Source organism: Emys orbicularis, chromosome 6 (assembly GCF_028017835.1).
Source record: "Emys orbicularis isolate rEmyOrb1 chromosome 6, rEmyOrb1.hap1, whole genome shotgun sequence".
NCBI lineage: Eukaryota > Metazoa > Chordata > Testudines > Emydidae > Emys > Emys orbicularis.
In genome coordinates, this window is record NC_088688.1 from 46,093,359 (window position 1) to 46,165,447 (window position 72,089).

Genomic DNA, 72,089 nt, shown 5'->3' on the forward strand with positions numbered 1-72,089 from the left:
CAAGCCAATGTAAGCTTCAGAACAGTCTGAAACTCACCTCCTAATAGCCTGGACGCATATTTATTTTGGACTTTCACTCATTCACCCCAACTGCATGAGAAGCTCCTGCTTTTAGATCCAACTCCCAGGTTCAATCCCAGCAGGTAGCCCAGCTACAGATGTTGTTACATGTGGTGAATTATACAAGGATTTCAGCTGCTATGGTCCTCTGATGTTCTGGACACGCTTCCCCATGTGTAAAGTCAGGGGGAGCGTACCCTGTATTTGCAGAGTGTGGATCTATTTGCTCCTCTGTTGGCTGGACTGCAAAAAGAGGTCTGGGTCTGCTACTGCATCCAAGTTAATGGACTGGTCCTTTAGCTCCAGCAGTAGAGGCTCAGACCTTCAGATCAAAGGTTTGGGGTTCATTGCCTGCAGGCTTCCTCACCAGAGTTATCATTACACCTGGAAGGAGCAGAGTTTCCTTAATCTAGATGGAGGGCTAAATTAAGCTACTCTACACAAAAGAGAGAAATCAAAGGGAAACTGAAGCAGTGGACATGTCTGACAATGCAAAGGCAAGCCACTGCTCCTGTGGTCCAGCATAAATATGCATGATAGATTTTAAGGTGAGAAGGGATCATTATGATCATTTACTTTGGCCTCCTGCACAGCACAGGCCATAAAACGGAACCCCAGTAATTCCTGATCAGAGGGACAGAGGCAACCTTTACACCAATTTGGCTCAGTAAATACCCCTTTTGTTGTTTATATCAGAAGTATCCTGAGAATCAGACAGTTGAGATGTACAACAATGTGACTCTAAGTCCTGTATTCGCACCCCAAACACTACTGCAATGATATTTGTATAAACTATGCCTTGTAAGATATCATATGCAAATGAGTCATTAATATTGTTGTAAAAGGTATGTGTTAACATTATATGTGAAGTTATGAATTCCCTCTGTATATTACTAGAACAAGTTTAAGACAAAGACACCCTAGACTTGAGGGAAGGATGGTAAACACATCTGTCCTAGATAAAGGAATATCTGTTTACCTCAATTTACATATTAGCTGTAAACAAAGCTCTCAAACTAAGTCAGCAGGGCGTGTTTGGAGCCTGAACTCAACAGAAAGAGAATTAACATGGTTCCTGAACCCTAGAGAGACACAGGAGAGTGAATCTCCCAGAGGCCTTTCTGACCTTAGGAACATAGACAATTCTTTGGAAATATAAGGGACAAAGAGAGACTCCATCTTTATCTTTCACCTAAGAAGACAAGGAAGACCATCACCGCTTACTCCTGTGGAAAGTCCGGACTGAGAGACAGTCAGCCATCTGGACAAAGAATAATCATAATATAAACTATCTTAAACAAAAACTGTATCTTGCTAGATTAAGTTTTAGACTTTCAGATGTATGTTTTAACTTTTACTTTGTGCTTGTAACCATCTGTACCTTTATTTCTTTGACTCGGCATCACTTAACCTATGTCCTTTTGTTAATAAACTTGTTTTACTTTTAATCTAAATCAACCTAGTGCTGTGTTTAAATTGAAGTTCTGGTTAATGTGGCAAGCTGCTGAGTACTGACTCTTTAAAGGAGCAAATAAACCTTATTATTTCTCTGAGTGGCCCAGGAGAGGACTGGACACTTCAGGGCAGGTGGTTTGGGGAAAATTTGGGACTGGAAGTGTGTTGGGGTCACCTTGGCAGGTGTAACCAAAGCTGGTGGAAACCAGAGTGGGGCTGTTGTTTTATAAGCAGGCTGCTGGGGTCAAAGCGCTGAACCAGAGCTGCACACGACACAGGTACTCAGGGAACTGCATGCTTGTCTGTGGGTAGTTGGTGTCCACTGAGATGTGAGCCAAGGCAGCAAAGCATTTTAAGGCACCCAAGGTTACAGAGCAGGTGGTGATACAACCCCTTACTGGTCTGGATTGCAACCCAGAACATGACAAACAGATTGTAAACTGATATGCCAAGGATACGTCTTTGGAGGACAAGATTAGAATTCAAAATGACCTTGACAAATTAGAGAATGAATCTGAAATTAACAAGATGAAATTCAGTAAAGCAAAGTCCTACATTTAGGAAGGAAAAATCAAATGCACAACTACAAAATGGGGAATAACTGGGTAGGTAGTAGTAAAAGGTCTGGGGATTATAGCAGATCACAAATTGCATATGAGTCAACAATGATGCAGCTGCGAAAAAGGCTAATATCATTCTGGGGTGTATTAACAGGAATGTCATATATAAAACACAAGAGGTAATTTTCCTGCTCCACTCAGCACTGGTGAGGCCTCAGCTGGAGTACTGTGTCCAGTTCTTGGTGCCATGCTGTAGGAAAGATGTGGACGTGTTTGAAACAGTCCAGAGGAGAGCAACAAAAAGTGCTTAAAGGTTTAGAAAAACCTGACCTATGGGGAAAGGTTAAAAAAAATGGGCATATTTATTCTTGTGAAAAGAAAGCTGAGGGAGGATCTGATAAATCTTCAAATTTGTTAAGGGCTGTTATAAAGAAGACGGAGAACAGTTGTGCTCCATGTCCACTAAAGGTAGGACAAAAAATAATTGGCTTAATCTGCAGCAAGGGAGATTTAGATTAGATATTAGGAAAAACTGTCTAACTATAAGGGTAGTTAAGTGCTGAACAGGTTTCCAAGGGAGGTTGCAGAATTTTAAGAACAAGCTGAATGAACACCTGTCAGGTATGGTCAAGCTTTATTTGGTCCTGCCTCAACACAGGGGGCTGGTCTTGATGATCTCTCAAGGTCCCTTCCAGACTGAAGATGATGTCCACATTAGCTATATAGATAGTGGTACACCCCAGGGCCTGGCCACTTCATTCTTCGATGAATAGAAGATAGTTACCACTCAAAGCTTGGTAGACCTCCTTGTTGCAGCTGAACAGGCAGTGTCATCCTGGTTGGGGACCAGAGCTAAGAAAGACAACCATACAGCAGCTGGACTAATCTCTTTGCGGAGTACATGCGGTGAGCTGGGTCAGCTATGGGATTAAGACCTCAGTTCTGGCCAGTGTCTGAATCAGGTGCCTAATAGTCATGTGACAACTGCCCAGCTGGAGGTGGTGTCTACTGTAAGAAAGGCTGCTGTTCCCACAGTGGGAGAGATAAAAGGGGCTGTGTCCTCTCCACAAAAGCCTGCAGAAAGATAGGTGTCTGGGCCTCCTGCCGGGGCATGAGCAGACAACTCTGCACCAAAGGGAGAGAGTCTGTCTGCAGAGCTCTGCACTGTGGGGCAGAAAGGACTGTCCATCCATTCTACTCCTCTGGGCTAATGGTCAAACCCTGCTGTTCAGGAGAGGAACAGCTCTCACATGGGAGGGCCAAAGGAACTGTTAATTTGTTTCATGTATAAATAAGACCGACACCACAAGAGGAGATTTTATTCTAAACACATGAGTGCAAATGTATTAATCTAAGAGCTAGAGGGGGATCTCAGGCAGCAAATGTGTGACAGGTAGGCCACTGCTATGAGATACCTACAAGCTACTAATTAAATCTCTAATTACATACGTTGACTACAATTTAAATTAAGATATTGTATAAAGAATGTTCCAAATGTAACCGCCCTTCTTTCCTAAATTCATCTTTAAAAAGGAGTCAGTTGCCTAAAATCCTGTGATCTGGTAAAATCTCTCCTACTTTTGAGTCCTGTGGTGCCAGGCATTGGTGGGAAACACTGTACTTGAAAGCCAATACGATACCAGCTTCAGCTTTGAAAAGCTTCTCCCTGTTGATGCAACTGTCACAGGAGTTGTCACTGTTACTCGGAGGCCTATTGACATATTAGAATAAATATCATTTATAAATGAAATGAAGGGGTACCAAGTGCATCTAATGACTTTGGTAAATGTGACGGTCTTTGCATTTCAGCAATAATATCCACACAATCTGCGTCTGAGTTACTTTCATGTGCGTCAGTCAGTGCTATTGCTAGGTTAATGCAGCACTTACTCAGTTTGATATCTCTAGCGGTTTTTTGTTTCTTAACCCCATACAGGAATCCACCTGCAGCTTTATGTTCACTGAAACACACAATGCGTTAATGTACATGCCAGGAAAACACTGAAAATTCAAACCCTAAATGTCTTGTCTGTGTCCTTTACTAGTTCTCCTTTCAATTAATAATTTATTAGACATTTAAGTTATCAGATGCAGACTAAAAGCAGTTTTGGAGTAATTGACAAACAACTCTTACACAAGTTTTTTTTGTCCCCAAGTGTACTTTCCCATGTTCTCTCCCTTGTGTTTAGATAGCCTGTTATTCTGGACAGACGTGGCTGCTGATAACTTTGCAGATAAGGGTTTTGCATGAGTATGCTACTCTAACTCCATCAGACCATGCTAAATCACTAATTTTACCTACTTATGAAGATCTTATACAGCCAATTCTATACCTTAGGCACTTCCTCCAATCTATAGCTGGGAAATTAAAATCTCCCATAATCACATAATTCGCTAGTGGTAGGGCCCAGATACTCCTGGATGTGATAGCTGACAGATTTCTTCCACCAAATAGTCACCGAACAAAGAAGAGGTGATGCCATTTTAGATCTAATATTGCTAAATAGTGAGGACCTCATACAAGAACTGATTGTACAGGACAACCTGGGTTCAAGTGATCATGAGCTAATTCAGTTTAAACTAAATGGAAGGATTAACAAAATAGGTCTGCAAATAGAGTCTTTGATTTCAAAAGGGCAAAGTTTAAAAAATTGAGGGAGGTAGTTAGGTAAGTGGACTGGACTGAAGAACTCAAGGATCTGAATGTGGAGGAAGCTTGGAATTAGTTTCTGCAACTTTGATTTAAAGTATCTGACGCCTGTATCCCAAGCAAGGGGGGGAAATTTGTAGGGAAGGTCGTCAGACTAAACTGGATAAAAAGGCATTTCAAACAGGTTATTAAGAGAAAGCAGAAAGCCTATAAGGAATAGAAGAAGGGATGGATCAGCAAAGAAAGCTACCTCTTAGAGTCAGAAAGTGTAGGGGAAATATGAGAACTGCCAAAAGCCAAGCAGAGTTGAACCTTGCAAAGGAAATTAAAACCAATAATAAAAGGTTCTTTAGCCATATACATAAAAAGAAAATAAGGAAAGAAATGGTACTGCTAAACTGAGGATGGGGTGGATATCAAAGATAATATAGGCATGGCCCCCAAACCTCAGTTTTTAATAAGACTAATGAAGAGCTTAGAGGTTGTTGCAGGGTGGCTAATGGCAATGAGGATATGGAAGTAGAAATTACCACATCTGAGATGGAAGTCAAATTCAAACAGCTTCATGGGACCAAACCAGGGGTGCCTGGATAATCTCCATCCAAGAATATTAAAGATTATGGCTGTATTACAGGAGTAGGTGGGTAAGGTTCTGTGGCCTGCAAGGTGCAGGAGGTCAAACTAGATGATCATGACTGTCACTGCTGTCCTTAATGTCTATGAGTCTATAACTCCACTAGTAACCACCCTCTAGCTGGACAGTTCACGTTTCAGTATGACCCACTGTAGTTTCCCGTTTAGCCAGTTCCTTATCCAACTTTCAGTTCTTGTATTAATCCCCATTTTCTCCAATTTAACTAATAATTTCCCATGTGGAACTTTATCAAATGTATCACTGAAATCCAGGAAGATTAGCTCTACTTCACTTCTTTTGTTCAGAAAATTAGTTATCTTGTTAAAGAAAAAGATCAGGTTGGTCTGGCGTGATCTACCTTTGGTAAAACCATATTGTATTTTATCCCTATTACCATTTTACAAATGTGTTAAACTGCAAATACTGTAACCTTAACACAAGCCCATCAAATAATAACCCCTGTAGGATAAGTATAAACATAAAGAATTTGAGTTAGTTTAAATTTGGTTAAGAAAAAAACATATTTGATTTATAGTTTTTGGCTAGTAGGGAGAAGGCCCAATCAGCAAATAAAAGAAGGCCGTGAGAATAATAAATCTGATTACCTGTAGTGTGGGAAGGATATATGGTTCCAAACGTAATTAATAAAATAAAGAACTGCAGTAACAAGATTGTGACGCATGGCTAGAAAGGGTTAAACAGCTTGCAGGCTGAATGACCCAAAGCCCACCTTTAAAGTCATGTTAAAAAGGTACACACATGATAATTAGGGCCATTCTAACTGCAGTAACAAGACAAAGAAAAATGGTCTTAAAAGAAACAAACCCAAACCCTTCCCACCTTTCTGCTGGTAAGCAGGGAGGTGGGGGAGAAGATAAGAAAGGAAAGGCCTTGGGAAGAAAAGAGGTTGTAAATCTTATCTGGATTAAGACTGGAAGTAAGGGTGAATTGTCTCAAATTGGTTTTTATCTGAAGTCAGTAATTGGCCATGCAGCGGCAGGCACCAGCACTCCAAGTGCCTGCCTGGGGCGGCAAGCCGCGGGGGGCGCCCTGCTGGTCCCCTGCGAGGGCTGTGCTGGAGGTCCGCCAGTCCCGCGGATTCGGCAGCAATTCGGCGGCGGGTACGCCGAAGCCGTGGGACCGGCGGACCTCCCGCAGGCATGCTGCCGAATCCATGGGACCGGGGTCCTCCGGCAGGCATGCCGCCAAAGGCAGCCTGCCTGCCGTGCTTGGGGCAGCAAAAAAGCTAGAGTCGCCCCTGTGGCAATGACATCACTTGTTTGTAAACAGGTATAAAAACTCTTAAAGGGTTCATTGCTAATACCTGTCTGACCAAATTGGAGCCAACCAATATGGGTGTAAGCACCTATGGTTTAGTCTGTTTGTAAGTATCTTGATCAAATGCTTATAAATGTTTTCTTACTGTTTGGATGTAGTAAATTGTTTAGTTAGGCTTTTTAGGCACGTTTAGAGCAATTGTATAAATACCATTTGGCCTTTGGATTTAATAAAGGAACTTGTGGTTAAATTAGTGTTTAGTGGTTTCCCATATTAATATTAATAATTTCAAATATTAATAATTGCAACAACCTCTAATCAACATCCTATTCTCTCAAACCCATCAATAATCCTGTCAGTCAGTCTGTCTATCAATACATCTCCTCCCCAAATGGCCAAAAAGAACAGAGGACTTTGCTGCATACCTGGAAAGTTAACAAATCCAGAATCAGGCAGACCAAGTAGGGGAGTAAGCTCCAAAGTCAAGGATGCTCCATAGATTCATAGATTCTAGGACTGGAAGGGACCTCGAGAGGTCATCGAGTCCAGTCCCCTGCCCGCATTGCAGGACCAAATACTGTCTAGACCATCCTTGAATGCCATATGCCCTGTGAGCAGCTCACTCCTTTCTTTAAATCAAGGGTGCTCCAGTTTAGCACCTCAGACCATTTGCAACTGTGTTAGTATTAGAAAATAGAAAGGTGACTTCCTCTGTGTACAGAGCACTTTCACAGCATGTTTTCCTCCAGGACCAACACTGCAGATCAGACATACCTCTGCAGGTATCTCAAGAGCTTCATGCCTTCAATCTTACACTCCAGCAGGAGTCAGCGAGGTTTCAAAGTTGTTCAAATGTGAGACTCCAAAGCTTCTCATCTGCTCATGGATGATGAAAATACGACCTGTATAAGACAGAAATAAACACAGAGTGACAACTCATGAAAACAATTTAGCAATATTGTGCTTGGATTGTCCCCTCATTAACACCTGTCCTCTGCAGTGAGTGAAGGAAATATCATAATCTCTATGCTCTTGCATGATGACATCAATCAGTTTTTCCTCACCTCAGGCTATGTCTACACTAGTCACTGAACACACATCCATGTGCATTGTTGTACCACCACTCCCCCATGGTCCGCATCTGAACCCCTGAAGTACATGCATGGAGTGCGCACAGCAAGAAAGCTAGCATGCATGAGGGGCACAGGTATGTACACGCCTCCACTGTGGCACAATCCCATATGCTACTATGCAGTGTGAAAGGGGACCGGGGGCATGTACCAGGTTTCAAATTTCAATAGTCCTCAAGGCCCATTCCCACAATGCATTGGAACCTTTTCTGCCTGATCCTCATCCAGTGCCTCTGGCCCTCCACTATCAGTGGTAGCAGTGAGCTGTGCTGAGCACTTCAGAACAGTTTTCCTCTACACTCTGGTCAGTGCAGGTTAGCAGGGATCACGTTCACAGAGCAGCCACTTGGTCCACCAAGCACATCCAAGCGCTGATAAAGGTGCGCTCAGAATACATCGTCCTCCATGACTTTGCCTGGAGCAGCAGGAACATTCATTTGTACTGGGAGACTTCATGGAGGCTGGAGGAGGTGGGCATTCACCAGACACAGGCTGAGTGCTGGGAACAGATGAAATCCCTGAGCCTCCTGTTCTGAAAGGTGAAGGACTTGAACAGTAACTCCGGGAGGGACCCTTGTATATGTCCATGCTATAATGAGAGGGACCAGGTTCTCTCCAGGGCTCCGGTACAGAGCCTGAAGTGACTTATAATCTCCTCCTCAACCTTGTTGGCCTCATCAGGCCAGGAGCCAGCAGGGACCTTTGAGGAAGACCCAGGAGAGCCAGAGGAAGAGGAGTGTGTGATTTAGCACCTCTACCTAGTAAAACCGGTTGAACAAAGCCCGCACCCCAAAGGAGCCCAAGGAGGATCCTGAGCTGTGGTAGGAACCAGAATCCAAGGCTGATAATTTTTACAATGGACCCTGCTTCTGCCCCTCAAATATCTCCTCTTGCTCTGGTGCTACATGCCTGAAGCCAAGCCCCACTCCGCTCCACCCCTAAATTGTCCCCAAGCAAGACATGGCTAAAAATGAATGGTTTTCTGGAAATCCCATGTTATGCATTTAGTGGAAGCTATAACAAAGATTATTAATGAACTATGTCCTTGACTACCTTCCTCAAGGATAGATCCTGGGACCAACATTATTTAACATTTTCATTATTGACCTTGGCACAAAAAATGGGAGTGTTCTAATAACATTTGAGGATGACACCAAGTGGGGAGGTATTGCCAATATGGAGCAGGACTGGAATATCATACAAGAAGATTTGGATGAACTTGTAAACTGGAGTAAAGAAATGGGATGAAATTTAATAGTGTAAAGTGCAAGGTCATGGACTTAGGGTCTAACAATAAGAATTTTTGCTAGAAGCTGGGGACATATCAATTGGAATGACAGAGGAGGAGAAAGACCTGAGTGTATTGGTTGATCACTGGATGACTATGAGCTACTGATGTGAAAAAGGCTAATGAAATCCTAGGATGCATCTGAAGATGTATTTCCAGTAGAGACAGGGAAGTGTTAGTACCATTTGTCACGGAGTCACCGGGCGATGCTCTGGAACTACTCCATACGAAGCCAGTCAGGACTCTGGGGGAGCCTCCTCTCTGTGAGCAGACTATCTCCAGGGCAAGAAGCTTACACAGCTTCAACCTTCCTGGGTCTGACCTCGGAGCATTCAGCATCCCCTTCTCACACCGTGCGCTTCCCCCAGCGAGTCCACACAGGCGGAGCTCCTGAGGAAGCCAGAGGGCCCTGCACCCCACCTCCGCAGTCAGACGTGACTCTCGGCCAGCCAGTAAAACAGAAGGTTTATTAGACCACAGGAACACAGTCCAAAACAGAGCTTGTAGGTAGAGAAACCAGACCCCTAAGTCAGGTCCATCTTCGGGCCAGGGAGACCAGACCCCGAGTCTAGGCCTCCCTCTCTTTCCCTAGCCAGATCCAAACTGAAAAACTCACCATCCCCTCCTCTGGCCTTTGTCTCTTTCCCGGGCCAGGAGGCCACCTGCTCTCTTTGTTCTCCAACACCTTCAGCTGGCACCTTTGCAGGGGAGGGCCCAGGTCATCAGTTGCCAGGAGACAGGGTGTCGGCCATTCTCTGTGCAGACACCATCACACTGGCCCTCTAAGGCTCTGCAACAATCACACACCCTTATCCCACTACCTAGATACTTAAGAAATGCATAGGGGAAACGGAGGCACCCACACAGTATTCAGAGAAAACATCCAGAACATTCCCACTTCGTCACACCATTATACAAGGCACTGGTGAACCCTCATATGGAATGCTGTGCGCAATCCTGGCCTCCCATGTTTAGGAAAGATTAATTCAGACTGGACCAGATACAGAAAAGGGCTACTAGGATCATCTGAGGAATGGAGAACCTACTTTACAAGAGGAGACTTCAGGAGCTTGGCTTGTTTAACCAAATGAAGGCTGAGGGGAGGTATGATTGCGCTCTATAAATACATCAGAGGGAGAAACACTGGGGAGGGAAAGGACATATTTAAGTTAAGGGCCAGTACTGGCACAAGAACAAATAGATACAAACTGGTCATCAACAAGTTTAGGCTTGAAATTAGATGAAGTTTCTAATCACCAGAAGAGTGAAGTTCTGGAACAGCCTGCCCAGGAGAGCAGTGGGGTCAAAAAACCTAACTGGTTTCAAGACTGAGCTTGATAAATTTATGGAGGGAATGGTATGATGAGATTGCCTACAATGACATGTGACCCATTGTTGTTTAGAGCAAGCTCTGTAAGGCTGTTTCACTGGGAAAAGGTCCCACGGACCCGTAGGGCCCTGAGCCCCAAGAGAAAGAGGTAAGGGGATAAGAACATCAGAATGGCCATACTGGGTCAGACCAAAGGTCCATTTAGCCCAGTATCCTGTCTTCCGACAGTGGCCAATTCCAGGTGCTTCAGAGGGAATGAATACAACAGGTAATCATCAAGTGATCCATCCGCTGTCGCCCATTCCCAGCTTCTGGCAAAATACTTAAATTGACCAGGTTTTGCCCTGAGCCCCGTACGGATAAGGGTGGGTGCCTTATGCCCTGAGCCTATGGAAGAGAAAGGGTGGGAGTGCCTAAATTAACCAGACTGTGCCTTGAGCCATCGATAGGGTAAAGGCGGGATGCCCTAGATTGTGCAGGTAACACTTAGGTCCGGGAAGGCAAAGGGAATCCTTTGGTTGTCCAAGGAACATCAGAGCAGTCCTTTCTCCCTGTGAACATAAATGTGTTTTTACCTGGTGCCTGCTATCTGGCCTCCCACTGCTCCGATCCGTGCTGCAGAAGCTGGGAGAACCAGAAGTGGGTGAAGGATCAGATTCAGTGGCTACACAAACACCGTGTTGTGTCTCTTTGCAATCGAGAGGCAAGTGGCTTGCAGTGCTCATCATAAAGTTCCAGGAACAAAATGAAGTTGTGGTGTGACTTTCTTTCCTTGTCTCTTTCACATCTGCTTGCTGGACACAGCGGATGGATTTTCTGGCAATGCAGTGGGATTAGCGAGGTGGGTGAGCATTTTTAGTGGTTTGGTTTTCCTCTTCCATGGGAACTCCATCTGCTAGCTTAGAATACAGTCTATTTCCTCTTGAATTGCCTCCCATTGCTGTAAGCATATTTTAAGCTGGTTCTTCATATTCAACAACAGCATGAATGTGGTTGATTCATCTTCACAGGTGTCCAATCCCCTCCATTCAGCAATATGTAGACGGGTGATCTTTAGCAGAACATCTCCTTTAGGTGAATCACAATGACACTTGTGACTGGCACAGAATTCTACTGTGCTCCATTCAGCATTTCTTTGATGGAAATTATGGTAGGTTTAATTTCCCATAGTATATTCTACACGCTCTTCCATCTTAGATTAAATTTTGCCTCAAATCCCTCTTAATCAAGGAAATTCCCCATTTTGCTTGTGGTGGAGTTAGCCAATTCTTCCACTTAATTATTTTTTTCCCAGCAGCCAAAAAATTGTTGCTTTATAAAATAAACCAAGACATAGACCAGAACCTACCTCCCCTTTGTCAGTGTCACTTGAGCTCAAGAAATGCATTCACAAAGTTTTAAAAACCACTATTGCTAAAACAATTCTATAGCCAGTACATTCAGCCACAGAGCCTCTGGGGACTAAGAGTTTTTTCTGATCTGTCTCAAGAAAAATGTAGACTACTTTTGTACGTTAATCAGAAATCAAAATAATGTTTTGGGAGGATCAAAGAAGGTTGTCATTATTCATAACAAAAATTCTGATATAAAATACATCATCTAGTAGTTGTTTGATTAATTATCCAAAGTAAAAACAATCTACATCTTCATATACAATATGTAAAAACCAAATATAAATCACATAGGATTTAAGCTGTAATGTTAATCTGGTGAGCAAGATAACTGTTTCTAAAAGAAGTTAGCTCATAAAACTTAAGATAGCAGAAACACAGCTAATCATTTTTAAAACATTTTACATTTCAGAGGATTCTTACTCCCATCTCTTATCTAGTTCACCAATGACATCACAAAGTTATCACTGTATCCAGCTGTGAAGTCAGCACTGCCACAAAAATGTGAAATGAATTGGGAAGCAGATATTATGATAAATTGCAATTGTGCTATATCAAAAAGAAAAGATTTCTTTTGAGACATCCATATTAAAGTGACAGCTACATGCCAAGAAATATAGCACATTTTCAAACCGCTTTGCTGTGTAGAAATTGAAAGATGAAGCCAGATCTTATCTAAAACTGAAGAAAACAGGCCTGGTTTCCAGACTAGATGACAAGTGCACATGACAGTTTTCAGTTTTGCTCTGGATATGGTTATGAGCTTGCATAAAAAAGAACAAAAATAAGAGAGTTTATTTATTCAGTAACACTTGAAGAAGACTTCCCAAGTGCCAAAAACCTGTCCTCTGACCTGGAGTCAGAGGACAGGTTTGACAATCTTGATTTGGGGCCTCAGCCTTCTCCTATTGACTTCAATGGAAAGTTGAAATGCTGGTCAATTGATTTGCACTTTAAAGATGCAACCAGTTGTTAAAATTAGAGACTTCCTATGCAATGAATTAGTAAATTACATCTAAAGCAATAAAATGTACATTGTACATTCAGTTATGGAAAGATGTGTACTTCACCCAAAGTCCAACAAATACAAAATAAATTTCCCTTTAATCTTTTAAAAGGCTTTTCTTCAATATTTTCATGACAGCTATCTTAAAGCAAGCATCACCTTTTTATATTTTTTTCTGCCTGGTATAAGATAGTAGTAAGCCTTCATGACATGCTCAAAAGGGGAAGCAATAAGTGTTTTGCATTTTCATTTCCCTTCGGAATGTTATTCCAAGAGAAATTAATACATTCAATCTTCCCTCAAGAGAAATCAGGGAGATGTTTTGGTGAGTTATTTTCTATCTGCACACGTCTATTTATGTGTTTTGCTCTTTAGGGAACAAAACTCAACAGACCAATATGAAAGGTACCTTGACAATTGAGAAGACAGAATGTCCATAATTTAATAGACTGAATTAGGTTTTTATCTTAACTTCTGAACAGTGCCAGATACATAAAACCAATATGAAAAATTCATAAGAAGTCTGTCCTATCATGAGCGTTTGTATGTGTTTTAAGAAAAGAGAACCTAAATAAGCTAAATGCTTCCTTCAGGTAGACACACATAATTTCTGTTCACTTCAGTGGGAGTTGCACATGGTTCATATTGCATATGCAGGACACCATTGCATTTAACTTCTCGGCCTTATGCTTCAGGGAATAAAATGATCATCAGCTGGGATCAGGATTCCCTCCGCTAATAGGACAGAAATGCATAGCTGACTACGTGGAATTTTACAAGGACAATTCTCCATCTGGCAGTGGCCTCTGATACCCTTTCTCTGGGTTCTCAGAGAGGCCACTGCCTCAGGTGGAATGTTAGACTGGGCTGGAACAGAAGACTATTCATCAGATTAACTGGACCATGTTTGCTGGAATGGCAGGTCTTGTTTTCTTGTTCGCTATTTTTATTCGGTTTTAATAGTTTAAAGTTTTTTAAGTAGGTGAAAGCCAGTGCTGTTAGAAACTGTGGAAGTTGAGCCAAGTAACCCACCATCTGCTGTCTCTCTTATGCAACCAATTAAATTGTTGTATGAAAATTAGCTGTAGAGTAAGGTGGTTGGTTGAGTTACCTCTGATATCATAATGGCCTGGGACTCTTGGTACCACATAGATACATGCCTTGCTGTAGCTGAAAGCCTGTGCTGTTGCATGGCTGTAATTTGTAAAGTCAAAATTGCTGAGAATTTGAAAATTGGACGGTAACAGACTGTGAATCCCAGTGATGACATAACCTGGTGACATTCTGAACAAAAAGAGCCCTCACCATTAGAAATTTTTTAGGGGTCTGCAAATGAAAAAAAGTTGAAAACCACTGTATTATAGAGATTGTTTGCTAGTGAAGAGGTATAGCACCTTTCTAGTGAAAGTACATAGTACAGTATGGTTTAACAAAGAATATTTATACCCCTTAATCAAAAGTGTAATTAACTGAAACCATTATTTCATCAATGAGTCATTTGAGCCCATGAAGGAGGTAGCTAATATTTTTGTCTTAACTCTTATAGGGGTAAAAACAATTGAATGGACTTGAATTTATAACTGAAACATTGCATTTGAAGCACTCTGGGTAATTAGAAGTATTCTTGAGCTATACATTAATCAGGGCAAGGATATCAGAGGGCAGTCCTGTGCAACATCACTTCCAACTATTTATTTTAAAAGGCGAGATAAGCCATGTAACAGTGCACTGGTAGGTACTGGAAATAACTGTTTGCTAGAATGAGGCATTTTTTTCAATATCTAATTAAGGTTGTGTCACTTGCTAGAGGTTTGCCCTGTCATGACAACAGACTTAAAACAGTCCTTCCCAGTAGAGTTCCTGTCCTTAAGGTATCTCTGGTTTGCAAGTTGCAGCTTGTTTCTCAGCTATGTTGAGATGCCAGTGTAGGCAGAGAAGGAAAATAAGGTAGGGTTTGTATCCTTTTCAAGAAATGAATACTTAGGTCAGGTCTACACTACTGCTAAGTCGATCTAACTTGCATCACTCAGGGGTGTGAAAAAGACACCCCCCGAGCATAGGTGCTGGAACTAGAGGTGCTGGGCATGTTGCCACATCCCCTGGCTTGAAGTGGTTTCCATCATACAGTTTACAGTTTGGTTCAATGACTCTCAGCACCCCCACTATACAAATTGTTCCAGCACCCTGCCCCTGAGCGATGCAAGTTACAGTAACCTAAGCACTGTCACACCGGCAGTGTGCTCTCCCACCGACATAGCTTCCACCTCTCGTGGAGGTGGAGTAAATATACCGACGGGAGAGCGCTCTCCCATCAGCATAGAGTGTCTTCACCAGACACGCTACAGTGGTGCAGTTGCGTCGATGTAACACTTCTAGTGTAGACCTGCCCTTAGAGAAAACAACATGAACAGTTAAAGCCCAGATCATACTTCTTATGAGGTTTGCAAAGGTAGCTCTCAACTTCAACGCTCACTCATGTGAATAGTCCCACACAAGTCAGAGGGCACTTATCACCATAATACAAAAGCGCTAACAGAGTTTTAGCCAATTGTTGCAGTCCCAGTTTCTTCCAATAAACATAAAGTGGTTGGAAGTAGATGGCATTCCCAGCTTGCTCTGAACAGAGGAGCCACACACTAGGTATGGTCCAATGCTACTTTCTTGTGGGTTTGTCCTTTATTGTTAACTTAAATAGGCTGATGTTTGTTTTGTTCTAAAGTTCAGCCTCCCCAAGCTTGGCTGTTCCTAGATTTTTTTTCCCTGCAGGACCTTCTCTTTCTCAAAAGCTAATTCTCACTGCCTCAGAGAATCACCAGTTCCTCATATCCTACTGGGAATGAACACAATCCAGCTGCCAGCATGAGTTACTATACATTTTTATGTTGGGTTCTACCTATTACAGGTACTGGGACGGGCAGGTCTATGCCTGTCCAAAACTACCACCTCCTATGTTAGGTTCTAACACCTGAATTTAGGGTGCCTCAAGAGAGGAGCTCTGTATACTTTAGCGGAGTCCTGGGGCATGCCATTTCCTTACACGGCTGTTGTAGGGGGAAGCAGCAGAAACAAATGATAAATAAAATAAACCACGCTACAAATTCCAGTCATGCATTCCTTTTAAATGGATAATTGACAAATCATGCTTTATCGGTTTCAAGAGTATCCATGCACATCATTGACCACAGGAAGAGGTATTGTTTGGTCTTGCATTTGGGAGTCCTTTCCAATTAAAAGCAAATCACTGAAAGAGACTTTCAAATTGGTTTCATTGAAGAAGAAGAAATGAAGGAGCTACTTGAGATTTGACAATAGCTGAAATGATTTGAAATCATGAAAGGCGAGAGATAACATTTAATTAACATTGGTAAAAATAGAACATTGCTTTGAATTTACGCAAGTTCTCTCGCTGTTCTATCTATTTGCAATGTCCTTTCTTTAAGTCTTTCTTTCTAAAGAAAACTGTAGCAGCCCGCCTCTTCTACAAATATTACAGCCAAAGCTCTGGTAGCATTTCCATTGTAAAATTTCTTTTTTCAGAGCTCAGCTGTAAAATTTGTTCCAAGCTGGGTTTTGCAACATAAGGTCAGGGTCACACAGAGGTTTTTGGTGGGCCTGGGGCAAAATCTGAAACTGAAGCCCCTCCCCCTTCCAAAAAAAAATTACCACTGGGGAGAGGCCAGGGAGAATGGGTGTTGGAGAGTGATCCCGGACTGGACTCACCCCTCCTAGGTGACTTGTAACTGTCAATAGTGCAGGAGTGTCACAATTTAAAGGTTAGGGGGTCATGGTCTGGCCCACATGTCACCTCTGCTGCCTACCCATCAGCCCTTTACATGCTCCCCTCCTCACTGTTCTCTCCCCGCTTTGCCCCTTTGCCCCCCACTAGCCCACTACTCCTCTATACCCCTGTCATAAACATACAGCTAAGGGTAGCATAAAATCCCTCTTTACCCTGTAAAGGGTTAATTCCTCTTTTACCTGTAAAGGGTTAAGAAGCTCAGATAACCTGGTTGGCACCTGACCAAAAGGACCAATAAGGGGAGAAGATACTTTCAAATCTGTGGGGGGAAGGTTTTTGTTTGTTTTTTTTGTTTTGCTCTCTCGGAGTCAGCAAAGGAACCAGGGCAGGGTAAATACATCTCCCTAAGCCATATCTGGACTAAGCATCTAGTATTGCAGAAATAGTAAGTAATAGCAAAGAAATGCGTTAGATTATTTTTTGTTTTAGCTTGTAAATTTTCCCTGTGCTAAGAAGGAGGTTTTATCCCTGTTTTTGTAACTTTAAAGTTTTGCCTAGAGGGGAAATCCTCTGTGTTTGGAATCTTTTTGTTACCCTGTAAAAAGTTATCTTCCATCCTGATTTTACAGAGGTGATTCTTTTATCTTTTTTTTAAAATAAACTTCTTTTAAGAACCTGATTGTTTTTCAGTGTCCTAAAGACCCAGGGGGGTTGATCTGTGCTCACTTTGTAACCAGTTGGTTAGGATATTATTCTCAAGCCTCCCCAGGAAAGGGAGTGTAGGGGCTTGGGGGGATATTTTGGGGGGAGGTAGGGCTCCAAGTGGCCCTCCCATAATGTTTGTTTAAATCACTTGGTGGTGGCAGCGATCAAGGACAAGGTGGAACTTGTGCCTTGGGAAAGTTTTAACCTAAGCTGGTAAAAATAAGTTTAGGGGGTCTTTCACGTGGGTCCCCACATCTGTACCCCAGAGTTCAGAGTGGGGAAGGAACCCTGACAACCCCCCTGGCGGGGCATGTCCCACTCCCAGCGGTGTATGGAGACCCAGCCCCCTCCTTCCTCCCCTGCTGCCTCTGGCTGGGCATGGGGCACTGCCCATGAGGAGCTGAACCCTGCATGTGCCAAAGCCACCCAGAGCCCTGCGCAGCACCAGGTGGACATTATACCGGCCCGGGGGAGCCTCTCAACCCCTCAGATAAGCACTGGAGGAGGGAGGGGAAGTGATTTCCAGCCCAATCTGCAGGCTCCCCAGGGGCTTAGCATCCTCTTCTCTCTCTCTCTCTCTCTCTCTCTCTCACACACACACACACACACACACACACACACACGCTGTTCCGGGTCCTGGCCCCAAGGAGTGCGGGACTGCCCCATCTCCATGGCGCCCTCCCCCGCTAAGCCACCTCTGGCTGGGCTCCTGGGCTGCTGAAGCCTCGGCAGTCAAGTTCCCTGGGGCTCTGGTGCACAATGCCTCCTTAGTGCTTAACCCCTTCCTGCCTGCGCTGCAGCCAGGGGACAGGAGGCAGCTGGTTTATGTCGGTGGCCAGCAGCAGCATGGAGGTGTTAGCTGCCTTTCCGTGCTGTGCGGGCAGGAAGGGCCGGGAGCTGCTTCCAGCCGCAGGGGGGAGGGAGAGGGAAGGGATGATCTTTGCAAAGACACGGGCCAGGTCATCCCTGCCTCACTCCTCCCTCTGCGTCTGGAAGCAGCTCCTGTCCCTTCCTGCCCGCACAGTGTCAAAAGGCTGCTGCTGGCCACGTTCGGGTGTGAACCCTCCCTGGCAGAAATCTGGGGGGCACGTGACCCTGCCTGCTCCCCCACGAGTCACCTCTGTAACAGCGGCGGCTGGGCTCCTGTCCCACAGGTCTGGGTCTGGCTCTCTGCTCTGGGCGTTGCGACCTGGCCTGCACAGTTGCAGCACCACTCAGGTTTGGCACAGCCATGCTCCCCCCCCCCCCCCAAATTTCAGTGTGTGGCATTGCAACCCATCGCACAGGATCGCAATGCCACTCCGGTTTGGCATGGCTGCCCCTTTGTCATGATGGAGGGACCACCAGGCACCCTACTCATACTCTCTAGTCCCCTGTTTACACATCCAAAGATCACATTAGCCCTTTGGCCATAGTGTTGTACGAGGAGCTCCTGTTCAGCTGATTATCAACCACGACCCTTCAGTTATGTGGCATAATGTATTTGCAGAAGTTACAGAGGAAAACCTTTAGAAACTGCAAATGCAGATGTTTTCTGGAGCCAGCTTTTGGGCCACGAAGCTCACAGCTGTCAAACTGTGGCCTTTTGATCAGGAATTCGAGTAGGGAGGAGTTGGGGCAGAGCAGTCCCCCTCCACTTCCTGGTTTCGATAAGCAGTGCTCCTCTGCAGCTCCCGCTCCCCTTTTGGGTGGTGTGGTGGGAGCTCTCTCTCCCTTAGCCACCTCATCGAACATAAGGAGATGTCAGGGCTTATCTCATTTTTCCTTCGGGGGTCGAGGGGGAAATGACTTCCTTGTAAAGTTAGACTTAAACTGGTCCATAGGATGAAAGCTTCTCATTGAACCTTCCTGGAACTCATAGGTTTTCAGTCTTCTCCCAACCTCTTACAAAGGGCTCCTTAGGGTCTGCTGTCAACCGATGGCCAGAGGCCCCTCAGTTTTCAGAAGATCCCAACATCAGTTAGCAGCTGCATATGCTGCTGCTGCTGGCACTGGGACTGCTGCATGTTCCCAGGGGGCTGGATCTTCTGCTGGGCAGCCCATGTGACTTCTTGCCACAAAGAAGGGCCACTCAGAGTGTGACGGGCAGCGTGGAGCAAGCTCCAGACTCAGAGCGAGGAATTGCGACATTCTAACGAACTGGACTACAAGCAAATCCCAGCTCTGCCATTTGACTAAGGCCTCAGGGGGAGTCATCACCTAACCTTTGTGTTTTAGTTCATCCGCTACTCGAATGGGGAGTGATGCTTATCTACCTGACAGGGTGTAGAGGTGATTAGTTAATGTCTGAACAATGCTGTATGTGGGTTTTCTGATGAACACAAACCCTCCTGTGGCTGAGTGACTCCCCAGTTTATTTTGACAATTGTTCTTTGCATAACAACTTATGCTTTAGTCATCCACAAGTCTTGAGGCTCTATGAGGGGGTAACTGGATGAAATATAGTGACCTGTGAGATACAGGAGGGCAGACTAGATGATCTAATGGTCCCTTCTGGCTTATCCCCTGTGAAATGCTGGCAACTAGGCATGGACCCCAAGATAAGCAGCTGGTCTCCAACACTCCATTAGCAATCTGAGATGTGTGTGTGTTGGTCAGGGTGAACCTGAAGATCTCTCCTTCCCCCACACACAGACACACACACACACACACCTGAATTTTGCCTGAACTGCCTACAGGTTCCCCTTTTGGCTACTAGAGGCCACTGTGACACAAAGTAGCCAAAGCTGCTGCCTCTAGTACCATGGTGCCCTGATGTGCTCTGAGGAGGAGAGTCTGTAGCAGGCAAAACACAGGAGATTTGTCCCCTCCCCTAGTTTGTGTTACTGCAGGAGTCATAGGTAGCCTACAAGCTGGAGGAAGGGGGCAGCTGCTGGATCCTACCACAGGATTGAGGGATAGGAGGCTTCAAGGGGGAGCGGGGAAGGCTGTGGAAGGAGGAGTGAGTTGGGCCACAAGCAGCTATGTGTCTATGTGAGCACATTTTGTATGCAACTGAGGTTGTGTTTGCAGTCTGCAGTTGTCACCCACACATTGGAAGCTCAAACACCAAGAGGCACAGCAACAAAACTGTATTCTATTTTGTCACTCTCATGAGTTTTGAACTCAGGGTTGGCAATATAGCACACTTATATCAAAGATGTATTATGTCTGGGAGTACCCTAAAGAGTCCTCCTTAGGCCAGTGCTGTGTATAATGGGTGTTATGGGCATGAAATTATTTCATGGGGCCACTGAAAAATGCTAAGTCTGGGCCTTTTGAGGATGACAGTTGTGTTGCCATAAAAGGGTAAAAGCAAATTTTTGTTAGAAGCCCCTTTGTATTACAGTCGAGAGGAAACATTATGAAATTAGTCAATATTGTAAATGATGGTTTGATGGGAGTTTGAGGCAGCGTGATACCATGAATATCAATTTTGTTTGAAACAGTGGATGATAATGAAAACTTTTCATTTAGTAGTGACTCACGTGTAATATACTGCTTTTCCTTTGATAGGAAATGATGTGTGAATGAAATCTATAGTTGCTATGATTAGTTGTTGCTGATCTTTAAAGACAAAGTGAAAAAAGTGGGAAGTGCGTCAATTTATCAACAAGCAAATCGCTCAGCTACCAGAAGTAATGTGGATCTAAATAAAAATGATTATAATGAATCACTTCCCTGAAGTATAATTTAGCTTGTATTTAGTACTGAGTAGGTAAAGCTTTGGGGTTGTAAGAAGTTTTACTTGAGTTCATGCAGAAAAACAAAAATTCTTTAAGGAAAAAAATATCTTTGTTACATAAGGCAATTACATGTCTGCAGTGTCTCCAGTAATGGGGTTCACTAGTATAGATTGCCTGTATGTACAGGTGAATAAAGATCCCCTTTAAATAGAATAAAATCTGCCTTGCACGTTAAGCCAGAACATTTTGACTTCATTGAAGTTACATTTTAAATCTTCTAAGAATAGAGATATTCTATAGCAAAGCTGTTTATATCATCCAGCACTTGGTGCAATCTACAAACCTACATTTTTCATTGTTCAGCTTTTTTGGAGACTGTTGCCTAATTACAGATAAAACCTTCCATGCAATCAACCTTCAATCAAGTGAATTGAATGGCACAGTTTCATCGCATTAGTGTTAGCAGTACATTTAGTTATAAATATAAAGCATTCGGAAAACCATTTAAATATTTAGACTCCCATTCAGAAGGATGACACTTGTCCTGTTCAGAGCATGGTTATTTCCATTGCCAATCATCACAGACCAGTTCATCCTGGTTGTTACCAAGGCAATTCAATACCTGTTTTAAAAAACTATTAAATAAATACTGGCGTGGCTCTCTGCCCTTGGACAATGTCAGCCGATCTCTGATTAGTTGCCTTTTGAGTTTTAAGTGCAGAGGACTTCATTGGTGGAACAAACAAATAAATCGAAGGCAGTATGATGGAGCAGTCTGACAGTTGCATCACAATGCCAGAGGTTTGAGTGTGGGATTGCTCATGCCCCTATTCCTTCCCGGCTCTGCTTCGTATCTTGTTTTCTCAGGAACCAACAGTAGCAAATTCCAATTGTGGTTTTAAAGCATTTCTACTGTGCTCTCTGCAGTTAATAACCACTAAGGCCTCAATAAATACAGCAAGATAGGTTTAAATATGCATTGATTTTTCACATGAGGAAAAGCTGCATCTGCAGCACAAAGAATGGCTTGTGTTTTTGTACAAAATACACTATGGAATGAGGTTATATAAAAGCTTTATCAGCATGAGTTTGGAAGGCAACATTAATCACGAGTGGTGAAGCGACAAGTGAATCATGCAGTTCATTCCAGCCAAGTGCCAACAAACGCTGTGTGTATAACACTCAGCGGAATTACTAGAGACATTTGTAGAGAATACTCCTTGTCATAGCCCTCCACCTATAAAGTTAGTATTTCTTAGTACCAAGATCCTGAATGCACATACCTTGGAAGAAGATAATTCTAACTAAATTTTAATCCCTGAAAATAATCTAAAATAGCTTTTGTGTTAATAATATTGCTATTTTAAGGCCAAATATATTAGGTCATATTAGGACTAGAAAACATTACTGCATCCCATTAGAGAGTCAGAAATCTACCTTTAAACCCTGTAACAATGTTAGAGAAAGAGGCATTGAGTTGGGGAGTGCCACTCCCCATCCTCTACTGAAAGTAGCAGGGACCTCCTCTCCTTGGTTTGGCGGAGCAGCTCTTTTCAACAGCTCCCCACACCTCTTTGGCTCTTCAGTTTCAATCTGTTTTAACCACTCACTGGGTGTATAGCAGCCATTTTCAGCCGTGAACTGGTCCTGAGCTTTTGAACCCTAAATCTGTCACTGGTCCTGCGCTTGCTGCTCATCTTGCAGGTCAGACCAGGGTAGTTCCAGGGGAAAATTCCGCCTTTGGGGAGGAAAGAAGCAAACATTTGTTAGGCAGTTTTTTAACGTGGTAGCCTGGTTCAGTGTGCCTTCTAAGTTCGAAATTCTACTGCTGGTCCCAGTGATCTCACCTGCTCTGCCCAGTGATCCAGCTTCACTGGGACTATATAATGCAAGGCTGTGATATCCATGGGTGAGATGGACCCCTCGTATAGTAAAAACTTGATAAGGAGGCTTAGAGAGAGGTTCCTCTCTAGGCCAGTGGTTTTCAATCTTTTTTCATTTGCGGACACCATTTTGAATGAAGATGCGAACCCCTTTGGAAATCTTAGACAAAGTCTGCGGACCGCATGGGTTTGTGGATCACAGGTTGAAAACCACTGCTCTAACATCATTCCATTGGAACCCCTCCCAAAATGAGCTGGAGGACTAGCCCCAAACCTGCCACGTCCATATGCACACACTCCGTGGCTGCATTGGCTCTAGAGTCCTGGGGTAAAATCCTGGCCCTATTGAAGTCAATGGAAGTGTTGCCCTTAGATATCAACCCAGTGTCCACCTCCCGCTGAGCACAGCAGTCGCTGAAAGAGGATTGGTGGGAGAGGTAATAGGGCTTGAGGCTGGGTCACCTCTTCAATCGATCTTCATGGGGCTGGTAGGGGAAGCACATAATTTCCCTGTCTCGTGGCCTCAGGTAATAAAGGGCTGCCCTTTCCCCCCCCCCCGATCCCAACCCTGCGGGGGCATAGTGCTGCAGAATCGCCAGTGGGGTAGGTGAGATCTGGGGAGTAAGAGGGAGCTGCAAGTGTGGAGGGCACACCTGGCCCCATGTCACAAAGTGCACGGGTTTGTGATAAATTGCACACCACGTGTTAGAATCAAAACTCCAAAATGCCTCATGTTAGGGTTAATGCTCTATACATATAAGATAGCCAATAACAGGAGAGAAGCTGTGAAATGTTTGCATCAGTCTCAACACGTCTTCCAACCACACAATAGCACTGTAGCAACATAGCAGTCTGGGACACTAGACAAATACTTTCATTTGGTTTGGAGGTACACAACCATTATTTAGTAATAGTCCCACAAGGAGTGGAGAAAAGTAATGTGCACTCTTAACATGTGACACTATACCTTGGGGGAGTGCCCTGTAACCCTCATATTCATCATTTTTGTATAATTGTGATATTTCATATAAAGCATGCCATGTAAGGTATCATGGGAAAGGTTATGATCTGCTGAAAGCCATTGTTCTATCTAAATATGTATATCGTTAGTGCATATGAAGTTATGAGATTGTGTTGTGTGGTTGTTACTAACACTGTGCTGTGAGTTGGGGTATCGCCCAGATATTAGATCCCCAGAGACAACAACAAGGGAGGTAACCAGTGCCCGGGCGGGTGTCAAACAACCATCAACAGCCATTGTCCAGCAAGAGAGTTACTTGCACAAGGCCACACCAGGGGAATTACTCACTTGCACAAGGCCACACATGGGGAATTGCTTAACCTTGCCTGGTGACTCAGCAACGCCCACCAGACATGCTTGGTCTTGTGTTCTCCAAGCACATGGAATGAGGATATAAAATAGAGGGAAGAGGCCTCATGGTTTGTCCTATATCTCCTCCCACCTATGCTGAAGGCACCGAAAATGCTGGAGCTGAGGAGACTGGTCCCCAGGCTAACAGGGAGAGCCTGCGTATGAAAGACTGTAACCCTCCTGCAGCATCCAGTGGGGTGAGAAATACTGCTTAGTCCAGATATTGCCTAGTGTATTAAGACTGAGAATTTAGACTGCGTGCTTATTATTTATTTTCCTTTTGTAACTACTATAATTTTTGCCAATCACTTATAATCACTCAAAATCTATCTTTTTGTAATAAATAACCTTATTCTAATGTTTATCCTTACCAGTGAGTTTGATTGAAGTATTTGGTAAATCTGCTCAGGTTTAAAAGGCTGTTGCATGTCCACTTTCCATTGATGAAGTGGTGAACCAATTAAAAAATTGCATTGCTCAAGAAAGGTCTTGAACAGCGCAAGATGGTATATTCCTGAGGTACAAAGCTGGGAGCTGGTGTAATTTGGCTAGTGACTTGCTCTGTGTCAGTGGTTCTCAAACTTTTTTTTTCGCGGACTGCTTGAAAATTGCTGAGGGTCTTACCGATTTTTCCAAATGTTGTTTGTACCGTTAGCTAACTATTATAAAGCACTATGGATAAAAGCGTTATATAAAAAAAAGTTAATAATAATTAATGTTTTTTTGTTCTACAAATAAAAGCACACAACTCATATTTTAATATCAGTAGTCTTGCCTTTCTAATGCGATGGATGTGCCCTCTCTCCCCGCCGCCGCAGCTCCCAAGCTGGGGCTGGGAAGGAGGGGAGTCTCTTCCTCTCTCCCCACTGCAGCAGCCCCTGAGCTGGGGCTGGGAAGGAGGGCCGTCTCTCCCTGGCAGCTGCGGCCCTGGAGCTGGGGAAAGTCGCCTCTTTCTCTGGCCACCGCAGCCCTGCAAGTCCCAAATTCCCCCCACCCCTTCTTCTCACCCCACTTCCCCCTCCCACCTACCCCCTATTTCCCCCAAGGCCACCACCTCACCTTACATGTGCGTCTTCTCCAGGGTCCCGACACCTAATTAGTGGAGCCACGCCTGTGCGGCTCCACTAATTAGATTCATTCTCTCGTGTACAGCCACCCAGACATGCACCTTAGAGGGAACTCTCCATGGACCACCTGAATGGAGCTCATGGACCACAGTTTAAGAACCTGTGCTCTGTGTGATTCGTGAGTGGCTCTGGGAGCATTCATGCAATCTAGTTGGATGTGGGGCTCCACATGTGGATATACTGAGTGGTAACAGCACCTGGAGGGGTTTGCTGCTTGTCACCAGTAAGACACTGTAAGAGACAACCAAGATTAGCAAGTTAAGGGGGCACAGTGGCCGTACACAGGGCCAGTCCAGGCACCAGCTAAAGAAGCAGGTGCTTGGGGCGGCCAGTACCAAGGGGCGGCACTCCGGCCGCTATTGGGGCGGCATGTCTGGGGTCTTCGGCGGCAATTCAGCGGCAGGTCCCTCCGAAGAGTGGAGCGGAGCAATTGCGCTGCCACGGCTTTTTTTTTTTTTTGCCGCTTGGGGCGGCAGAAAACCTGGAGCCGGGCCTGGCCCTACAGTCCCAGGTTGCACCCTGGGGATCCTGTCACATAGGTACACAACCATTATTCAGTACTAGTGCCACAAGGACTAGAGAAAAGTAATGTGCACTCTTAACATTGGCTCAGTAATAAAACAGCACTTGCAGTACGAGAATATATCACTACTGCACTGTAAGCAACATTTACAATCCCAGGGTGTCAATTTAGACTTCATACCAAAACATTACAAATGCTGAAACAGTGAGCAGTAGCATTCTTGTTCATAAGGTGGCAAGGTGTTCTGGTGACTGCAGCAAAGGATGGTGCCTGGGCTAGCTATTATGGCTCGTTCTTCACATTGATTTTGTCCACATGCTGTATAACTGCCATGGTTAGTAAGCGCATGAATAGCCATATGTCACCCTTGTCTGTGGTCAGTGCAACAGTTCATGGTTGTCTCCTTGCTATGTAGATGGAATCTTCTACTGTGCTGTGTAACTGGGCTAACTGGTCCTCCTAGACTATCTATATAGCATGGCATACTAAAGTGCATTGCCCTATATGTTGCTGGTGCCACTGTGCATACAGCTTCTAGGTCCTCTGGATACACCCCTTAGGCACTTCATTGCCTTGCAGCTTGTATAGCCATTTACATGCTTGCAAAGGAGGGTGTAAAGTACCATCAGCTCAGACACTTTCCACTCATGCTGATGTTAGAACGCTGCCTTCACTTGGCATGGATATAAACTACTACATAATGTAAGAAGCAGCAGACAGTAGGCCCTCTATCCCCTTCTGCTGCTAGCGTATAGCATTTTAGGTTTTCCTGGGATACACTGATACAAAGCATGATGGGTATCTCACACACACACACACACATAATGTGATTGCACTGTGAGAAAGAAACGGCTGTGTGAACACCTCTCAAGCATGTTTTTTGTAACAGATTCTGAAGAGGGTGTCATGATCTGGTTCCAAAAAGATAATTTTACTGTTAACCCTTTTTCACACACACAGATAGCCGAAGTGCAGGGCCCTGCAGGTTGTTTCCACTAGAAGGAGAAATTGATGATAGAGACAGGTATTTTCTTTGATGCAATCTTGTTTATTTACAAAGACTATACACAAAATCCTGTCTCCCTGAATACTGTAGGAACAAATAGCAGGAGAAAGTTTCTTTGCTTCCTATTCCAAGCCTGCCTTCCCAGCCAGCATTCTGTGCCCCAAAAGCTTTCTCTCAGGGCCACATTACCAGCATTTCTGTTACTGTCAGCTTGGCTTTCTGCTTGCTTCTGTCTTCTCTCACACAGAAATGCACGCTCCCACAAAACAAAACCCAGCTATAAACCCTCTGCCCATATCATTCTAATTCCTGGGCAGACTCACATGTGTTTTTGGTTAAGGCACTGCATGTACCTGTGTTTAGGACGAAAACTCCTGTTATTTCATAAAGGAGCCTAACTGTTTCTTACCGCTATCTTAAGTGAGGGGTAGTGGTTACACCCACCTGTTTCAATGATGATTCACCCAACCCACAACAGAATTTATAGGTTCAGAACAGGGTCCCCAAAGTTAGGCTCCTACAGAAGTGTCAGTTTTCAGAGATGCTGAGGCCTTAGCAACTGCCACTGATTTCAGTGGGAGCAGATGAGTGGTTGGTAGTTCTGAAAATCAGGACATTTGTTTAGGTGCCTGAATATGGATATAGGAGCCTAATTTTAGGGACCCAGTATTAAACATCTCAGCCATGTCACCAAGGCCTAAATTTAGCAGCAATAATTTCAAAGATGTGAAGAATCAATCGAGAAGTGCTCCTGAGATACACTTGAGATGGAGCCTTATTTTTCTAAGGTAGGATCATTTGTGTAATGCTGATATTTCAATATCCTGTCACCCTTCTGGAAGCTGTAATTGGAATGCTAACACAACATTCCCCTCTTATGGGTAGGTAAAGGTCCAGGGACAAAAATACCTGTATTTATAGGTACTTATACCCACACTTTCCTCATAGTGCCCACTTAATTATCCTTACTGTTTAAGGTTTTTAATTAACTATTAAATCAGTACTTATTGTAAGTCTTCATATGGGTATGCAACAGTGCAAACCGAATTTGTGGCCATAATGTTACTTTAATGGTCCAGTTTTACAGTGACAGATGTCCAAGATTATCATTTCCAACAAAACTGCACAAGATTTACAAAGTTAACCAGAGAGTTAAACAGCTTCTCGGACAAATGCAACATAAAATTTTGCCAACATTTTGAATGTATTTATTCATGTTTGGACTTGTGTAAGGAAAAGTTTCCATGCTACAAATGTTTTTATTAAAAACAAGTAATTAGAAATAAATAATAGTACATTTATAGTAATAAATAAGCAATCTTTGCACATACTAATAATGAATTTTCTATTATAAAACTGATGTGCATTCCACCATATTTTTTCTTTTTGTGCGTGCATCTGATATAAAAAGATAAAGTTGCTAATTGAATTTGATATTAATTTGTAGTTTTTATGCGTGCTCAAACTAGCTACACAGAGGATTTTCGCCTATGTCCTTTTGAATTAATAATTATATTGGGAACATAGTCTTCTGTTCTCTTTATTAATTTTGGATACAATAAAGGAACCTAAATATTGCACACACAAAAAAGTATTATGATAAATAGAAAGATTAATACATTAGGTCATTTTTCCTGGTTGGTCATGGGAACAGCTGTTTAATATGAAAAAGATAAGGATGCTTATGCCATAGAAAGTTTGATAATACTAGTTAGTTAAAATTAAAAGTACATTTTTTATCAACCAAGACCATATTTTTGCTAGCAGCGTGAAAATGCTTTGAATGGTTTCTCAAATACTAGGGAAGCAGAACTCCTCAATGCTATTCTCCTTTCTGTTTTCCAATTCATATTGGTCAAGCTGGTGATACTCAAATGACACACGATTAATATGCTTGCCACTGGACACCATTCGTAGTACAGTATTGTCACAGCCAATCTTCATTTGAGCTAATCAATGAAAAGATAGGGTTTTACATTATGTTAGGAATTACTAAATACAAATGCCTTACTTTTATAGTATAACATGCCTAAATATATAGTTGAAAGTATCCATTCTTATATAGTAACTTTCTCACTATGATGAACCAGCTGACTGTAGAATGATGACACTACTGAATGAATACAAGTTAAATATTAACAAAATTAAAAAATACAATTTTGTATTTTTATATTAATTTTTAAATGGTTTGACCATTTCACCAAATGTTCTATTTACTACTAATTCCATACGTTATTTCCACCTGTTCCCTTTCTATGTCTATACCCTGAAATGTATATGAATGTTAAATGCCATTGATAATAATATTTAAAGGAAACCATTCCCGACCATGGAGGTGTCATTAATAAACCATTTATGAAAGATTTCCTATTGAAAGAATGACAGTTTTTAGGTGGCAACACCAAGAAGATTCAATGTGATCAATGTAAAAAGTGTGTTTAAATTCTAGTACAGCATGCCCAAATGGGGAACACTCACATTAATCAGGTTTTCTTAAGACAACACTCCATAGGAGAATTCGGGATGAGAGTACAATGTGCATTGTAACACAATTAATGGGGGAGTATCAAAACAGATGTCTACTTCAATCCTGCCTCTTTTCATTACAACAAAGTAAAAGGGCAGGGGCACGCATTGGGGGAAGATGAATTTATCTTTAATAAGAGGAATTATGGATCAATCAGCCTAAATTCAATACCTAGAAAGAAGCTGGAACAAATTATTAATCAATTTGTAAACACCTAAAGAATAATAGGGTTATAAGGAATAGCCCAAGAACAAATCATGTCAAACTAACCTAATTTCCTTCTTTGACAGAGTTATTGGCCTAGTGGATAGGAAGAAAGCAATAGACGTGATATATCTTGATTTAAGTAAGGGTTTTGACACAGTCCCATATGACATTCTCATAAGCAAACTAGGGAAATGTGGTCTAGATGAAATTACTATAAAATGGGTACACAATTGGTTGAAAAATCATACTCAAAGTGTAGTTATCAAAGATTTGCTATCAAACTGTGAGAAGGTGTCCAATTGTGTCCTGCAGAAGTCAGTCCTGGGTCTAGTACTATTCAATATTTTCATTAATGATTTGGATAACTGAGTGGAAAGTATACTTATAAAATTTCTGAACGACAGCAAGCTGTGTGGGTTTGCAAGCACTTTGGAGGACAAGATTGGAATTCAAAATGACTTGGTAACTTGGAGAATTGGTCTGAAATCAACAAGATGAAATTCAATAAAGACTAATGCAAAGCATGGCACTTGAGAAGGAAAAGTCAAATGCACAAATACTAATGGGAAATAACTGGCTAGGCAGTAGTACTGGAGAAAAAGATCTGGAGATTATAGTGAATCACAAATTGAATATGAGTCAACAATGAGATGCCATTGCGAAAAAGACTGATGTATTAACAGGAGTATCATTATTATTTTTTTTAAATAATGGAGATATCCCATCTCCTAGAACTGGAAGGGACCTTGAAAGGTCATGAAGTCCAGCCCCCCTGCCTTCACTAGCAGGACCAAGTACTAATTTTGCCCCAGATCCCCAAGTGGCCCCCTCAAGGGCTGAACTCACAACCCTGGGTTTAGCAGGCCAATGCTCAAACCACTGAGCTATCCCTCCCCCCCTTCTGTAAGACACAGAAGGTAACTGTCCCACTATACTCAGCACTGGTGAGGCCTCATCTGGAATATTGCGCCTGTTTTAGGTGTCATACTTTAAAAAAGATTTTGGCAACTTGCAGAGTCCAGAGGAGAACAATAAAAATAATAAAAGGTTTAGAAAACCTGACCTGTAGAGGAAAGGTTAAAAAAAAGGCCATGTTTAGTCTTGTGAAAAGGAGACTGAAAGGGGACCTGATAACAGTCTTCAAATATGTTAATGGCTGTTATAAAGAGGATGGTGATCAATTGTTCTCCATGTCCACTGAAGGTAAGACAAGACGTAATCAGCTTAATCTGCAGCAAGAGAGATTTGGGTTAGATATTAGGAAAAACTTTCGAACTAGAAGGGTAGCTATGCTCTGGAATAGGTTACCAAGGGAGGTTGTGAAATCCCCAGCACTGGAGGTTTTTAAGAACAGGTTAGACAAACACCTGTCAAGGATGGTCTAGGTTTATTTAGTCCTGCCTCAGTGTGGGGTGGATGGACTATACAACCTCTTGAGGTTACTTCCAGCCCTACATTTCTATGGATAGCTGATTATTTACATGGTTATTCCACCCCATTGGTTAAGAGACATCAAGAGATCTGTGTTTCCATGTTGCATTACCAATGAGTAATGATACGATTCTGTCATGGACATCATGGATTCCATGACTTTCTGGGACCTCCGTGACTTCTTCTGGGGCAGGGCTGCCGGAGCAGAGGCTGGGGTTGGGTCAGCCCCTACCACAGGAGCAGTGGCAGGTCTGGAGCAGCTGCAAGCCTCGGCAGTGCTCTGTCATCCCCCTCCCCCAGGTATTTTTAGTAAAAGTCAGGGACAGGTCGTGGGCTTCTGTGAATCTTTGTTTACTGCCCATGACCTGTTCCTGACTTTTACTAAAAATACCTATGTCAGAATCTTAAGCTTACCAATGAGGGAATGTGACATTTTCCTTACTATTAACCTTCCCTCATATCAAAAGGCAGTGCAGACATATCCCTCGTGCCTTCCTCAATGCGTCACCTTTGAAATATACACCTTTGTGCTATCCCTTTTTCAGAGCCCAAACGTGTCCCTTTTAGGATGAACCTGAGCTCTAAGATGTGACGATTGTTCCTAAAGCTTCATAGCAGCACATTATGCTGAAACTAATCCATCCTGATTCAAGTCAGTTCTATAGGATTTATGTTGTTGCTCATCTCTTTTCCCATTCTCTCACCTGTCCTCATTTTTTCCATCCTCACACCTTTTCTACACTTGCTCCCACTCTTTCTCCATTTCCTTTTCCCCTGTGTCCTATTGTACCTTCTGCCTCTCTTTTTTCTTCCTCTGCTTCTCTCCCCTTCACTTTTTTCCCAGTCCCTAGTCTTCATCCTGTTAAGTCCTCTGTGCACTCAGAGTCCCCACTGAAGTCAGTGGAACTTCTCAATATGGAGGTCCCACAGTACTGAGCTCTGTCTTTCTCATTGCTTCTCCAATTATTCTGCTGTATCTCTCCATATACCTGTGTTTTCCAAATATGCATTAGGGGTGGCATCAGGCCCCAAACCTTGTCAGAGCTGATTGAGCCTGTTATTAAACCCTGCTTTGTGATGAGCTGCCCGAGGAGGAGTTTGGCATTAACCTTTGTAGACCATTTCAAGAACTCAAAGTGGCCTTTTGTATTTGGAGGGAGCCTGAACCCACTGGCCTCCCAACCCTTCAGATTCATCCTGACAATATAGTATTGTATGATTTCTCTTTCTCTCATTAACTGGAGCACTATTTCACACTATTCAAAAGCTGCCTTGGAAACAATATTACCTCATAGGAGCACTCAGCGTAGGCTCAGTAAAAATTTTTTTTTTTTTTTTTTTGGTCTGAGACTTTAATTCTGTTTGCTTATGGTATAGAGTAGTTTTTCTCAAATGGTGGGTTGTGACCTCAAAGATGGATCATGAAAGGCAATTGGGGGTAGGAGGAGATGTCACGAGCTGCTGAATTACAATCTAAAGCAAAGGTTTCAGAGTAGCAGCCGTGTTAGTCTGTATCCGCAAAAATAACAGGAGTACTTGTGGCACCTTAGAGACTAACAAATTTATTAGAGCATAAGCTTTCGTGGGCTACAACCCACTTCTTCGGATGCATATGGAATGCATATGATATGCATCCGAAGAAGTGGGTTGTAGCCCACGAAAGCTTATGCTCTAATAAATGTGTTAGTCTCTAAGGTGCCACAAGTACTCCTGTTATTTTTAATCTAAAGCAAAGAAAATCTCACTGCCCCGTACACCCTTACTCGTCACGATCAAGAGTTTTCTGTCAACCTCTCGAATCACATATCTACAAAAGTACATTATATAGGCTTATTATTATCCCACATACATTTTTACTCTTTCTTTTATAGTAAATATAAGGAGACTGCAAAAACTTTTTACTTTGAATAACAGGTCATCAGCCTGAAAAGCTTGAGTTATGCTGATTTAGAGCTTCTCTAACGTCCCGCATGTTAGAGGAAATTATGTAAGCAGTACATTTTTTCCTTTCCAAAGGAAGAGAAGGCTCTTGGAACTAGAGCTGGGTGAAATTTTTAGGGCAAAAATTTTTCATCAAAAAATGTAGATTCAGGTCGACCGAAACATTTAGCTAGTTTATACTGAATTTACCGAACAAAATCTGAAAAAATCAAAATGTTTTGTTTTGATGTTTTTAATGTAACATTTTAAGTATTCAATTTCAAAATGACTTTTTGTTTTGTATTTTAAATCAAAGGTATAAAAAAGGTTTAAAAAGGTATTAAAAAACACCCTCAAATATTAAACATTTCATTTTGGGTTGGACAAAACATTTTGTTTGACCTGAAATGTATATTTTTTTAACTACTTTGGTTTTCCAAAATATTTTAAACATTTTGCTTTTGAGTCACCTTGAAATTATAATATATATTCGATTTTTAGGTTCAGTCACCAGACCAAAAAATTGCTTAATCACATCGCACTACTTGGGACTTTGAGTAACATACGAAGTACTCCTCCCCCTCCACTCAGAACTTGCCTGCCCTGTTTTGACCTTATCATGGTTGCTAGGAACATCCTTGTGTTGCTGTCCTTATTGACTATCTGTAATAAGAATTAGTTGTTTTTTTTTAATTGAAGCTTAACCCTGCTGTGGTTTCTAGTCTGTCCTTAGGTTCTCCATCTGAGGGCTGTGATACAGGAAACCTAAACACACTGGCTGCACTCTTAACAGCTTTGATTCTCAAGTTCTGCTCCATATGAAATACCCAAGCCTACCAGGAAATCAGATTTCTGCTGTACTCTATTGCTAATTAATTATTTCCTCATGCACAAATTTAAACAAAAGAAGATCTCACCAGAACCATGAAAAGATTGGCACAGATCAGCTAGAGGGAACATCTTGGAGGGGTCTAATCCAGTTCCACCCAACAGCTCCACAAAATCTCCCACTCCTGCACAGCCTGTTGATGGTTTCTATAAAGACAGAGACAGAAGATACATTTTGAATATACTTAATAAATTAAACAGTCATTTAGATATCACTGAAGTCAATGGGAGTTGTGGGCACTCCTGTAAAAATCAGGCCACTTTTGGCCTGTTTAATGCTCTAATTTGAAGTTAGCAAATTTAATTTCCTTAAGAGACTATACAAGTAACCTGTAGATGGATTTTGCCAATAGGAGTACCCAATTACGGTTTTGGATCACGTTGGTTCTAGCAAACAAAATCATCCTATCAAAAGCAGTAAGATACTATAGCTGTGGCGCTGAAATATATTACCATTGCAAAGTTTAGTCAATTAATTTTTGCTGCTAATATAATCCTAACTATAAATTCCACATAGACACACAGAGCTGTGCAAATAACTGACTTTTTGGTTCACTGGCAATTATGAAAAATAAAAAAATTAAAAATGTTTCAAGTAGACCCTGAAAACAATTTTTTGTTTTCAAACTGAAAAGTCAAAAAAATTGTTTGGGTTCAAATGAAATGTTCAAAAAAATGTTTCATTTCAATGTTGAGAGAGAGTGCGCGCCCCACTCTGTTTCAGCATCCCATTACATTTCTAGGTAGTTGTCAGCGTGACAACTAACCAGGCTATGTTGTTCACTAAGTTCACTTACAATGTAAGTACACTTACACTCAGGAGAGCACAACATTCCCCCTCCATTTTTCCCAAGTAGGGAGCATTGTGAAAGGAAGAGAAACCCCATTTTAGCAGACCTAAAATCCACTGGGGCAGGGTGAAAGAGGATTTTGGAGCCAACACAAGAGTCCCCTCCCTGCAATCCTGGGGAAGCCCCTCAGTACATTTTGGCTTCCATGGACTGAGGGAGCTGGGGAGAATCTCTTTCTGCAGCTTCATTGTCTTGGAAAACTGCAAAGATTTTCTTCTGTGATTTAATGCTGACTGCCAGCGTTACCTTATACCGACTCCCATTCTACTACTTCAACCCATGGTAAGAGCTGTGCTCAGTTAGTTGCCACTATTACTTTTCCTGTTACAATCCCACGTCTGCTGTTAATGATTAAGTCACACTCATTTTGCACACTACCCTATGCCAAATTGGTGCAAATTACATTTCTAGGCAACTTCTGCCACCATTTATGTGATTGCAGGCCCAGAGACTTCAGTGAGACAAATGGGACTCCTGGTGGGACAAAAGAGGTGTGCATCTGTTGGCAGGATCGGATCCACAGGCATTTTCAGCTAGTTTATAATGGGCAAACTCTGTTTTTTCACTTAGGAGACCTACATTTATTGCGGGTTTTTTGCCCTGTCAATAACCTAAGAACTGTGTTTGGGGGAACACTCTCTCTCCTTGGTCAGAGACAACCATGTAAATCCATGCAAGGAGGGACAGTAAGGCAAGGTGATACATGGGTACTGGTTTGAGCTGGATCCTCAGAGATTTAAGATATGCAGTTTATCTACTGAGTCACCCAGGCTCCCATAAATGGTCTCTTTTTAAAATTAAACTATCTCTGTGCCACAAACAAAACAGCAATGGTATAATCAATATACGATGAGTTTTGATGAAACAGCAATGGTATAATCAATATATGATGAGTTTTGATGAAACAGCAATGGTATAATCAATATATGATGAGAATTTATGAAGTGGTTAAAAATTATACTTCAGACTCCACAGACTGAACGTTGCTGTTATCTGCATGAAATTCAATACCTTAGCGTTAATCATTTGCTGTTCTTTCCCATACATTGTTTACAGCCAAATCTTGGCCCTATGGTGCTTGACATCATGAAGCTGGACAGAACCCAGGCCCCTTGCCTCAGGCTGACTCCATAGGTATGGAACACTATTGAAAACCTGTGGGCAAAGGAGCCCCTCAATGGCCATCACATAGCATCTATGTGTCTGACAAAACCCAGCCCAGGTGGCTGTCAGACCCCATCTCCATATGTCTTAAGAGTATGTCTAGCTGCAATTAGTCACCCATGGCTGGCCTGTGCCAGCTGGCTCAGGCTCACGGGGCTCAGGCTAAAGGGCTGTTTAATTGCAGTGTAGACACTTGGGCTCAGGCAGGAGCCCAGGCTCTAAGACCCTGCAAAGTGGGAGGGTCCCACAGCCCAAGCCCAAATATCTACACAACAATTAAACAGCCCTGCAGCCTGAGCCCGAGTCAGCTGGCACAGGCCAGCCACAGGTGTCTAACTGCAGTGGAGACATATCCTGAGGCTATGACATCACCCTTACAAGCCCATTACTGTGGCACTAGGGAGCTCCAGAGAAGCAAAGAGTCCCTCCAATTTCATGGAGGGACAAGCAGGTTCCTCCACAGCTCTGTGATGGAAGAGCATAAAGAGGTTGCACAACTTGAAGATTATCAGCTGGTAGTTCTGCAAGGGAGCCAAGACAGGAGACGCACCTCCTGGGACAAAGAAATCTGCCCCACTCCTCCCCCCAGTCTGCATGTTATGGGAGGGAAAGGTTCTTTGCACCTGTGGGTGTTCCTCCTGTTCTTGGAACCCTTTAGAACTAACAGCTGTTCATCGTTAGATTGTGTGTGTGTAATCCTCTTAAGCTCCTCCATGGCTGAGCTGTGGAAGAACCTGCTTGCCTCTCCATGGATTTGGAGGGTCTCTTTGCTTGCTCTGGGCCTCCCTCCTGCTGTATTAATGGGCTTAAATTATAAATGGGTCTTCTTGGGAAGACCTGTTGTGGTCCAAATGGGTTCTATGATCTTCAGAGGAAGCCAGTCAGCAGAGTTTCCCCGGCTCAACTCAAGGTACTAATTTTATACCATTTCCATAGATTTCAAACCACCCCAGGTCCAATTCTGCAAGTTAACAAGTTCCCCTCCCCTCCTACTGAAATAAGAAGGGGCAGAGGGTTCTCAGCACCTCATGGGACTGGGTCCATTGTAAACAGATTCCTGCTTTTAATGTCTGTCATTCTAAACACACCCATAACCACACAATATGTGTTACCCTTTTGCCTGTTTAGGACCATCACTACTTGTGTCAATGTAGATTACATGCTCTTTTGAGCAGAAGCCCTTGGTTTCTTATGAGATGCCTAGCACATATAAGGGCACTCAACATATTAATAATAGTAAATATACAAATGATACTCTGTATAACCTCTTCCAGCTGAAGACAGTAACTTACTATGACACAAACAAACAACTCACCTTGAAATGGAGGCTATTTAAATGTCCCAGTATAAGGTCAGATATTTTTATCACCACTGGATAGATTATGGAAAAACTGCAGTTTCTGTGCTGATGAGGAATTACCATGGTAAACGTTCCAGTAGGGGTCTGAGAGATGACATTGCAAGCTTTAGCACAGGAAAAAGATACAGCATAATTATTTGGACAGTAGTCACAATCTGCATACAGCAAAGATGTAGACATCCAACTGTGTTCTAGACACTTTTGATGTAATTGCAGCTCACAGGCCAAACTCACAGGGCCAGATTCTGCCCCCTAGGACCTCTGCTGACTTCAGCAGAGTTATTCTGATTTACAGCTGGTGTAATCATGAACAGAATCTGGCCTGCATGCTGTGTCATTACACTCCCAACATAGGCCAGTCTGCCCTCTTCACTGTGTCCCATTTTCTCAAATAATGGATACTATCAAAGAACAATTCATTTTATTATAAATAGAATGCTGAAAAGAGATTCCCTCAGCATTTCCTTTGGCTAGTACATGGCATTGTTCTCTAGCAATTTCCAGCATATCACTCAGAACATAATATCACATGCCAAAGAACTTGAAGAAACTCCTTTTAGCTGAGTATTTTAGACTACATCTACACTGTAGCTGGGGGTGTAATTAGAAGGTTTTGTAGATTATCTATGCTACCTTTAATCTAGCTAGTCTGCTAAAAATAGCAGTGAAGATGTGAAGGCTTGTGGTTTAGGGCTTGTCTACACTTACAGTGCTGTAGTGCTTAGTGAAGACACTACCTATGTCGACAGAAGAGCTTCTCCCATTGGCGTAGGTACTCCGTCTCCCGGAGAGGTTGTAGCTATGTCTATGAGAGACGCCCTCCTGTCAATATAGAGCTGCCCACATCAGGAGTTAGATCAGTATAACTATGTTGCTCAGGCGTGTGGATTTTCCACACCCCTGCGTGATGTAATTATACCAACATAAGTTTGTAGCATAGACCAGGGCTTAGCTATACTTGTGGGACATACAAGCCTGCCTGCCCTCCCCAGGTACATCCTTGCATTGCTAGCCCTCATTGAAGCCTGCACCACCACATCCTCACTTCTATTTTTAGCAAACTGGCTAGATTAAAGGTAGTGCGGGTACATGTACACAAGCTGCAAATCATTCCCCTGACTGCAGTGTAGATGTAGCCTTAGACCTGATCCTGCAACTGACTCTGCCTGGGTTGACTCTTGTATCTTCATGGAGTCCAATTGACTTCCGTGGGGCTCTGCATAGGAGCAGGGGTTTCTTAGGGATTAAGACCTAGCTCTTTGGTCAGTATTGAATAATAAGCTAAATGTTACAAGAAGTCCCCTAGCTATTATCTTACATTATATAAGTACTAAAACATTCATTGATAGCCATGTTCTGCCCCAACTTACTCACACTGAAATGGATCCCATTGAAACCAGAGAGGATGAATATTGGTTTTATTTTAAAATCTTCATTAAATTGATAGATTCAGTGACAGCTTACCTTGTGTCTCAGTGGCGCAGAGCAGCAATTGTTTTTGGCACATTTGCTCCTGCCATATTTAAGATCCTATATTTTCATTCCAAGGAATCTTTCACCTTTAAAGAGGATTTATTCTAATGTATGGCTCAGACATTGCCCCTAGATCCACACAGAACCCGCTGTGTGCAGCTCACCTCCCACCCTGCTCAATCCTGCAGGGGACCCACGCTGTGGTTCAGGGTCCACCCTGCGGAGCAGGAGACGGGATGGGCTGAAGAGAGAAGTGAGTGGAACCGGGGAATACAGGTCTCCCCCTATCCTGCCCCTGGGTGTTGTATTGTCATTTCCTCAGAGCAGTCACAGGCAGGGGCAGGCTCCAGAGGAGCCATGCTGCAGAGAAGCGGCACCAGCCCCCACAGCCTTTCATATGGGGAGGGAAGAGATTAAACCCTCTCTTTCCATGGGGGATCCTCACAGAGAATTCCTTCCTCTGAGTTTCCTCCCATGCACAGGATGGTTTGGGTCTATAATAAAAAGTAGGGCATATTCAGTGTGGGTAAGGGTGGCCGAATTGCACTCTAAGTTAGTATGTTTATCAAATGACTAGTAACTGGACTGGGTCGAATAGTACTTGTCAAATAAATTGTTTGCTGAATTTTGTGCTGTGTTTTGAGAAAATATTTTTCATTTGGTCAGTTTATAGACCTGTGCAAATCATTTGAAAACACAGCCATCGAATAATTTGGCAAAATTCACCACATATTTCAAATAACATATTTGAATATTTTTTCTCATTGCCTACCCAGCTCTAGTTATTTGCCAAATTTATGATCCTTAAAGTAATACCAATTACTCTTATTGGATATATTAACATTATAGATTGAACAAATCTTCTTTGAAATAAAAATTCCTTGGCTCTTACATATAGCAAGCATTCTTAAAAAATCTCTCATATTTCACTGGCTTTCTCTCTCAATGTGAGACACAAGCTTAGCCTATATTGGTAATTTCTGAACCAGGTCCTCAGCTGGTATAAATTGTCATAGCTCCATTGAGCGACGTCACTTTACAGCAGCTAGGAATCTGGTCCTCTATGTCTATCAATTTACTGAAGACTTCAAAACGATTTCAGAGAGAGTGGTTTTAAGTTTATCAGCTTCTTTTCAACTGTACTGGTTCATAATAATTGGTTCTTTTTGGTTCCTAATCCAAATGTAGTCCATCTGACAATCCAAGTGGCAATATGAAAATCAGACTTACGGAAGAGGTTGGCATTTTTCTTTATTGTAAATGTAAATCCATTTCCAGGTTCATGAATCCTGAAGAAGATCATTGCCACATTCTGGGATGACCTGATGCTCCTTCGGATGTTGCCACTTTCACAAAAATCTATATATCTTTCTGAAGTAGGGAGAGGATGGTCCAAAGAACTAGGAAACTTCTCACCTTTGAGTATCCAGCCATCAAACACCTACAGGGGTTCAGTGATTCAAAGAACAGCTCAGGTTTGTTACCATTTTGCCAGCAGTCTCCAGACGTGTCAAAGATTACAGAGTGTAAAAGATGTAAGAAAGGCTCCACTTTAGAGTTTTCCTCTAAAGGTGGAGTTTGAGGGTGAGATTTTCAAAAGCACATAAGGGAATTAGTAACACAGGACCCATTTATTTTTAATGAGCTCCTAACTCCCCTAGATGGTTTTGAATAACCAACCCTGAAACATTCAACTTCACACTGATTTTTCCCACAATGATGCCACTTCAATAAGGAATACAAACTTGCATTTTACAAATCCTTGGCAGAATTCAACCCCTCCCCCGCATGTTTAAACATTAAAGGGATTAAAAACCAATCCTTCCTGACATTTTTACAGAGGGTCTTGTGTTTTTCAGACTCCTCTGCCTTTGAAGGCAGTGCTTATGGACTCGATATATCTCATAGTGCTTTGTGCTCCTGGAAATAATATCAGATCTCATGGGAGATCAATGTTAAAAGATGCTGAAAGATAACATTATATTTTGCATGGTGGCAACTGACAGAACAATGCATCTTCACAGTCAACATCCATTCTCTGAAGCTTCCTGCCTGGCTTTGCTGCCCTGCCTGACGCTGCTCCCCACCCTCTGTGCATCCTCTCTCTCTGCTTCCAGAGCCCTGCTACCACATCTTTCTCTCTGGTTCTGTAGCTATTCCCTTACCAATCCCTCACCCTTGCTGAATCCATCTCACCTTCCCCCTTGTCCCAAACAGCTTTCCAATTACCTGTGAAGGTTTGACAGCCAGAGTTTCAGTCCAACAAGCCTGGAAAGTTTGAGTGAGATTCTGAGGAACTGAGTGTGTGCTGTGTTGTGGGTGGTTGTGTGTTGGAGGTGAAAGGTTGCTCATGGAAGTGAGGAGTCTGTGAATGCATTTGAGCATGCTATACTTCTGGGAGAAAGATCTGTGAATGGAATCTGGTTGGGATTCTGATGCTGTTTTACCTGGTGATCACCTTGGTTTTTGTTGGCTTTCCTCCCAGCACAACCACTTGTGCAGCCTTATCAGCAATTTAACAACCTTTCTTGTATGGGTAGGTATTGGTCCCACATCAAAGGCACAGAAATGTAGCTGTATTCTAGGTCAGAGAGTGACTAAGTATTTTAAGATCATATAGAGTTCTATCCTGCAAACTCTACTTGCGAGTAGATGACTGCTTCCATGAATAAAGGTTTTCAGAATGATGCCCTTAGATGGTAAGGTCCTATTTATACTTCAGGGACATGTACCATGTGTTCATATTATTTACATTTATATTATGGTAGCCACAGAGGAGTCAGCCAGATCAGGTCTCATTGTGCTAGGCACTGCACAGACACTAAGAAGTAGACATTCCCTGACCCAAAGAGTTTACAATCTAAACAGATAACACAGAACAGGTGGGTGAGTGAAACAAGTGGATGGCGGGATGGGCTAACAAAAATAATATGCTAGCTGTATGAGCGGTCCTTGGCCAATGAGTAGCAATAATCCCAATTTGCCACCTGCCTCGCTCTTATTCTCATTCTCATGTTGTGTCTTGCTCAGTGCTGGTCATATCTTATGTACCTAAAAATAATGCTTATATTAGCTATCATCTTCTTGGTAATTGCTACAGGTAGATCTTGCATTATAATCCTAACCCAGAAATGCCAAACAGCCTCAACTAGTAGTGGATCTGTTGTTTTTTTGACACCAGGTGTTTAGTCCAAAACCACCAATGAAATTAGAATGATCTGTGTTTCTATATTCTCTGTGGTTAAAAGAAAGTAACTGCTGAAGTTTCAGTCAATGCATAGAAGATAAATGTATGTATTTTATGTTTAGGCTATACTTTTCCCAGGGGTAATGTTGGTTGTATTTAATGAAGAGAAGATGGAGTGAGAATCCCATGGTTTAAAACTATCATTTATTATTATTATTATTATTATTACTGTTTCGTTATTACTAAGCCAAGCTTTTGACTGACCTCATCTAGCACCAGCGTCAAACATATGTCACCATCTCAACCTCCAACTATTAATTACTTTGCCTCTGCCTTTTTCCACTTGAAATGTTCTAATGCTCGTTTTTAATTGGATAGAAGACATTCCTGAGCCCTGGCACTTCAGCTTGAAAAATCAGCATGATAAATCTTCAGTGAAGAATTCCTGCCATTATTACTGCTTGTGCTAGGTCAGACCTTTTCCTTTCTGTGCCTTTCCTTTTAATGAGGGAGACGCGGTAGGTGAGGTAATATCTTTTATTGGACCAAGGGTACAAATTTTGGAGCTTCATAGAGCTCTTCTTCAGGTTTGGGGAAGGTACCCAGAGTGTCCCAACTTGTATTTAGCTTAGGCATGCTGTTAACCTTCCCCAGACCTAAAGAAGAGCTCTGTGAAACTCCAGAGCTTGTACCTTTCACCAACAGAAGTTGGTCCAATAAAAAAAATATTACCTCATCCACTTTGTCTTTTTCTCATCCTGGAACCAACTGGGCTACAACATTTCCATCTCATCTCACTCTGAGGCTTGTGCTGACCACAAAAGAACATGACAGTAACCATGGCATCAAATTTGCCCTTATAGTGTTCTGAGAAACTTTGTGAGAATACTGTTTGTCAGAGCCAGAACAAATGAAGTACCTGCACTGCAATTAGCTTAACTGAGCACCTACCCTTTGAGCGCTGATTCACTTGTCTTCTCATTGCTTTTACTCAGCAAGCCATTACATGCTTCAGTGGTTTTCATGTAGAGCTCTTAGATGCTAAGGGCCAGATCCTGCAAGCGTTTAGTGAGGAATCCTTATGCTTATGGGGAAAGGCTTTCTTACCCAAGGATCAGGCCCCAGATCTTCTGGAGCAGCAACTCCTTATCAAGTGGCTACATGTGGGTGTTAGAATATAAGCAGGTAAGGCTGTTTGTAAGAATTGTGAAACTCAGAGCGTAGGTTGCAGGAAAATCCACGAAGGCCCCTAGTGATGTTCTGTCTGAATTTTTCTGGCCCCAGAAAAGGTCCAGTGTCAAATGCCATGACTCCACAGGAGGTCCCCAGTATCGCTTCTCCCCTCCCCTAGTATCACTCACTGGCAATTTGTTAGTCTCTAAGGTGCCACAAGTACTCCTGTTCTTTTTGAGGATACAGACTAACACGGCTACTACTCTGAAACCTGTCACTGGCAATGTGACACCTGTGGAAATCCCAAGGTGGGAGAGACTACAAAAGAGTAATACAGCAGGGATCTGTATTTCCACGGGGAAGTCAAAAGTCCAAGGCGTGGCTTGGTTCATTCCACACCTCCTCCTTATTTCCTCTCCTCATCCTCAGACCCCTGCCGGGAAGGATGTGATCTGCACGTGTATAGCCCTCTCCCATGTTAAGATTAGGGGGGCACGCAGGTCACGACACTGGTACTTTGAAGCCTCCCCTGGTCTCATTAACTGGATTAAGTACTGGGTGAAAGTTTCTCCCTGGCGTAAGGCCATTGAACTCAGAGTTTTCCAGTGACGTTTTCTTCGTTCTGGAATATAATTGACCATGAGTCATGAAGTTCATTCTGTTTAAAGAGAACGCCGTGAAAAGCTCCATTGGAGCCATTTAAAAGAAAGAATGGACCAAGCCCCTCATCAGTAAACTAAAGCTAAATAAATGCCTGTGCAGTGGAAATCCTCTGAGAGCTACAGTAATATCAACAGCATGCGCGTGATTCATCGTGTTACAAAAGCAACAACAAAGCAACACTAATGAAATGAGGCTAAGAGAGCAACTGGGCTTCTCTTTTAAACCTATCACATGAAAACGGGGAGGACGAAATAGCCGGGGGTCCTCTGTGAAAGTTCTGAAACGTTTGCACTGCAGTTTAACAAGGAACTCCGCCTGCATCATGATCAGATCTTACAGGGGGAGAGATTTACGGGATTTAGGAGCACAAGTACCAATGACAGTTACTTTTTAACCCCCTAAAATATACATCACACGCACACACACTTCCCCTCCATCCCCCCACACCCATAAATGCAATGTCCTGTGCCTGGCTAGTATACGGAGGACACGAGTATCACCAGGAGCTGCCAGCCTCCTACCTTCAGGAAATCTCCCCCTTGGCAGTCAATATGGACGAAGTCGTAGTCTATTGTGATGAGCTCCTCGGGGTCTCCTATGAAAAAAGCGGCACAGTGCAGCTGGGGCTGCTCGGCGGTGAAGGTGAACTGCCCCTCCACGCTCAGCATGTCGATGCATCCTGGAGAGACAGACTGCGTCTGAGCACCGCTCCCCGCAGGGAGACCCGCGCCCAGGTCCCTCTGACCGTGCTGCAGAGAGACACCCCCGGACGCCCCCCCGGGGAGAACTGAGCTGGGGGGAGTCGGAGGCTGCTCGGGCTTAGACCTCCGTGCCAGGGGTCCAGGCTGCCCATCCCATCTCCCACTCCCTTCAGCCAGGAGCGTCCTGCTGAGCCCAGATCACACGTGTCTGAGTTCTCACCCCGGATCTCCCACGCCCTGGCCAAGAAACGCACCCTCAGCCCCCTGCCCCCCTGGCTCCCCAGTCCAGAGCCCCCGCTCTAAGCTCTCACCGGGGCTCCCCCTTAGCCGAGAATCAAGAAACTCACTGAGCGCCCGATGGTAGAGCTGCCTGCCTGACAATTCCCGCTTCAGGTCTGAGCTGAGGAGCAGAAAGGGCTCGTCCTCACCAGCACCCCTCGCCTGGGGAAAGAAACACTTGGGCAAGAAGAGCCTGGGCCAAGGTGAAATGGGCTGATGGCAGCAGCCCCCCCCCCCTCGGCCTGTACCCCCCTGAAACAGGTGTCAGAGAATGGCCTCCCGCCCTCCTCCTGAGATGGGCCAGCACAGGAAGTCTGAAACTTCCTGCCTGTCGCGGTCTAAGGCAACCAGCTCCAGAGGGGACCAGAGCTGGAGAGCGAGATCGAGCAATCCAGATGCACGGTGAGTCTCTCAATCCATTAGCCAAAATGCCAGCAGGCTGCGGAAAGACGCACTAGCTGGGGAAATGGGGGAGAGGAACTGCTGCCCTTAATGTTACCTCTAGTCTGCTCCTAAGGATTTGGAAGGGAGTGGGAGGGGTAGAGGAGACAGACAGAATGCCCTAAACCTGGAACTGCAATTTGGAAGAAGGCAGGAGAAGGTGTGATGAGCTGTGATAGGTGTCAGTTGCATTGCTCACCTCTAGGTATCTGGTTTCCCCCTTGAGGGCTGCCAAGAAGATCAGGATGCAGTGGCACTGAAGTCTGAAAGCAGAAGCCATGCTGGCACTTCCTCTCTGGTCCCTGCTTCTCTCTCACTGTCTAAGTTTTCTTTCTTGTCTGTGCTGATAGGCAGCAGCCTGTGGGGTTCCTTTGACAGACCCTTTTTATAGAGCTGTTGGGAGGGGAGGCACTTGGTCCCTGTACTGCTAGGAATTCAGTTACCATGGGTTACCCTATCTCAGTGACAAAGTACGTGGGTATGACGAGGGTCCAAATCACAGCCACACATTTCCAAGCCAGTCTAGCTCTTCTCATTGGCAGCTGTCTTTTCTACTTACCTGTCTGGCATAGTTAAACAGCTACAGGGAGAAGCGCAGTGTCCCTCTGCACCTACTAAACGCGGGACTGAGAGTTAGAATTAGCCCAACTATCCAAAGGCAAAGCAGAAAACAAAGAGCCTCCCCGCATCCCTCTCCCCTTACATGGAATTTCGCAGCACATCCCGGAAAGGCAGCAGCAGCATCCCACACTGAACCAGAACCTGTTCCTACGCTATGTTAACTGGACCCTCTGAATGCATGGGTGTCTGCAATGCTATCGGTGCCTACAAGGGCTCTTACCAATTGTTTGCTAGACTATGAGATGCTTTGCATAGTGTTATGTGAACATTAATTAATTATCCCTCACAATGCCCTTGTGGAGGAGGTAGGTAAATGGGGTCTCCTCTCCTAGAGATGTAAAAGCAGGTGCATACTGTGTAGAACAAGGTCTCCCCCATCCACAGCCAGAGTAGCAGGGTGGAAGGTCCAGCCAGGGACCTCTGCTTTCCCTCCCCTGCCTGTCTTGGTTGGGGGCAGCTCCTATGGGCAACAGGTTCCATATGACTTCCCCCAGTCACAAGGGCTCCAGGGAGGTAAAAGCAGGGCAGGGGGGAGGGCAGAGCAAGTCCCAGGAAGCAGCAGGTTTCCCCCAGCAGCTCACTCATTAAGAGTTGTCCATTTGAAGGGATTTATGTCATCAGAGACAATAGTTTGGAATCTTTTACTAATCATTGGAATTCTGTCAAATGAATTTCTTTATTAAGATTAAGATTAAAATTCCTATTTTAGAGTGTACTTTCATGTAACTTATTTCCTCTTATCCTCTGTATTTAAACCTATGGTTTTGTGTTGCATCAAAAATCTTCATAAAGAAATATAAATCGAGAAATTGCCTCCCCATATTTTGGCCTCTCCAAAAATGTCTTGTTTCTAAGTGTGTAAAACATCTCATGCATTCAGTTCACATACGACTTTTAAACATTGACATTGTTTTGTTTCAAAGTTATTAAAACTGGTCTTGTGAACGGAGTAGTTAATTGGTGGCTGACCCAGTGATGAAATAGTAAATTTGTCTTCAATTAATCTGCCCTGAACTGTTTAAATATTGTGGCTCTATGCTGAGATTTGCAAAGGCACCTAAGAGAGTAAAACACCAAATCCCTATGAAAATCACAGGTCTAAACCCCTGGTCATGCTATCATACAGAAGAAGGATAGAGAAGGACTTGAGTAGTTGCAAGAGTCCCTGGGAACATTACATCAGAATCAGGAGATACTGGAGCTGGAAAGGTACCCCACCGATGGACCTGCTCTTACTCCTGTAGGAGACTCTAGCATCATTCAGCTTGTATCGTCATATGTTCACTTTTTAAACTGAATAAAACAAATTTAAAACATATACAGGCCAAGATCACAGTGTAAGAGACAACTAATTTATGAGGGCAAATCTAGAACAAATCAAAGCTATAGCTAAAATGTCACTATCTAAGAGTGGAGATTCAGTTCTGATTCAGCCCCAGCAGCAGCCTAGAACCAAGACCTGTTCCTCCTGTGCTGAATCCCTCTGGAGACACAGCACAGAATCTAGTCCATGGTTTTGATTGGTGCTAATCCAGTTAAAATGAGAGACGCCTCTAGTGTACGTTGCCTGATGGCTTTCAGGCCCTGAGCCCTGGAATACCTGAAGAGACAGAGAATGTTTGGTGAGCCTATGAGCGTGTGAGAGTTTCACACATTATTTCCAGGTTTTTGATCATTTCAAACTTGTGACAAGCCACTGATAGAATTAATAAGCAGTAACAACATAACCAGGTGGCCCTTAAATCTCAAAAATTGCTCTCCCATTTGAGATTTAAGCCTTTTGTAGAATATGCACCAGAGATGTCCCCAGTGGTGACTGATACCTTATTGAGGAGCCCAGTTGATCATGCAGATTCACTAGAGACTAGGGATCACATGGAAGAACAACAAGGTGCAATTGTGAGTGGAATGGCTTCCTTTGAGATTTACAGCACTTTTCGTCTGGCCACAAGCAGCTTTACTTGTGGTGGTTCACTGCTTCCAGTCCTGGCTAGAAACTGGTGTTGGCAAGGAACATAGCCGAATCTTTTGGAACCTCAAACAAAGGTTTGGATCAAGCTCAGTCCTAAATGTGAGCAAGAGGTTCATTGGTGTTATTGTAACTAAACCAGTTGCCCACTATGAATACAATTATTTTATTTGTACTTCAAAACCGTTATGAAGAGATCCAGTTAGATGGAAACACACTGGGCCAATTATTTCAACACAGAGTAAATCATCGTCCCCCTGCAATATTAAAAAAAAACACTACCATAGATATTCATTTAAGGGGCTCTTGAGCTTTAAAATCAAAATCCAAAGACTATGGTCCAAATTCTCTTCTTATTTACATCACTTCAAATCCCTAAAAGTTGCACAGCTGTGAGGCCAGAATATGATCATATAAGTCACACAAATCTTGTATTTATATTATCTTTTACTCAGAACCCTTTCTATGGCTGATAGATCAGAAGACCTGGTACGGCATTCAGTTACTATGGAAAAATATAAGATTTACACTATTGTAAAATCAGATTTCAGTATGAACAATAGGAATAATTTGTATGTGTCCTTGTTAGACTTGGACTCACCTATAAGTCTCCTACCATAACAAGTTGAGAACTATAAGCAACTTCATGCTCCAGAATGCAATAATATTTCATTGTTACTTCATGCCAATACACTTTCATTAATGAACTGCCTTGTGCAACATATAGAATGAATCCCTATCTTGCTAATACTGTAGTTTTAATACTTCCTACCCAGAGCAGTGTCTGTATTTCTCACTGCAATATTCTTGTTCAAGACTCTTTATAAAATCCTAACTTTTTATTGCAGAGCTACCTGTTCAGGAAATGTGATGTTGACAATCAAACACAAACAGAAAGAAATTAGAGGTTTTCACAGTATCCAAAATTATTTTAAAATATTTTGTAAAGAAAAGCACCCGAAATGCCATGCATACCCTCTGGCAAACCAATGGGGTATTATTTCTTTCTTTCATTATTTGACTCATGATAACACTTACGAGGATATGTCTTTTGTTAACATCCAATTATACAACCTAATAAAACACATTTCCAGTCTGACCCTACTTCAGGCTAAATAATTTTTTCTCATGTTATTTGGGCCTAGCCTACACACTAGCAAGCTACACAGCTGTAATTCACTACCCATGTAGCTCCACAGTAGCATAAATGATGGAAGTTGTGCAGATAGTGTACACTCAGATTCTGTCTACATGATAGTTTCCACCAGTGAAGCTGCACCACTGGTGAATTACAGCTAAGAAGTTTGGTAGCACAGATTCAGCCTCAGTCATGTCAAATAAGAATCTAGGGTTATTAGAGCTTGGTTGTGTTTTTTTTTCTTTTCTTGAGATTAAACTGAGAGCTTGGGAGAATCCTCTTGGCATGTACTATAAATTCTCAGTAGCTTGCTCAGAGCTTGTAGGCATCTGTGATAGTGTGAAAGCCTAAGACTGACTCACCACTCTGGGCACTTGGTAAGTGTCCCCACATGGGCTAAATTTGGGAGATAATTGGCCAAGGATTGAATGATTAACCAAGTTGGCTCAGCTCCTCAGCTGAGGAGAACTAAAAGAGACATAGGAAGAGGAAGAGAGGTAAACTGGAAGGAAAGGCTAGAGAAGCCCAGGATTTCAGGGAGATGAACTCTCTCCACCTGTGTCTAGGGAGCATGTAAGAACCTTGAGCTGTGGGGAGCATGTTATGTCAGACTGTAAATAAAGCACTGGGTGTTGAACTTGCCATGAGTTCTGTGTGAGGACTGTTTACAGTAAGGAATCCAGAGTGAGGGGAATCTGCCCTGTGACAGCATCTCATAAACTTTTACCTCAGATAGGGGTTCTCGATGATAGTAAATAAGAGGTGGGAAAATACAGTTGAATAGTACAACTGCTGAAATGAAATTCTTTTGCCATACCCTTTTAGAATACAAGAGCTGCTTTGTGTTAGTATAATACCCTGGGTACGTGTGTATAATGGAGTCTCCCTCAAGGTTAGAGCCCCAGTGAGGTGAGGAGCCTGCTACTCACAGCTAAAGGAGTTACTCAAGTTGTAGGCGCTTGCCTTGAAAGTTCTAGGTTTGCTCCTCAGTGACAGCCAGGGGGTCTATGTGTGTAATGGCCATATGTGATTACATGGCAAGACTGTCAAAATACTCTTCATGCTGGGAGTTGTTTGCAAACTGATATCTAAAACAGTGAAAGAGGAACCTGAGCTGGGGACATGATATAGGAGGCTGTCCCCAGTAGCATGGAGAGCAGGCTCTCTCTAATTCACTGGAACAAGAATTTTCCATAATCAGCAGGAGCCTAATTTGGAATTCCAGAAGCAGTACCAGACCTCGGCTTCTAGAAATACTGCCACATCATGCTCTCATTCCAGTGGAGGTTCAGGGTTTGATTCAGCCCTGGTTCCACAAGCATAGCTCATGGCTGTGGGGCCCCAGGATCAGAAAGTTTGCTTTGCAAGGGCAGTAATAGAGGCTGTTGTATTAAGTTAGATGGAATATATGGGCCCAAAGAGTCAAAGGTGTTAACATGACTCTTTCACTGTCCAACATTAAATAGTGATAAACAAGACTCAGGGTTTGGTATCAAGAGACCTCAGCCTGCTTAAGTACCATGGCAAACACACCATTAAAAATATTTTTAACCCCTTATTAAGGTTACAGAAAAGAATGAAAAGAGGTTAAAGCATTTGAAATGTGAAGGGTTAAGTAAGGCTTTTATTTTAAGGTCATCCCTTCTTCCCTTTCCCTCTAGCTGGAGAGTTGTTAAAAGGGACCCTCCTCCCCCATTTGACAGTCTTTTAGATGGTATTAGACATGACAATAATGGTCCTTTTTGGAGAAAAGAGCTGGACCAAAGCTATTATTGTTAAAATCCAGTCCTGCTTCCACAAAACAAACACACGCAAGAGGAGAGAGAAAAGAAGAGCAAAGATAAAAAATGTAGCTTCCATCTTTGGTGCTGACTCTCACTTGCAACATCACTGCTGGAGGAACACAGGCACAGCACATGGCCTTATCAGCCACCCCAAGACCTGGCAAAGTGGTACCAGCATGGGGTGGTTGAGGGCATTGCTTTCGGTTGCCTCTCTAGTCAATTTAATACTGTACAGGCTTAGAGCAGTGTTGCAAAATATTAAACAGAAGGTAAAAGGAGAGGGATAGGAAAGAGAAGAACCAAGGTGGGGAAGGAAAAGAACACACTGCAGGGAGGTGGGAGATGACAAAGTCTTACTGTGATGCTGACAGACCAGGTGCCAGCTCATGCCAAGACCCCAAGGCTTCACTGAACTCTGACAAATCCTTAACTGGAAACCAGTCTGGCTCATCTGTCTGTTAGTATTGTTAAAATAGATATTAAAGTTGTAAGAATGTGCTTAGTGTTTAGACTTTATGAAATGCTTGTAGGATGCTGCATGTGTTAATCCTACTCCTAATATCTATATCCCATGTTATAAGGTAATATTTGTGTTTGATCTGTAACTATAAAAGTGTTAGATATGAAACTGGACACTCCTACAGTCAAGTGTAAAATACTAGTTTACCACAAGAGGTGTCATCTCCTGCCCAACAAAAGACGGCCCATAGACACCAGATGAACCATTGTGGAACATCACCAGACAAAAGACTGTGTTGATTGCTCCCCCACACCAGGAAGATGGTACGTACACAAACACTCATCCCATCACAGCTTGAACACTGGGGGAAGGGAATAAAAATCCCTGTCAAGGAGGAATTGTTATCACGATGCTGCTTGGAATTTGGAGAGAGCAATATTTCTAAGCATAAGCAAGTGATCCCCAAGCTGCTTAGCTTGGGTTAGTCTAAAGGCCATATAGAGCGTGCCTATTACAACAGGGTCTATTACCTTTCGAAACCTAAGACTGTAACTCATTTGTGTGTGTATGTTTACCTGCTTTAACCTTGTAAATAACATTTTTTTCTTTTTCTTAATAAAGCTTTAGTTAGTTTACTATAGGATTGGCTACAGTCTTTGTCTTTGGTGAGAGATCTAAGGTACAATTGACCTGGAGTGACTGGTCTTTTGGGATTGGGAGTAGTAACATGAATATTGTTGTGATTTTTGGTGTAAGGGACCATCTATCACAAAGACAGGCTTGCCTGGGTGGCAAGATAGATCAAAGTGCCCAGAGCAATTGTCTGTGACTCCATGTTAAAGCTGTTCTAGTGTTTGAGGCATTCACAGTTGATACAGTAACTCCTCACTTAACGTTGTAGTTATGTTCCTGAAAAATACGACTTTAAGCGAAACGATGTTAAGCGAATCCAATTTCCCCATAAAAATTAATGTAAATGGTGGGGTTAGGTTCCAGGGGAAAATTTTTCACCAGACAAAAGACTATATTATATACACACACACACACACAGTATAAGTTTTAAACAAACAATTTAATACTGTACACAACAATGCTGATTGTGAAGCTTGGTTGAGGTGGTGAAGTCAGAGGGTGGAAGAGGGTGGGATATCTCCCAGGGAATGTCTTACTGCTAAATGATGAGCTAGAATAGCTGAGCCCTCAAGGGTTAGCACATTGTTGTTAATGTAGCCTCACACTCTACAAGGCAGCACAAATGGAGGGAGGGGAGACAGCATGGCAGACAGAGACACACACCCTGTGTGTGTGAGAGAGAGAGAGAGAGAGATGCACATTGCCCCTTTAAGTACGCTGATCCCATTCTAAGTACATTGCCTTTTAAAGTAGATCAGCAAGTTGAGACAGCAGCTGCTTCCAGCAAGCTCCCTCCGTCCTGAGCTCTATGTCCCGCCCCTGCTCTATGGAGATGGGGTAAGCGGGGGAAGGAGCAGGGGAGAGGGGGACACCCTGACATTAGCCCCCTTCTTCCCTCCCCCACCCCCACACAGCAAGCAGGAGGCTCCCGGGAGCAGCTCCAAGGCAGAGGGCAGGAGCAGCACATGGCAGTGGGGGGAGGGACAGCTGAACTGATAGCCTGCTGGGCGGCTGCTGCACGGGGAACTTAGGGGAGCTGGGAGCTGATAGGGGGGCTGCTGGCCCACCCTGGTTCCAAGCCCCCATCAGCTAGCTCCAACGGGCTGCTCTTTCTGCAAAAAGTGGACAAAGCAGGCAGCTGCCAAATGACATTATAAGGGAGCATTGCGCAACTTTAAACGAGCATGTTCTCTAATTGATCAGCAACGTAACAACGAAACGATGTTAACTGGGATGACTTTAAGTGAGGAGTTACTGTACTTGGTTGGTGAAATCTAAGTATAGAACACACAACCAGTTTGGGGTTTGTGCCTTGCTTGTTGACAGTCTGCCCTGAGGTTGGCAGCCATATCCACGAGCCTCTCCAGACAGCTTGACACTCACATCTGTAGCCTTTATTTTGAATTGAATTGATTTATAGTTCTGTGGTGAATTACAGTGAGTCCGGCTCCTGTACTAACTACTGCTTTTTAGGTTTCAGAGTGGTAGCCGTGTTAGTCTGTAACAGACTAGATGGGTCACTACAAAAAGTAATTTTCCCTCTGCTCATGCTCACACCTTCTTGTCAACTGTTGGAAATGGGCGATGTCCACCTTGATTGCATTGGCCTCGTTAGCACTACAAAAGTACTTTTCCCTCTCTTGATAGTCACCCCTTCTTGTCAACTGTTGAGAATAGGCCATTTCCACCTTAATTGAATTGGCCTCGTTAGCACTGACCCCCCCACTTGGTAAGGCAACTCCCATCTTTTCATGTGCTGTAATATTTATACTGCTTACTGTATTTTTCACTCCATGCATCTGATGAAGTGGGTTTTAGCCCACAAAAGCTTATACCCAAATAAATTTGTTAGTCTCTAAGGTGCCACAAGGACTCCTCATTGTTTTTACTGTTTTTTAGGATCAATAGAGTGGAAATCACCCTTAGATTTGGAGGCTCTAAGAACACATAAAGAATGAAGACAGTCACACACACAGTCACAAGTAAAAGGTCTTCTCTGTAATATAAGCTGTACTAAGCAGATGATTAAGGTTACAATCACCCATGCATATGCAAAACGTGAGAGAGCCCAGGCAATAGCTACTACAATATTCATACTCACATTCCCAAAGATGTTATAGAGCCTGGTGGATCTCTCAACACATAGTCATTGATAGAGGGGTGATTCCTGATAGGGTCTTCCCAATGAGGTCTTCCCTTGGGGTCATCCCACCCTATCCATACCAGGGAACCCCTTTTATTTTGTTCTGATCATGCTTAGCATCTTGTGCATATGCCCGAGGGTTTCAACCTCCTTTTCCTTATTTGTACTTCCACACCCCATAAATTTCAGGTTGCCCTGCTTTTCATAGGTTGTTCTCTTAGTTCCCCTTATTCTCATTAGCATTTATGTAAACATGTTTTCATGGTGACCTACAGTCAAAGCAGAACTTTCCATGATGTTACAATCAGGTACCTTGCGGCCTATTTTTCCAGAACATCACCTATTGGCACATTCTCTACAGTAATCTTGTGCCTTTCCTGGCATAGAGTCATTCTTTGGTCACCCACTCATGTCAAGTCTCCTTAAGTCTGAGGCCTAGTGTGGCTAAGCTGAAATGTTACAGGCCTTAGCCTTTAAGCCTTGCATTAGAACCTTGCTTTACTTATATACCTAATAGGCACTCATCACTCCTAAATACTTGTCAATGTTGTACATCTATAGTCCTATAACTTAAATCTATTCATCACACATTGATTACATATGGAATAACCCACAAGAATAACACAATTAAATGATAAAAATGAACTAACTGGCTACACATCCCAGATGGTGTTCAGGATTTAGTCAGAACTGGTGGAGGTGGCAATGTCATCTGTGTTCTTCTTTCACCCAGTCTGGTCAGGCTATCTTTTGGGATTAGGATGACAACGGCCCAGCAATGTTATGGTAAATCTTGGGGTCCCAGAAGATGGTGGCAGTGTCAGCCATGATGGTAAAACTTGCTCCTTTCCTGTCTCTCAGTCAGTAGTTGTTAGCAGTCAGCTTCTTCTGCACATTTTTTCCCCAAATGTCTTTTCTTTTAAGGACCCCAAAAGGAAGTAATGGGCGGAATAGCCATTTCTCTTATTATTTTGTTTATCTATTAGGCCTAATTTCCACACACCAATTTTGGTTCACTGGTTTTTGGTCCCATGCTTTTCTTTACCAGGCATGATCTTAACACAGACATATCAGAAGGCTTTTTTGTTTGGGCTAATTTAGTCTTTCTGTCTTCCTTTTGCACCTTTTCCCATCAACATTTGTTGTTATAGGTTATTGTGTCATTTTCTGAACTTTCATTTACTTTTCACAGTTGAGTCACAATTTGGGTAAAGTTGTAGGCCCAATGATCACAACAAGGCCCAATGTGCCCCTAGCTTCTCTGGGGCTTGAAGCTGGTCAGCACTGCCTGAAAAGTAGATGGCTCTAGCCAGGAAAGGGCATAGCTAGGGTGCCCAGGAGATACACTGAACTCAGCGCATCCACTTAGAAGTCACTACCCATTGGGTCTCCTCTGGACCCTGGCTAGGGGAGGCAGTAGTGTGTAGTGAAACATGCTGTGCTGGCAAACCACACACGTGTTTATTACATTTACTCCTGGCTTATTCTCAAGGTAAGCAATGCAAGGTAAAACTATGCTCAGGTTATTGATTAAGCATAGACTAGGCAATAGCTCACGTAGTCCCCTTGAATAGTTCACGTAGCCCCTTCACCAATCATGATTTATTGCACAAGGGGAGATGGCTATGGGTGAACCAATCAATATGTTACAAGTAACTATGATCTCATGCCTTTTGATCTAATTACTAATAAAAACCCCAGCTCAAGAGAGCTTGGGACGCCTGCTTGACAAACCTCTTGACTCCGCGTCTCCTTGATCCCAACATCTGGTGACCCCGACGTGATTCACCGGATCCCGAGGACCCCTGCTCATCCGACTGGAATAGTCTAGGTGCACCCGCTGGAAACTGCCACTCGTGAGTATGGGGGGTGATTTATCAGTGCCACAAAAGGCTCATGCTAAGGAATTATTTAAGCTCATTGAGGGGAGCGGTTGCCCAGCGGTTACGCTGCGGCATGTAGAGGATTTTGTTAAGGAAATAGAATGTCAATGCCCCTGGTACCCCGAAGAGGGGTCCCTGCAGCAAGAAGATTGGCAAAAAATAGGAACACAGCTCTTTGAGAAACCGAGAGCAGCAGTGCAGCACCTGCTCATGTGGCAGCGCTGTACTGAGGCAGTGGGAAAACTGGGGCTACAGGCGTCTCTCACTGCCGCCCCGCTTCTCACGCTGACGACACCGCCTCCGTACCCGCGGGTGCTACCACCAGCGCCTGCGGTGTCGGATACGGGGCAGCGGCCCTCGGATCCCCCCATTGATAAAGGAACTGATCAGCCTTGTTTCCGGGGGAATCGTGGGGGCTGCGTCCGGGCGGCGGTTGCGTTGGCGCGTGAGACAGGGGAATTGAGTTTGGAGGAAGAACATCAGTGGGAGGGGGAGTTGCCCATGCTAATGCCTATAACGGCAGAAGTCGATGCACAGGGCAATGCCGTCAGACAGTGGACGGCGCTACCGTATACAGTACTGAGGGAGGTGAGAAAAGCTATCACGGAGACAGGCATCAGGTCTAATTTCGTGACAGGCATCTTAGAAGGAATTGGAAATGGCTACACAATGGCTCCACAAGATTGGAAAGACTTATTTCGTATGGTGCTGACCCCCGCCCAGTATATGGTGTGGGATAGTGAGTTCAGGTTAGCTGCTGTAGGTTACTCAACCCCAGCTGCCATACCCGACCAGATTTATGGAGCAGGCCAATTTAGCACTATAGAGAGACAGTTGGAGTTAGACCCAGACACATATATTCGTACTAAACTTAGTGTTATGAGAGCTTTCAGAAGGGTTCCTGTAAGTGGGAAACCGACTAGGTCTTTCACAGCCACCCGGCAGCAGCCTACAGAGCCGTATCCGCAGTTCATAGATAGGCTCAAGGAAGCAGTACAGCGGCAGATCGATAACGAGGAGGCACAGACAGAGCTTTTACGGCGACTGGCTTATGAGCAGGCTAATGCTGATTGCAAAAAGGTACTGCAATCTATAATACATCGCCCCTCGTACACTTTAGCGGACATGATTCAGGCTTGCGCTGATGTCGGTAGTCAAACCCATGCTATGGCTCTTTTGGCGGGGGCTATAAGACAAGGTAATAAACCAGCAGGAAATTGTTTTAATTGCAAAAAACCGGGACACTTTAAAAGCCAGTGTAGGGCACCCGGGGGAGGAGCACATAAAGGAAGACCCCAGGAAGGGGGTAGGCCCTCCAAAAAATGTCCTAAATGCAACAAGGGGTATCATTGGGCAAATCAATGTCGATCAGGACTAGGGCAGGGAAACCAGTAATCGGGCCCTCCCCGGGCCCCGGAAAAACAACGGGGGCGGAAGAATTGACTAGGGCACAACCGGCAACGACCGGCAGTGCTGGAATAGACTTGTATAATCAAGAAGAAAAATCCTCATTCTTACCGGGGGAAGTTCTTTTAATGCCTACTCAACTGAAAGGGCCCCTTCCTGAAGGGACGGTGGGCATTATACTCCCTCGGTCATCAGCAAGTAAACAAGGAATTATGGTAGTTCCAGGAGTGATTGATGCTGATTATCAGGGAAAAATATATGTTCAGTATTGGAGTCACCTGCCTTTTACTTTAAGACAAGGGGACTCCTGGGCACAGATGATACTGTTGCCATATGAGCTCCCTGGAGAAAAATCACAGGTAACACGCACAGGAGGATTCGGATCCACCCGTACTGAAGGCAACAGCGATTCTTCCTTTCACCCACAGGTGGCAGCATTGGTACACCGAATATCCCTGCAAAAACCTCAACGTAAGTATACACTCCAAGGTAAGTGGCTGACCGGTTTGTTGGACACAGGGGCGGATGTTTCTGTCATAGCTGAAAAGGATTGGGAGCCTACATGGCCTTCTGAGCTAGCCCCTGCGGTATTCGGGGTAGGAGGAAGCCAAGCATCTCAAAAGAGCTCTCAATGGTTACCAGTAAAATCCCAGGAACAAGGCCCCATAATAGCATCTATTCAACCCTGCATATTGCCTTTACAGTTTAACATTTGGGGAAGAGATTTGTTAGAACAGATAGGGGCAAAACTGGTTTTGGAAGATGAGTAAGCCTCAGGCTCTTCCGTTACAGTGGAAAACTGATAAGCCAGTCTGGGTAGAACAATGGCCATTACCTAAAGAAAAATTAGAAGCTTTGCAGCAATTAGTTGAGCAACAATTAAAAGATGAACACATTGAGCATACTACAAGCCCGTACAATACTCCTGTTTTTGTAATTAAGAAAAAATCAGGAAAATGGAGGCTCCTTCATGATTTGCGTGAAATTAATAAAATACTAGAACCAATGGGCCCCCTGCAGTGTGGCCTCCCCAATCCAAATTTAATCCCATATGACTACCAGGTAGCAATAATTGATTTAAAGGATTGTTTCTTTACGATACCATTACAGGAAAAGGATAAAAAATATTTTGCATTCACAGTGCCAGTCCTAAACAATGCCCAACCCACAACACGTTATCATTGGAAAGTGTTACCCCAGGGCATGTTAAATAGCCCTACCATGTGTCAGTATTTTGTAAACACTGCTCTTCAACCTTTCAGAAATAAGTTCAAAAAGCTACTTGTATACCATTATATGGATGATATCTTAATAGCCGGTAGGCCCCTACCCACCACATGGAAAAGTGAGTTAACGGATATCTTAAGTCAATCGGGTCTGGTAGTAGCCCCGGAAAAAATACAGGAAGCCGAACCTTTTCAATATTTAGGTCATAAAATGCTTGCAGCATACTCCATGCCCATACTTCCAAAACTTACCTTGCCAAAAAAATTAACATATGTAGTGCTACAGCAAATTCTGGGATCCATAAATTGGATAAGACCGTATTACAAGATTCCCACATCTATGCTGACTCCACTGTTTAATGCCCTAAAATTAGGAAAGCAACCGGGAGACATAATATCACTGACAAACGAACAACAGGAGGTAGTGCATAAGGTCAACGAAGCCATGGCAGAAAGGTGGGTAGATAGAGCAGTACCTAATGTGCCCCCGTCCTTAATCATTCTTGGGGACATTAAGCAATTCATGGGGGCATTACTTCAACATACAAATGAAAGAGAATTTATCCTCGAGTGGATGTATTTACCACACACACACAAAAACACACTCGTCCCATTGTCTGGAATGATTGCTCAATTAATCACTAAAGGACGCAATCGAGCAGTAAACTTGTTTGCCATGGATTTAGTAAACATTATTATACCCATCCCCATCGCCACCTGGGAAGTTGCATGCATGCACTCGGAGGAGGTGCAAATAGCACTAGCCAATTATGTTGGGTGCATAACTTACCATACTCCAAAGGATCCTCGTCTCCAAGTTGCTCAACATATTCCACTGAAAGTATTCTACTTGGTATCTCCCGTTCCCATAAAAGAAGCTCTTACCATTTTCACCGATGGTGGCCCCTCCAGAGGGGTGGTCGCTTGGAAGAACAATGACCAGTGGCAATCCCAGTTTACTTTACCGCAACGCTCTCCTCAGCGTGCGGAGCTAGCTGCGTTAATTCTTGCCTTTAACACATTTTCTGATCAACCAGTTAACCTCATAACAGACAGTTTGTATGCTGCAAATGTTGTTAGTAATATTGCTTCTAGTTGTGTTACTGCATCTTTGGATAATAATTTGCTTGGTTTATTTCTTTCCCTACAACTGATATTACGTCACCGACGACATCTGTTTTTATCGCACATGTTAGAAGTCATCAGCCTTTCCCCGGAGAAATCTCGCAAGGCAATGCCTATGCTGATAACGCCTTAAAGGCTTTCCCCTGCTCTCCTATGGAAAGTCACTCCTTACATCACCAAAATGCTAGGGCGTTGGCCAAGCAATTTTCCATACCACTATCTGATGCAAAAGCTGTTATTCAGCAGTGCCCTGAGTGTACTGGAAACCTCGCAGGACCCGCTATCGGGGTAAATCCTCGGGGGCTAGGTGCAAACCAATTGTGGCAAATGGACGTCACTCGGTTCCCACCATTAGCTCCCTGGTCCTATTTGCATGTAGTCATAGACACTTATTCTGGATATATATGGGCAACGCCACAACAAGGGGAAAAGGCAAAACACGTCTGTAATCACCTCATTCGTTCCTTTGCAGTGATGGGAAAGCCATCAGCTTTAAAAACTGACAACGGCCCAGCCTATTGCTCTTCAGCAATGGCAGCGTTCTGCACGCGATGGGAAATCAAGCATACCTTTGGCATCCCATACAACTCCCAAGGACAAGCCATTGTAGAACGAGCTAATCGCACATTAAAAAACGCTCTCCTGCGGCAAAAACAAAAAGGGGGAATTGTCCCCGGCAGCCTGACAGAAAAGGAAGAATGGCTGGCTCAAGTACTGTTTACACTCAATCATTTAAATCTATTACCTTTCAATTCTCAATTTTTCACCAGGGCACAACGGCATTATCGGACGACCGAAGTTCTTCCTGCTCCAAAGGTAACCTATCGTCAGCTACCTGGCCCGGAGTGGAGCGAACCTGTGCCACTAATCACCTGGGGGCGCGGTTACGCAGCTGTATCAACACCAAGCGGCCCGCTCTGGGTACCTGCACGATACGTTCGACCATACAAGGATGGCGTGGCATCAGGGACTGAGCAACCCCATCCCTGACTTCAACATACACTTATATGATGAACAAGGAAAAGTGACAACGGGCCGAAAACGAGGGGGCCAACGAAATGCACCTGCCACATGGGGCCAAGTGAAGAACCTAGCTAATCAGGCTGAACAACTGTTGGAAAAAACAAACCAAGAGAAAACGGCAGAGAACTATATGATGGCATTAATAGCCTCCTTAAATGCCAATTCTGTACTTTTGTTAACAATCATTATTTGCAGTTTAACTATAGTCCCTACAGAAGGGGGGCCGGTAGTGACTGGGGGGGTTCGTCTTAATATATGGGAGGTATTTGCAAAGACTTTAAACCTAAGCACCTTCTGCTTAACGGAGCAGAGGGCGGTGGGGGAGGTGCTAGGATCTTGCCTAATACCAGTGTGCCATAATCCCACAGACATCAACAATGATACATGGTTTTATAATTCTCTAGAACAAAATTCTACCCTTAGGGCCTTAGGGTACCCTGGGTACCATAATTGGGGAAATCGACTAACACACAAGCCGCGTTTTGCTGTTACCCTGTTAACACCGCATGTTGCTAGTTTTAATGTTAGTTGTGCTAGAATGGTTAATTGTACCAAAAAGACTTGTATTCAATTCCCAAAAGGGAACTTCAATTGCTCAAGTATGGTTAATATATCATATATGTATGAGTACCTACAATTGCCAAGGGGCTGGTTCTGGTCCTGCCCCGGATATACCTTTAACTACATTCCAGCCAACATCAGTCATGAAACTCCATGCTGTCTTAGTAGGCTGTCTTTGGTTTTGCCTCAAAAGGAAGCTAAGGGTACATCACTCACTAAGACAAAACGAAGTGTATTCCTTGATGAAAGCTGTAATAGTCACGCGGCCCTAATTAGTAAGGCCGAATACGTCGCACTGGCCGTATCCCTGGTTGGGGTGCCCGGTCTGGCGGCACGAAACAGTAAAAACATTAACGCCTTAGCCTGCTCAGCAGTAAAAGCCTTAAATACAACGTCTAGAGCTCTAGCCTTGTTAAATGAGGAACAGAGCGAATTAAGACATGGACTTTTGCAAAACAGAGCGGCCATAGATTATCTTTTAATGCAACATCATTATGGGTGTGAAAAATTGGATGGTATGTGTTGCTTTAACCTAAGCAATAATGAAAAAGCAGTGGACAACCAAATTGTAAAACTACATACTTTAACAAAAGAAGTTACAATGGATGTTGGTTTTTCAGGATTCTGGGACTGGCTTACTGGGTGGCTGCCAGACCTATACTGGCTAAAGCAAATGTTTGCATATGTTATTGTTATAGTTATAGGATTAATAGTTTGTTGTTGTATATTACAGTGTATTCCTTCCCTTATTAGCCTATTTGTCCAAGGCTGCCCTTGGCAACGACTTAATACTAAACAGAGCATTCATTATGCCTGCAAATTGCTTAAAAACAAAAAGGGGGAGGTGTAGTGAAACATGCTGTGCTGGCAAACCACACACGTGTTTATTACATTTACTCCTGGCTTATTCTCAAGGTAAGCAATGCAAGGTAAAACTATGCTCAGGTTATTGATTAAGCATAGACTAGGCAATAGCTCACGTAGTCCCCTTGAATAGTTCACGTAGCCCCTTCACCAATCATGATTTATTGCACAAGGGGAGATGGCTATGGGTGAACCAATCAATATGTTACAAGTAACTATGATCTCATGCCTTTTGATCTAATTACTAATAAAAACCCCAGCTCAAGAGAGCTTGGGACGCCTGCTTGACAAACCTCTTGACTCCGCGTCTCCTTGATCCCAACAGTAGTGTAAAACAGACTTCCTTCCATTATGGGGAGACTCCCCTTTAGCTGCAGCCTCCCTTACTGGTGCAGAGGGTGAACATAAGAATGGCCATATTGGGTCAGATCAAAGGTCCATCTAGCCCAGTATCCTGTCTTCCAACAGTGGACACTGCCAGGTGCCCCAGAGGGAATGAACAGAACAGGTAATCATCAAGTAATCCATCCCCTGTCGCCCATTCCCAGTGCATTTTACTGTTGAGGTGAATCTCAATCTAACACCAGTTTCTTAAACATGGGCTTATTTTCCTGGCCGGGGTGTTCAGAGCTCATACCCTGCACTACTCACTGACTCCTCTCACTGCTAGGAGCATCCTGATGCCAGATCAATGCCCAGTCCCTCACAGGCATTTGTCTCAGCCACATTTTGTCTCCATCCCAATCACTTTAGTCTATTGAACTGACATGAGCAACAAATAGCCTGTTATGATGTGACACCAAGGCTATGAGTCAAGAGGATTTCTCCTTCCGCCCCAGGCACCTCATCTTCAGCTGATAGTGCTGGGGGAAGGGGGTTGGGGTGATGCACTGTGTGAGATGTCTGAATGAACTTTAAGCTTCCTACTGCCTCAGGCACTGAAGATAGCAACGTGATGCTTTTATCTCCCTCCTACTTGTCCCTAGTGTAACTCAAACATAATTTAGGTGCCAGCTTTTCCCTTTCCCAGTGGTGCTCTTGTGAGCTGGTGCCAGGTCTTTGTTAACAAGTTTTGTTGCTTGCTATTTATCGTGTGTGATGAGGTCTCATCCTGCTGGGCCAATTTCCAATCTTTGTGGGGGAGGGAATGAGATTGCCTGGTGTTACTTGGGGACCGCTGTATATATGACTCTATACTGACTTTGAGTCCTTCAATATATTATCAGCGATTGATGGGATTAGCAGGGCCCATTTAAGGAGACACAGATTTAGTGGTTCCTAAACGTCACCATGTAACATGTAGAGCCAGATTTTCAATCCTGGTCTCCCATTTGTGCAAAATTTTGCACCTGCAATTATGAGTGCAGAATAGCTCCTGTAAAAAAGGAGGCAAGGTTGAGGAGCCTTTAAAAATCAGGGCCCCAATGTTAATGGGACACTACAATGTAAAATAATATTCAGGAAAACCTTTGGTTCAAAACCTCTCTGAGCAAGTCAGAAATGTGAAGCTAAACTTGTATGGAGATCCTGCTTCTGGAAAAGGTCAAGTTCTAGGGCAGGCTCCTCATGAGGCAGTGCTGTTCACAGGCTGAAATTCCTGGATTGCAGGGGGAAATATGGAAATAGGTTTCAAGCATGGTTTAGAGTCTCTATAGACTCCCCCCGCCCAGTGTTTGTGACAAAATCTTGACAGAGAGCTGAAGGCAGGCATTCATGCTACCGTTGAATCTGTTTCAGATTACACTGAAGAGAAGAGAGGATGAGAAGAAGCAGAAGTAAGGAGACAACAGAAGGTGAGAGATAGGGCAAGTACCAAAGGTCATTTTAGTTGCAATTTGCTACTGAGGTGCCTACGAAATATGGCAGCTTTCCTCTCTTCTTCCTTTGGTCTTTATGCAGCTTTAATGTTTGTTCTTACCTTTTAGTCACATGAATTGGGCTTCCCTATTGCTCCGAAGACTTTGTCCAGATTGGTTTATTGTCTCTTTAGTGAAGATGCTACTACGCTTCTCCCATGGGCATAGTTAATCCACCTCCCCGACAGGCAGTAGCTATGTCAGCAGGAGAAGCTCTCTACATGGGGGGTTAGGTCGGTATAACTACATTGCTCAGAGGTGCGAATTTTTCACACCCTTGAGTGATGTAGTTATACCAATATAGGTCTGTAGTGTAGACCTGGCCTTATTTTCTTTTCCTCCACCTCTTCTGCTCTGAATTCACATAAGCAGAGTTTTCTACGTCAAATGACAAAATGAATTATCTTCCTACATTTTCTCTTTGAGTAGCGAGAACGCATGTCGATAATGCATTAATAGCTTTAGGCCACGTCTACACTACAGAGTTAAGTTGACTTAAGTTATGTCGATGATCATAAACCGCTGTAATTACATCGCTTGTGCATTTTCACACAATGCTCCTTGTGTCAGCGGAGCGTGTCCACAGTTGGTCTCTAGCACTGACAGAGAGAGCAGTGCACCATGGGTAGCTATCCCACTGTGCAAATCATCACCTTCTCCCACTAGGAGTTCTGGGAATGGATCGCGGTGCATAATGAAGGCCGGATCACCATCCCATAATGCAGTTTTATCCATCCCATAATTCCAAGGGCTTTTGACTACGTTTCATGTGTTTTTCAACTGCCTCTCTCATAGACAACTCATGCCTCCCCATGCTGGGAGAATCACAATCTAAAGGGGAGGACATGTGACAGCCTCACATGTCTCCTCTGCCCAATGACCTCCCCGCCCTGCGCCCAGCCTGGGGCTGCCACACTCTCCCTGCCCCACATTACCTGAGGGGGGGAGGGGCGGACTCTGTCCTTCTCTCCCTGCACCTCCCACCTGGTACATTCAGCTGCTCTTCTTGGCAGCCGGGCAGGGAGTGGGACAGAACTGCTTCAGCCTGAGAGAGTCTGGCTGGGAGGCAACAGCAGCCCGTTCCCTGCCCGGGCCCTACTGCCGGCGACAGGGGCCAAGCATGGGGGGAGGAGAAGCTTGCCTAGCTCCTGTTCCCAGCAACAGGGCCCGGGGGGGAGAGCAAATTTCTATTGCAACCACCCTGTGTATGTCACAAATAAAGAATCACTGTCTTTGTAAAACTAAATTTTTATTAAACAGCAATACACAGATTAACATTTATTACAAGGGACATGCCAGTGAGCAGAACTCTCTGAAGTGAGGCTCTCACAGCTGTGTGTAAGTCCAGCTGTCATTATGGAAAATGTCCCTGGGGTGGAGTGTAAGGGATACTGCGATGGGCTGGGAACATGAGAGGAATGGGGGGGGGAGTTGGGGAGGGTAAAGATGGCAGTTCTGCATGGGCTGCAGGGGGAGTCGAGCACACATGTATTCTGCCTGCAGCGCAGTCAGGGACCTGAGCATCTCTGTTTGGTTCTCCATGAGCTTTATCATCCACTCCTGACCCTCTATTGTCTGCTCCTGCCCCTGTCTCCTCTTCTGGCTATCCATTTCTAGTTTTCCGTGTATTGTCTCTATCCATGCTCTGCACTTACTATGAGCCTGATCTGACGATTGCAGCACTTCGCAAAATGTCCTCCTTACTCCTCCTTGTTTGCCTCCTTATCTGACAGAGGCACTCCACCGGTGTGTAGGAGCTGGCTCTCAAGGGCACATCTGCCAAAGCAAAAGAAACAATACACAGAGTCAGTATTGTGTGTGCACTGACAATCTTGAATCATAAAAGTTACATACACTTCTTTGTCACTTTCCCTTGGCAAGCACACAGGGCAAGGGCACTAAATATGGTGAGTTTGGCCCGGCGGGGTGGGGGGATGCTGCAAAGGATCTGGGTGGTTTCAGACAGGGATCAGTACAAGCGCTTTGGGACACTATTCTGAATACTGGCACCGTTTTTCACAGGTGGGGGTGATCAAAGCTGAAATCACACTTCTGAAGGTAACCGAAGATGCCAAGGTGCATCTCCTGCATGCATGCAGCTTCAGACCGGGTCTGTATGCTGCATGCTATGTGCTGCTTTGGTTCCTGCAGAAGTAATTGCTGATTGGTGCAGCAAAGTTTCCTACAATGGAGGAAGAAACAAAGCAGCTCTGCCAAGGAACCTTTGGCAGAGAATTGCACAGTATCTGCAGGAAAGTTTCCTAGAGATCTCTATGGAGGATTCCTGGGAGATCACAGTGTGCATTAACAAACGTTTCTGCAGGGCCCCCACTGTGTAGCTGCACAAGGGAATGCGAAGCAGATGCAAACAGTGCCTAGTGTTGTTAATTTCAATCCCTTCTCCCACGTGTACCATGTAACAAAATAAAGGACATTTCTACCTCACGTAACCATGCATATCAAAGCAAAATGAGTACTTACTGGTGCTCCTCTCTCCTGCTTCCGGCACGCCAGACCTGGACTGCTGGGACCAGCTAGACTCCTCCGGAGTCAAAAAGAGTTCCTGGCTCATGCCACCAGGCGAGCCTGTCGCCTATCTCACATCCTCCTCCAACTTGACCTCCTCGTCCACCACTTTATCCTCGGGGTTGACTCCACTGGCTGCTGCCTCCAGTCCCCACGAAGTATCCATGAGGCTCTTGGCGGTGGATGTGGGGTCACTACCGAGGATGGCGTGCAGCTCCTTGTAGAAGCAGCATGTTTTCGGCGTCGCACCAGAGTGGCGGTCGGCCTCCCCTGCCTTCTGGTATGCCTGCCTCAGATCCTTGATCTTAGCATGGCACTGCTGCATGTCCCCTTTGTGCCCCTTCTCATCCATGCCACCAGCAGTCTGCTTGTAGGTGTCCAAGTTCCTATGGCTGGTCAGAATTTGCAACTACACAGCCTCCTCTTCCCAGAGATTCAACAGCTCCAGCAACTCCGGTGTACGTCAGGCAGGAGCGCGTTTGCTGCAGAAAGCTGGCATGGTCAGCTGGGAAGATGCAATGTGAGGTGTAGATGTTGAGCAAACAGTGGAATTGCAAAAATTCCCAGGGCTTTAAAGAAGGAAGGGTGCATGCCTGTGTAACTGGCTGCAGGGCAGCGGAGTAGAAACTGCTTACCAGAGTGGTCATGATGGGCATTGTGGGACACCTTCTGGAGGCCACTTAGCAGAGCCGGCTCCAGCATTTCTGCCGCCCCAAGCAAAAAAAAAAAAAAAAAAAGCGGCGATCGCGATCGGCGGCGGCAATTGGAAAAAAAAAAAAAAAAGCCGCGATCGGCGGTGGCAGTTCAGCGGCAGGTCCTTCGCTCCTAGAGGGAGTGAGGGACCTGCTGCCCCCGAATTGCCGCAGGTGCCGCCCCTCTCCTTTGGCCGCCCCAAGCACCTGCTTGTTAAGCTGGTGCCTGGAGCCGGCCCTGCCACTTAGAGTGACAAAAGCACTCTAACTTTGCGTCACTCTAACTTTGTTGCAAAAAGCTCTATGCTGCTCGTTGAGGTGGTTTTATTATGTCGGCGTAGCAGGAGTTAAATCAGCAGGAAGAGCATTGTTGTGTGTATGCCTCCACTGTTTTGTCAATGAAACCTGACTTTTGTCAACAAAACTGTAGTGTAGACAAGGCCTTACTCTGAAGTGGAAAGACAGAACATGTTTAGTAACCTTTCATATGTAGCAGTTAAGCAAGTATTTTAGGGATACTTAAAGGAACCCTGGAAGCACCAACAATTTACTTGATATGCTGTACTAGTTATGCTGGAAGGTGTTAGTGGATGCCATCAAACAGCTTTTTGATCTATAGATGATTATAGACCAGATTAAAGTCGATGAGTGTGCTAACCATCTTTCATTCAGACTAAATGGAAGGCGCAATTAAATCCCTTTATGGAATAAGGTAGCTGAAAATAATAGGAGTCACCACCCAAGGTAGTTGGCTGCATGGAAAGGCCTTATCAGAAGCTAAATTGTGTGGAGGTGTTCCCTGATTGCAAATGCAGGTGCTGGGGGATTGTTTGGCAAGCTGTGTGTGTGTTAGAGAGAGGGAAGTAAGCATGCAACAAGAGAAGCAGTCGTGAGCATGTCCTGCAGAGGGAGCAGAGAGACAGATTTCTTTGGGCCACAGAACTGACTAGCGGGGCAGAGCTGGAAATTGTGGACAAGGGAACTGCCTGCTGTTGTTTGTCTCTACTGTGTTCAGAGAAACAAGACTTTGTACATTCTTTGTAAATAAGTAGGATTGCACCAAAGAAATACTTGACTCCATCATCAATTTCAGCTCCTAATGGAAACAGTCCTGCAAGGCCATGAATATGTGGCCAAAGAATGACAAGAATCCAAAGCTATGTCACTTAATATTCCTATAATTGTACAATTATGTTTAAATGAATAAAAGCATTTTAATAGATCTCTACATGTAGAAAAGTTTTTAATTGCTCAAATAAAAGTTCCTGTTGTAAGCAATCAACAACTACAATTATCACATTAAAAACAGTGAAGATACCAAAATAATTTCCTATTACGTTCCTTTTCCCTTATGCAGCATCAGCACTTCCCTTAACATCCGACACCAAATTCTCAAGATACTAAGATTTTCCACAATTTATTTGCAATGAACAAAAGGCTAAATCATCATAGGTGTGGTTTTGTCATGAAGAATAGTGATTTCTATGGAATTGCTCATGTAGGAAGGTACAACTCAATGTGAATAAAGGAGGCAGAATTTGGCTTATGTACATTTTTCTAGTAAGATATCTTCACACATAAAAATTATCAGCATTAAGACACTGAATGAAACCTACAAAGCTATAAACTCTACAAAGCAATAAACTGCAGAGTTAAGGATCATGCTTGGTCCTGCACTCAGAACTTTTTATCTAGGTATTAGAGAGGTTTCCTAACAGTGTATGCTTTAACATATTAAGCCCATGATCGCTTCCTTTGAAATCAATGGGAGTTTTACCATTGACTTCAAATGGGAGCATCAGCAGCGCTTTTATTAAACCAATTAATGAATATATTTAAAATGTTCCTTTCTAAAACTTGATAACTTTATAGAAGAGTCTGTCCTCAAATAAAAGTCTTAATAGAATATTCTTCTGTTTTCTGATCATAGTCAGATTGTCTCTAACTTTTTATATCTACATTTCCTTCAAAAATAAAAAAAACTTTGTATAAGGGAAAATCGAGAACTGCTTGTTAACACTGGACCATTTGACATAAAGGATGTGTGATTTGTCATGACGGGAGATTAAACAAATGTCAAATGTACATGATTTATATAGTAATGACTTAACACAGGCTAGATGGCAAGTGTTGTATTAACACTATTTTTGGCACTGAATAAGAGAGAAGACTGAAGCTCTCAGTTAACAGGTTACAAAGACTCAGGCAAACATTACATTCAAAAACTGAGATTACCCTTAGGGAACTATCACTACCAGCTCTGCTTTAATGATGATCACCCCTCCATGACTCAACCCAAAGTCTGCACAAAGCAGTCGGAAGTGAGAAGTGGGAGTTAATGAAATTTTTTCATCTGGGGTTAAATGTACCCATGCTGATGGAAAACATACAGTGAATGTAGCTGTATGAATGGAATAAATGAAGGAGGCGTATCTCACTGTTCCAACTTCAGATTAGAAAGGTACAGGCCTGCGGCCTATCTCAGTTCTACTGTCCCTTCTAGACTCCCTGCAGGAGATTTCAAAGTTTCTCACAAAGAAGGCCCTGGCACGGGAGTAATTTAAGCCTTGTCTACACTAGAGAATGTTGGCTTGGCAAGCACCTGCCATGCTTGTGTCTGCACGCAAAAGTGTTTGCAATAGTCCACAAGCATTGCCAGCATCATTGCAGTTGCACTTGCTTGGAGGCTTCCTGCTGTTGTATCTTGCATCAGGTCATTCTGCACATCACAACATTAGGGTATTGGGTACATACCTACATTAAATAACCAATAATCAGCACATAGACTTATTTATGTGGTATTTGTGACCTGTAACTAAAAGTGTTGCCCAACCAAAACCAGGTTCATTTTCCATTTGAAAATCATTGTTGACTTGGCTCCACGTTCAGTGTCTCGAGCTCACGCTGTGCCACGGCAAAGACATTTCAGCCAAGGCATGTCAAGGAGATGGGTTTTTTCTTCCTTTTTGTATTGTTTCAAAGGCTGATAATTTCTCAACTGAAACATCTGTTGTCCCTGATGGAAATTGGCTTGAGTCTTTGTGACTCAGATTTTTTTGGAAGGAAAAACTGGGATTTGCTACCAGTGGTGCTAGATACCACAGTGATGGGTGCATTAGATAAATGTAGAGAGAGGACAGATTTAATCAAGCACTCAATCTACATCCAGACAGATAAGATACATAAAATCTAGCATGAGTGGCATACTGAATACCTAAGATCCTTGCTGTGCTGTTTACTTTCTCCTAGATGCCTTTTCTTCTCCTTCCACATTCCCTTGATTCTTTTTTGTTATTCCTAGTATTATAGTGAGCATTCTGATCAGAATTATATGTGGAATACATTTGAACAAAATTGTTGGCATACTTCATGTAAACATATTTCAGATTGTTTGCCAGCTATCTGATTTGACCAGGCCTGATGCGCTGTTCACTATCCGTTATTTATAGCGGGTGGCTGGTCACATTATATTGTTTCTGCTCCCTGCCTGAAATGTTTATAAACAGAAGGCGGGAAATCAAAAGGATAGCTAGCTGGCCATGCAAAAACTTCTTGAAACTAAAACAAACCAAAAAAATATCACTCATGAATGTCCACAGAAAATAAAGAGAGTCACACATGTCCTCATCTGGAGCTACATAATGTATGCTCTCATTCAGCATTCTCAGGCACTTGCCCTTTTCCAGTGCTTCCTGAGATATGCCCTTATTTGGCACGCCTTCTTCCATATTCCCTGAGATCTGTCCTAACTCAGCATTTCCCCCTGGCAAGTCCTCATGCTGCATTTCTACATAAGGTGTCTCCTGTGTCATAAAATTGTCTTATAGTTTAACATTGGCAGTTTAGATGCAGGGTTTTAGAGATGGGTATTTGATAGTTGTATTCTGAATAGTTTGAACTGAAATCCCTCCAGCATGTGGAAGCACAATTTATAATTTAAAACTAGTTTAAAGTCCTTGGGCCATATCCTCAGCTGATATTAAATGGCGTCGCTCCTTTGACTTCAGTGGAGCTCTGCAGTTTTACACCAGCTGAGGATCTAGTTACTAGGGGTAAATTCAGCCCTGGCATAAACAGGTACAGCTCCAGCTAACTTCACTGGCAGTTGCGCCTGCTTATGCTAGGACTGAATTGTGTCTCTCAAGAAAGTGACCTGTTTTTTTATGTATTCAGTTCAGTATACTTTGTGCACTACCCCGGCTGCTATCCAGTCCACGTAGCCTGTGATACCGTAACTCTTAGGAGAGGCTCCAGAGTGAGCCAGTTTAGAAAATAAATTACCAGATAATAAACTAAAGATTTTCTCTGATTTCGTATCATGTGGCAGAAGCAAGATAAAGTTGAGACTGTTACTGATTTTACCACCAAACAACATACTACGGTGCAACAGACTTAATTATCTTTGTAAGGAAGAATTCATTAATTGTTAAACTGTCAATCAAAAATATTGTTAAGACAGGCATATGATGCCACATCTCCATGTAACAAATCTTCCTGTCTGTCAAGAGCCTTAATGTACATGGATCTGATTTCAGATTCAGGTTTGTGACCAATCTTTCAGCCATCATCTTCAGGCCTAAATCTGTGAGTAGCTGAGCGACTCCTGCTAGGTAATGAACTTGAGACAAGGGTTGCCACCTCTGAGGAAAAAAACTCCAGGACATCTGGGATGAAATTGGACATCTGGCCATATGTACTGAGCGCTTTTACAGCTCTGACAGCTACCTCAAAAAAGGGACAAACCTGGGAAAACCTGGACAGCTGGCAACCCTACCTGGGGCTGGACCACATCTCAACTTGACTATACATGCTGCATGAAGGAGACTCCCTCTATCACTCGGGAGAAGAGAATCCTCCTCTGCCAGGTTTCTCTTTTGTTGGTACTGCAGCATAGGGACGGCTATAGTCTGCAATGGAGAAGTGCCTTTTACGTTGGGTGAGGTGGTGAAGGTGGATCTGTATAACTACAAATAAGCTGGAAATCCCCCTCTTATTCTGTCCACAGTCGTAGCTCCAACCCCAGCTTCATGCTCACATGATTGGATCCTCCACCAGATGGGCTCTGTGGTGCATGGAACTGGAAACCCATTGCAATGGTTGCCCACATCCTT

At 43.6% G+C, this 72,089-nt stretch overlaps 1 protein-coding gene across 1 annotated transcript; it reads right to left on the bottom strand.

Moving 5' to 3' along the window:
- Positions 1-28,593: 28,593 nt before the first annotated feature.
- On the bottom strand, positions 28,594-45,353 carry CRHBP (corticotropin releasing hormone binding protein). The gene is made up of 7 exons (XM_065406890.1): positions 45,267-45,353; positions 44,695-44,788; positions 44,168-44,325; positions 39,854-40,064; positions 37,106-37,254; positions 33,805-33,922; positions 28,594-28,751 (listed from the first exon to the last, which is right to left on the bottom strand). The coding sequence occupies exons 1-7, from the start codon at positions 45,345-45,347 to the stop codon at positions 28,594-28,596; spliced, it is 969 nt and encodes a 322-aa protein (XP_065262962.1). The 5' UTR covers positions 45,348-45,353.
- Between the last annotated feature and the right edge of the window lie 26,736 nt (positions 45,354-72,089).

Coding starts and splice junctions, on each gene's coding strand:
- CRHBP (XM_065406890.1), bottom strand. CDS start 45,347: ATGGCTTCTGCTTTCAGACTTCAGTGCCACTGCATCCTGATCTTCTTG. Junction 44,789..45,266: donor GGGAAACCAGATACCTAGAG/GTGAGCAATGCA, acceptor TTCTTTCCCCAG/GCGAGGGGTGCTGGTGAGGA. Junction 28,752..33,804: donor CCAATCTTTTCATGGTTCTG/GTGAGATCTTCT, acceptor TTCATTGATTAG/CTCAAATGAAGATTGGCTGT.